This window comes from Malania oleifera, chromosome 6 (genome assembly GCF_029873635.1).
Source record: "Malania oleifera isolate guangnan ecotype guangnan chromosome 6, ASM2987363v1, whole genome shotgun sequence".
Lineage (NCBI taxonomy): Eukaryota > Viridiplantae > Streptophyta > Magnoliopsida > Santalales > Ximeniaceae > Malania > Malania oleifera.
In genome coordinates, this window is record NC_080422.1 from 98,518,440 (window position 1) to 98,590,528 (window position 72,089).

General features: G+C 35.2%; 2 protein-coding genes across 6 annotated transcripts; one reads left to right on the forward strand and one right to left on the reverse strand.

The window, feature by feature from the left end:
- The first annotated feature begins 8,628 nt into the window (after positions 1-8,628).
- LOC131157671 (3-hydroxyisobutyryl-CoA hydrolase-like protein 3, mitochondrial) lies at positions 8,629-46,339 on the forward strand. 5 transcript variants are annotated; one of them, XM_058112000.1, is made up of 11 exons: positions 8,655-8,884; positions 9,562-9,663; positions 9,844-9,888; positions 10,149-10,201; positions 11,256-11,390; positions 11,488-11,584; positions 35,441-35,567; positions 36,119-36,297; positions 36,515-36,642; positions 36,753-36,854; positions 46,098-46,339. In XM_058112000.1, the coding sequence occupies exons 1-11, from the start codon at positions 8,665-8,667 to the stop codon at positions 46,197-46,199; spliced, it is 1,290 nt and encodes a 429-aa protein (XP_057967983.1). In that variant the 5' UTR covers positions 8,655-8,664; the 3' UTR covers positions 46,200-46,339. The 5 variants fall into 5 exon arrangements, with proteins under 5 accessions (XP_057967980.1, XP_057967978.1, XP_057967981.1 ...); XM_058111997.1 differs by lacking the exon at positions 9,844-9,888 and having other exon boundaries at positions 8,629-8,884; XM_058111995.1 differs by lacking the exon at positions 10,149-10,201 and having other exon boundaries at positions 8,636-8,884; positions 9,844-9,908.
- Positions 46,340-47,425: 1,086 nt separating this feature from the next.
- LOC131157672 (nudix hydrolase 20, chloroplastic-like) lies at positions 47,426-54,211 on the reverse strand. Its single transcript, XM_058112001.1, has 9 exons — positions 53,749-54,211; positions 53,428-53,492; positions 52,472-52,643; positions 52,219-52,299; positions 50,471-50,596; positions 49,641-49,720; positions 49,141-49,256; positions 48,826-48,946; positions 47,426-47,787 (listed from the first exon to the last, which is right to left on the reverse strand). Exons 1-9 carry the CDS (start codon positions 54,115-54,117, stop codon positions 47,718-47,720), a joined length of 1,200 nt encoding a protein of 399 aa, XP_057967984.1. The 5' UTR covers positions 54,118-54,211; the 3' UTR covers positions 47,426-47,717.
- Positions 54,212-72,089: the final 17,878 nt, after the last annotated feature.

Consider the following 72,089-nt stretch of genomic DNA (forward strand, 5'->3'; position numbering starts at 1 on the left):
TAGAAAAAAAAAACAACTTAAAAGAACAATAAACTAGATGTATACTAAAACTAAAGAACTAATAATCTAACCTAAAATCATTCCAATCATTAGACTAAATGTATACTAAACAAAAACAACAAATTAACTCAACCTTGAAAGCATTCAAAATAATAAAGTAAAAGATAAGCAATTAATTAATCTAATGACCATACTCAAATAATAAAATAAAGAAACTTAGTATTAAAGCACTTTAATAGAGTATTAAAAACTACCATTAAAATACATGAACTTCTTCCCACAATTTATTAAAATAAACATTTAAAATAACTAAACAAGAAGAGAGAGAGAGAGAGAGAGAGAGAGAGAGAATGAGGAGAGTGAGTGGCCATAGGGGACCTCTCACACAGCAGTTACGGCTGCTGCGTATTCTCTTTGCAGCAGCGCACGGCCCCCCAAGGAGCTCCCCCAAACCGTAGCTAAAAATCCTATACTTTAGCCCTCCTTTTTGACTTTTCTTCCTCTTTTTTCTTTACTTTTTTATCCTTTTCTTTTCTTTCTTTCTCACATGCCTTTCTTGCCTTTCAAAGAACTCTCCCCAGTGCTTCACTCCCAGCACACTGTATGTGGTCCTCACATGGTCGCATCAACCTCTTTTTTTTTTTTTCTTTTCTTTCTTCCTTTTGTTAACACATAGTCAGTTTTGCACTTCAAGCCCGATTTTGATCTTTTTACAGCTCGAATATCTCAAATATCAAAACACAAAAATTGTAGAGCACTCTCTCGGCTTTCCACAACATTTTGAATCACCTCGATCGGAGTTTGGACGAGAAAGTTATGCCCAGATCACGAAGTAGTGTTAGTTTTTTGCTTCCAATAGTTGCCCTACAATAAACAAAATATCAAAAATTCATAAATTACTTAATAAAACCTAAATATTATAAATTGAACACAATGTTAAAATATTGAGAATAATTAGGTATTTAATTAAAAATATAAGTCTTAATGCATGAGTTAAAATACCTAATTACGCAATTTAAATGTGTAATCATATATATATATATAACCTGAAGCCTCAAGAGGCTTCAAGAATGAATTCAATTGGAAATCAAAGACCCCCCTCAGACGTCTCTCTCTCTCTCTCCTCAATTTTTCAGCGAAACGAGTGCTAATTGAAGAACGAAAAATATCTTTGGGTTCCAATTTCGCCCACTAACGTTTTAATCGGGGAGATTTCGTGGTTTGGGCATCGTAGGCACCACTTTTGGGTTAAGGTAAGGGGAATAGATTATGTTAGACATATTTTAAAATATTCCCGATTAAATCTAAATATACAAATTTAATTATATATATGTAATTTAAATACATATCTAGGTTTGGAGATATTTTGGAATTAGATTAAACTGCGGGGATTTGATCATATTTGTATTTTTAAATATGTTATAAATTAAATTTAAATATGGGAAGTTGATCATACCCGTGTTTTTTTAAAAATTTATCGAGTAGATATTTATAAGAATTTTTCAGGTATTTTATGAAATTTTAATTATTATATAAATTGAATGACATGAGTTTAATTTATTTAAAGCATTAATAAGCATGTTGGGATTTTTATGATTATTATATTATGAAATATTAACTCAAATTGTATGGCATGAGTAGATACTGATTTTAGAAAATGTTGTAAAATTTTGGAATTATGATATGAGTACAGATAGCTGTGTGCTGAGTACAAATGGTTGTGTGCAGATTTTATGTGGCTGTGTGCCGAGATATGATGTGATATGATATGATATGATATGATATGATTTTACGTAGAATCAATTGTGAATACGACAGATTTCACACAGTATTATGAAAATGAAATTATGTTACAGTTATATTATCTGAAATATATTATATGGTAAAAGAACCTTGGTGAACTGGTTTAGATTGAGAGCACGGTACTGTAGTTATTATGATAGTCAGTGCAACCACACTACTAGGGGAGAGTGTTGGAAATATAAGTCGATTTGACTCGCAAAGAGATGTTGACCGCCTCTAGGCTCGGACCAGGCTGCGGTAGATAAATCGTACTACACACGCGTTAAATTTGACTTAACTTGGTGGTAGGCTAGTCATGGCTAAGTCCCGCCTTCGAACCGCACAACCCGGTCATGTGAGGTCATTACATGACGAGATGTATGATTATCCTAGGGAAAGTTTTATGTATGTATATATATAACAAGATGGCATCTAAATATTGAGTAATTTATTACAATAAGTATGCTATGATGAAAAGTATGGTTTGAGAAAATTATGTTTCCCTAGATATATATGTGTGAGTTTAGCTTTACTTGATTTATCAGTAAAAGTTAATTATATAAAGAATATGTTTATGATATATTAAAAACTCATGTTGTCACACACTAATAACAATCTATTCCTTCTTACTGAGAGGTGTCTCACCCCATGATTATATAACATTTTTTTAGATGTCATGAGAAGATTAACTGAAGTCAGAGTAGCGTAGCGGAAGCGTGGGTGGGATAGAAGGTTCTATTTATAATAGATATTTAATTAAATTATGATTTTGATGTATTTAGACTATTTTTTAAGAGACATGTAAATTGTGATGTTGGAAATGATATTATTGTTGTATTGGGATACTTTAGTACTCTGATAATTATTATGGAAGTCTTCCGTTGTATGGAATAGTCAGGTCATTTTAGGTGGTATCAGAGAAATTTTAAACAAAATTTTTCGGGTCATCACGTTATCTCTCAATTGCCTTGTGTCATTCTCTCCTCTTGCGGAGGACCCTATTGATAAGGTTAGGGCCTCAACAAGTATTAAAACCAAATCAACCCATCATAGGCAATAAATCAACCCTTTCCCCATTACCACTTTCCTTATCGCCTACCTTTCCATGTGTGTGCTTGCCTTCCTACATAAAATTTTCATCTAAGGCTGAGGCTCATTAAAATTAGATTTATTTTGCCGATTTCCTTCTATATGGCTTTGAAGCTGATTCATTGGATTAGGCAACAAATCACCATTCTTTATTGCAAATCATTTAATTTTGAGAAACAAATTTAATTTTTAAGAAATAAATCTCTTCTCTTTTATGGCTAACATTTTCTCTTTGCACATGTGTGCACGTGCCAGCATGAACATTTGGGAAGATCTGAATATTCTTTGCATATCTGCTATGTGACGACCTGCTTAATTTCCACACATTTTTTTTATAATATAATACAATATCACACAATTCAGCAGATCATAATCCACCTGGACCCGTGGGTGCCAGGGATACATCAGAAACACATCACGGAAGCCTATGCAGTAGGAAACATAAATCATAAACACCTCATTATACCATACATCACATTACCAGAGTTACTATAATCACTATATATACACAATACATAACCCAAAAGATGTCTTAGGGCCATTTCCACAAAATACATCCGACCCTATCAAAAACACTTATCCTTCTGGAAGAGCATATCAATAGTACTAGATCAGCAGGGCTTTACCTGCTCTCCTATCAAGGGCTCCTGAAATGTTTATAGAATTTTGGGATGAGACACCTCTTAGTAAGGGAAATAAACTAACACTAGTGTGTGGTAACATGAGCATTTCTGTGTTCTATATAAAATCATACACAAACATATCAGTATAACTATTTGTATCATATCTGGGAAACATATATTTTCAAATCATTGCAGAACATAAATGATTTTCATAAATATAATTCCTCTAGTATAACATAATATGAAAACAATCCTAATAGGTTAGCTGGCTGTTGTCATGTATTACCCCCACATAACTGGATTGTGTGACCCGAAGGCGAGACTTGACAATGGTTGGTTGACCACTACCAAGTCAAAAGTACAATCTGTAAGTCTGATGGGTCTGTCAGACCTGGTCAGTACACCAGGGGCGCTCACACACTTCTTAAAAACCATATCGACCATCCAATCTCACACCACTTCGTACAGCAGCGTTAACACAAATATCATGATCATGATGACCATGGATACATAGCAACGATACCATGCAAGTGCTAGCCTAAACCAAGCCAACCAAGTTCTGATATCATATAATATATACTGAAACTGTGATACATGGATATTTCATATCATTAATTATCAAATCAATCATATCATTTTGCATATATACGTATATCATGAAAATCATCGGCCCATACGCCGATATTTCACATTTTACCATAGCTCGGCTCGTACGCTGGCAAATCATATCCATAGCACAGCCCGTACGCGGGCAAATCATTTCCATAGCTCGGCCCGTACGCCGGCAAACATATCCATAGCTCAGCCCGTACGCTGGCAAATCATATCCATAATACTGCCCGTACGCCGGCAAATCACATACATAGCCCAACCCGTACACCGGCAAATATATCAAAATCTTAGCCCGTACGCCGGCTTTCCATTATAAAAATCCGTATCATTAACACATTCTAGAAAACAGTTTTTCATTATAATTTCTACTTATGCCACACTAAACAGGTTTTTCGTGTATTTAACATACCATCATTTTCAGCAGTATTTCCCAAATATAAAGCATATATATATAAATACATTTATTTTCCTGAAATCAAATACTGTAATATTATACGTACATTTTCATAAAAGAACTAGCTTAGTTTATCCCCTTACCTGTGTCCTGAAAAGCCCTAAATTAAACACTCCTGAACCTGCAGGGCTCCCCGTTCAATACCCTGAAAACAACATTTCCCAGAACTAAAGTTCAGTATTTCTACGCATGCTACACTTTCTACAACTGTCAAATAGGCAAATACTGAGTAGAAAGTCTTACTCTGGATTTGGGATGGTTTTCAACTCAGCCCCACCAACGATCCGCTCCGACAGACTTGTAGAGAACTTTCCTAAGAGCGTCGTGGTAGTTTCAGATCGTCGAACCGATGGAAATCCGGCCTAAAAACTTAAAGAGAAGGAGGAGAAATCGAAGGATGAGAGAGAGAGAGAGGTTCTACGCAGGAAAATAAACTGAAAAATCACGTTTAACCTTATTTATACTACAGGATTCGTCGATGAGCCATGTCACCTCGTTGACAAGTCCTGTAGAAAGTTCGTCGGCGAACCTCAACTCTCGTCGACGAATTTCAGGCTTCCAAAAATCCTCTCTCGGTATCTTCTCGTCAACGAGACAGAACTTCATCGACGAGATCCTGAAGAACCCTTGTCGACGAAACCCCTGTGTTCGTCGACAAGGTCTGGAAAATTTCTCGGGATTAACCCATCCAAAAAAGACTGCCTCCTTTTGTCACTATTTCCAATTCCCTTTCTTTTTATTATTTAAATGTCATTATTCTTCGGGTCGTTACATGCTATGTATTTTCTCTTTTGTTGTTTTTATTTTCCCTAAAATTTTCATTAAAACTTAAAAGAAGTAATTTTATTGGTATAACATTTTCACTTGTATTTCCTTATATTTCTTTATTGTAATTCTCTGTATTCTATATTTTTCTGTTGGCGTTTACAAATCAAATTGACTAGTGAGAGAGAAAAGAAGACTAATAATGTTAAGAATCTATAATAAAGAGATTTAAAATTATAAGATATTTTTGGCTTTAAAAATTCAAAAATCACAAAAAAAAAATGCAAGAAAATGAAAAATAAATTTAAGATTAAAGGATCTTTTGGAACCACTTATACAGAAGTGCTTTTCAAAAAAAAAGTATTGAATTTAATAAGTGTTCATGATAAGTGCTACACTGGAAAAGTGTTGAAATTTATAAGTGGTGTTTGGTTGAGTTTAAAATAAGTAATATTTGGATACTTACTTTTATAATAGGAGTTTTTTCCCATTTTATCCCTTTCTTTTTTAAATATATTAAATAATAAATTTTCTGGGAAAATATTTCCCGGAATAACCCTGACGTAATCTCGCTACTTGGAGTAGCGATATTTGCCACTTGTCATTTTTATAAAAAAAATTATTTAATATATTTAAAAAAAAAATAAAAATCAGGAAATAAATTATTCTGCGTAATAAATCATTTCCTGATTTATTAATGATTTATTACGCAGAATAATTTATTTCCCGATTTATCATTTTTTAAAAAATATATATTAAAAAAATTTATTGTATAATAAATTGAAAATTTGAACTTTATTTTAAATTACCAATTTTAATTGTACCTGAAATTAATATATATATATATATATATATATATATATATATATATATATTGACACAACAAATATTATTTAGAGTTTGACACAACAAATATTATTGACACAACATATATATATACATTGACAGTTTGTTAAAGGGACAAAAAATATAACGTTCAAAAATATTATTCATTTTTAAAAAATATTTAAAAATAATAATATATATTTAGAGTTTGAAATTTAAATTATGAATATGATTTTTATGTATTTGTACTAAAAATAAAAAAAAATTTATAATTTTACCCAAATTTAAATTTGACTCTCGAATTCAAATTCCCAAATATAATTTTTTATTTTAATTATTAACTGATTTTTTATGATCGATGAATTAAAAATATCAAAGTAAAAAGTTGATTCTTTTTAAGAAACAAAAAAAAAAAGTATGTTGGCTTTTTTAAGGTTAAATATTCTTAAGTCAAAGATATGTGTAATTAATGTATTTATTTGTGGATTCTAATTATGTGGGATACTCTTTCTAAGACTACTTCTTACGTGTTTCCACTTATTGTTTTGTTCAATTAATAAAAAAAAAATGAGGGAAGATTAAGATATGATAATTATGTATACATTTATTATTCAAAGTAAAGATGGATTATCTTTATTATAAGAGATGAGAAAAAAAAATGTTAAAGACTTGCTTAGTTGTGGAAGATATTTTTTATTTTCTAATATTTAAAATTTTAAAAAATTTTAAAATTTGAGTTTTTTAAAAAAAATATTTTGAATATACATATAAAAAAGGTATAGAATTGGGTTTAAATACCCAGAAAATATAATAAATAAAAGAAATTGGAAAAAATAGATTTTTGGCCGAGAAAGGAGAAAAATCGGCGACGATTTTCTGGAGAGAAGAGAAAACCGGTGACAGTTTTGGAGATTTGTCGCGGGACGGTAAATAAAAACCATTTCAAACTCTAAATAATTCTCTTTATATTTTGTTAATTTATTATTTATTAAATATAATTCCGCCTAATTATCAACAAGACATTTAAACTATGATCATTTGTTAGCAATTTTTAAAAATTAAATTGTGGTATCCAAAATAATATGTGAATCGCTTTAATTTAAAATTTAAAATAGAAGATAGTGCTTTTGAGATTTAGTGAAAAATATAAAAATATGTATTTTAAAATTTTGAGATTTGTTCAAAAAAATTTATATTTATCTTTATATTTAATATGAAAATATATATTTTAAAAAAATTCTTCTGCGTAATAAATCGAGAAATAATTTATTATGCTGAATAATTTATTTCCCAAAAATATATATTAAATAATATATTTTTTATGGAAATGACACGTGACAAATCTCGCTATTTCAAATAGCGAGATTTGCTTAAATCTTGCTACTTGAAGTAGCGAGATTTAAATGCTACTCCAAGTAGCAAGATTACGTCAGGATTATTTTGGGAAATATTTTCCCGGAAAATGTATTATTTAATATATTTAAAAAATAAAGGGTTAAAACGGGAAAAAACTCTTTATAATAGGGTACTATACAATTATTTTTAAATATATTTTAAATTACAAATATTAATATTTGTTAATTAACAATTTCATTAATAGCTATTTTAATTATTTATAATAAAAAATTTGAATATTTACTATTAAAAAATGTATATAATATTATTTTTAACTAATAATAATCTTGTTATTAATGTATGATTATAGCATATTACTATCATATGAAATTATGATAAAATAATATTATCAATCATATTTAAAATATTAATTTAAATCAATAAGTAGTTTTTGTTCAATCCAGAATTGAATTGTAATAACTAATATATATTTTTAAATGTATTTTAAATAAATATAATAATATTTATACAATTAAAATTTTAAATGATATTTACATTATTTTTATAATTAGAATTTAAATATTTTTTATTGATTAAAATAATATAATATCATTTATTAAATAATTATAATCTTATTGTTAATGTGTATTTATAACATACGATTATCACATTTATTTATGTTAGAAATAATATTAATAACTAAATTAAAATTCTTTGTTTATTTAATGTTAATTTAAATTTATAGATGGTTCTTTCTATTCATTTCATAATTTAGTTATATTTTATTAATAATGAATAAGTTATACTCAATAGTATAATAATACATGATTAATTTTTAATTATAATTATGTTAACTGCTATTTTTAATTAAAATTTAATTATTTTTATCAAGTGAAAATAATATAATGTTATTTTTTGATTAACAATAATCTTGTTCTTAATTTATATTTATAACACATGATTATCTTATTAATTTATGTTAAAATAATAATATTAATTAAATTAGTAATTTTAATTTCAATATTAATTTAAATTAATATATGGTTTTTCTTCTTCATTTTTGAATTGAATTAATATATGGCAAACTAATAATTTGAGCTAAACTAAGGGGTAAACTGGTCAAGAAGACAGAAATATCTCTCCCACGCCATTGCCATTCTCGTCCCCTCTGTAATAAAAATGCGAAGTATGATAGCTGCCTCTGCTCAGTGCCTAAGTCCATCGACCATTCTCAGAATTCGCAACTTCTCTCTCTACAAAGCTTCTAGTACCCTTCTTTCTCTCCGCACTTTCGCGGCCATGGCCGGCGCCAATGACTTTGTGAAGGGAACTGTGTTTCCCAACGGCGTCGCGGTGATCACACTCGATCGTCCCAAATCTCTCAACGCCATGAATCTAGGTTTACCAATTTTTTTCGCGTTTTCTACTTTCCTCTCTCTTTCGATTGATCCGTCTAAGCTGGGTCCTTGGACGTTGAGCATCAGTCGATGTGTTTGATAATTGCATACTGAGGCTTGTTAAGAACTGCAGTGGTTGCTATTTTGTTCTGTGATAGCTTTGTACTAAAAACAATGAATTGTTTGGAGAATTAGGCTTGATTGTTCTGTTACCAATGCTAGTTGCCTTTGATCATGTTGTATGTTACTGTTTGGTTTAACGCCTGGTTTGCTTCCCTGATATATTGGATGGGAAAAGGAAAAGACAGTTGAATATTGCATAAGAGTTAATTAAGAGCTGTTAAAAGTGGGACAAACATTTAAATTATGGTGAAGCGGTGCATTAATTTGTCAGTGAGCAGAAGTATGGCGATCAATTTCCATTTAAAGGTTTTCACGGCTTTTATCTTCTCACAATCAATTCCGTTTTTGTTGCAATTAATGGCTACTGAATCGAAGTGTTCCGCATGATTTTGTCTCATTTTTAGAAAGAGATACTAAAATTCGTGGTATTTCAGATTTTTCAGTGGGCTTATGAAATGATGAGAGGATATGCTGGTTTTGATCTGATATCCTTGGCGTGCTTTACTTAAGCATTTCTATATTTCTTGCACTGACACGCACCTCAACCATGATGCAGATATGGATTTAAAATATAAAAAGTTTCTTGATGAGTGGGAAATGGACTCAAGAGTCAAATGTGTTCTGGTTGAGGGCAGCTCACCTCGTGCCTTTTCATCAGGTAATGTGTAGGAAACTGAATTCCTTCTTTGGCACTTGGCAATCAATAATTATTTTGGGATTTATTTTTCCATTGCTATTTTTATTGCCATTTTTTTTTTTCAATCTACACTTGTTCTATATTTTGCGGCTATTGAGTGTTATGTAAGGTTTTGAGGGTGACCATCCATGGTCAATGCAGGAATGGATATTAAAGGGGTTGTTGCTGAAATCCAAAAGGAGAAAACCACACCACTTGTGCAAAAGGTTTTTCATTTTTTTATATGTAATAATGCATGTTTGTGCTGCCAGTCTTCCTTGATTGGGTGCATATCTAATTGTGGTTTTGTGATGTCATATACTTTTGCTTGTTCATATCTATATATATGTGTGTGTGTGTGTGTGTGTATCTATATGTATATATATATATATTTTTTATGTACATTTTATGAGTGAACTTGCTTGGTGCTTGTTTGGTTGATAACCCCGGCCTTAGTTTATCTACAGGTGGTGATGTGAAGAAGCTTGCAACCAACAATGGGCTGTCAGATGTGATTGAGGTCTTTTTGTGCACTTCAAAGTATATAGATTAGATTCATCACCAAATGCAATTTGTAAAAATTGAGCTAATAGCAAATGACTGCTTAGCATACATTAATACTGGAGAATCTAATTAATAATCATTGTGGTGACAACTGAAAGCCTGCCAATGCCCCAAATTTATTCATCTTGTGCTCAGATGCATTTGTGTTCCTCATTCCCAATGCCCTTCCATTTACTTCTCATTTTCCTGTGTTTTTTTGTGTTTATTTTAAGAGAAGTGAACACTTTTTCTGAGATGTTTTGGCCCTGGAATGTGGAAAATTCATCTCTCTCTCTCTCTCTCTCTCTCTCTCATGCATGTTCATTTATTTTTCGTGGATCAATGACCAAACAACACCTGTGCTGCTTGTCTTTCTTAAAATCCAAGTAGTATTGACTATGTTGCTTTTGAAGATTCTGTCTATTCTTCAGTTGAAAAGTGGGAATTTGTAAATTAGTGCAGTTCATCAAACAATAATTTTATATTCTATTATCTCAGATTTAGGTTTTGTTATGTTATGAATTACATCAGAATTTCAGTGTTTGATATCTTAATGACTATTTACAAAAAATAATTCAGATATGTTATGAAATTTTTTGACGATAAGTTTTGATGCGTATGTTTAAAAAGCACCCTTCCCCAACACACATGCACTTGAGCACAATATTCTGCTGATGTGTTTTGAATTGTTTTAGTGAATTTTAAGTTCATAATTGATTAGTTTTTTATGCTAATGACATGCCTGCTCTTTTTTATTTACTTCTTTAGAAAATAACTCTGCATTGATTGTTTATTTGTTATCTTGAAGTTGATATTTTTAGTCTACCTTGCCTACTAGGTCTTGCAATTTAGTATTAATGTGTGCTTGTATTAAACGCAATCCTTGGTATTAATTGAATTGGTCAAATATTTATCTAAGCTGCATTATGTTTTGTGTTAATTTTGCATTACTTGGTTCCTTGAACTACATATTTCATTTTATATTTTTTTCCCAAAGTTAATTTGGCTGCTCATGCCAATTTTTCTGGCAGGTATTTACTGCAGAATATTCTCTGATATGCAAAATTTTTGAGTATAAAAAGCCATATATAAGCTTCATGGATGGCATAACAATGGGCTTTGGAATTGGCCTATCTGGTCACGGTCAATACCGGATTGTTACAGAGGTACAATTGCCTTACCATTTGGAGTCGTTTTCCTCACAAAATTTTAATTATAATGGGATTCTAATTTTTAAAAATTTTTCACATGCATTTATATCAGAGGACTCTGCTTGCCATGCCTGAAAATGGAATTGGCTTGTTTCCAGATGTTGGGTTTGCTTATATTGCTGCACAAAGTCCTGGAGGTGGATCAGTTGGTAAGACTACTTGCCTTCAAAAGTTCAATTTGCTTGCATGGATATAACGCTCTTCCTTCATGCTTACTGATCTTGGTTTCTGTATTCTATAGTGATGATCTATTGATATTTTTGAGATGAGAAATCCTGGACTGAGAAAGCTAAGCAAACATGGGAATCAACAATTTGATGAGAACCCTTCTATCTAACTGACTATAATGGTGGAATTGGTGATAACCTGCTGGCTTTAGGGATTGTGTCATTGATTTCCTCATCTTTGGTGGATTGCCTAATGTGTGTTATGGGCTTTCGTAGGATTTTTGAAGTTGATAAATTTTTTTTGAATTTTGATTTGTTCTGTAATTCGAAGCCAATGCTGCATATTCCCGAGCTTTCTTAGGAAAGAAATCCTCTTCTCTCGTGCTGGAATAGGGAGATTACCAACGGCTGGCAGAGCAATTGCAGTCGTTTTGGTCTGTGAAGGGAAAAACATCCCTTGGTGAAATGTCTTAGGGTGTCAGAATACTTTACTCTGTTAAGGCTTTTGATGAATACTAGGGGCAAATTCATGTCACAGAGAAGTTTGGTGAAGCAGGGAATGGTGCAGTGTGAGCTTTGAGGCCTGCGACTCGGATTCCCCATGTTTGAAATTTTTGGGCAATCTAGTAATTTTACCATTCCCTTAGATTTTTCCTATTTTTATAGCATTTTATAATAGTATTTATTGGGTAACAATCTAGTAGATTCTAGGGTTTTAGTTACTAGGAAAGTATCCTATTAGCTTTAAGGTTTCCTTATATTATTTGCTTGATTCCCAAGCACATTAAGCCTATAAATATGCATTGGTAAGTGGTTGTTGGGGAAGTGGAATATTGTGAATTGATTTGAGTCTAATGATTTACCCCTTAGGTGTGAGGACTGAGGTTTTACATCAGTCTCTGGTGATGATTCTTTACTTGCTTTGGTAGATGAGAGTGATGCTACTGAGAAGGTGGAATATTGGAAGAATTGCTTCAAGGATTGAGGGAAGAAAGGATAGCAAGAGTGGTGTATTTTAAGCAAATATCAACCTCAAATCAGGCTGTGGAGTCTGTTGATCATAAGGGAAAGGTTGGGCATCATCGGCAATGGGGGTTTTCTGTACACTGGCTGCCACCATGGGCATAACTGATTACAGACGGAAACAAGGAGAGCTGCTGGGCATGACTTTTGGCCCAAATCGGTTCAAATCAGATTTAAATTTCAAGAGCTAAGGTAATAAATATGGTGGAGCTGTTATCAGTGATGGACTTGAGCTTACTAGGGAGGGCATGATGCACGCCGCACTACCTCCATTTAGAGAAGCTGTTCCATGACCTGAACCCGTCACTTAGGTTTGAACTTAACACCCTGACGGTTAGGTTAAGGCCTTAATGTCTGTTCTCAAAAAGAATGGGCCTGCTTTTACAAATGGAAATGGGGCTCTAGTCAATCATGTGAGCTCTGGACCTTGAACAGCTCTTGTGCTGCCTCCATTTCCATTGAATGTGCTGCTAGTTTTTCAGCATTTTTCCCTTTTAGCGATGGATCTCATGTTGCTTGGGCTCATAACCAGGCTTTAAAGGAATTCAGTGATGAGATTAATGCTTAGTACTTGGGTGCTTTGCCTTTCTCAAGCAGACACGCAACCAGTCAGCACGTCACTGTTGGGTTTTACTCTGGGGAGTGAACAAGTTCCAATTCAAGGCCAGTTCAAGATTGATTTCGTAATATCTATGCCTGCATCACATTTTCTACCTCAGGCTTAGTTTTCACCAGTTTGTACTGAAGGTAGTTTATTTTCTGTTTCTCCTCAAGATGTAAGAGCTAAGGGAGATGATCTGCATGCATTGGATATTACAAAATTGAAAATGTATGGATATGTTTTGGGGGGAGGATGGGGGTGGATGGGATGGGCTCTGAACAGGAGATTTTGGTGAAGCATGTTTGCACTGAGCTGAACTAGGCTTTGAAAGTGATTCGTCATCAGACACAAATAACTGATTCAACTGTTTTGATGTATGGGGACAATTTTGATATATGATTTGAGGTTGGATTTGTGGATTTGGAGTTTGGCATGGCTACAGAGGACAATGGGAAGTTGTTCTTGGATGAGATGCAGGTTCATTATGGTACTCCAGGGTCACCAAGGACTTCTCTTGCTGAATCAAAATTCTTTGATGCTGCGTTTGAGAGCATGGATTTTATATTACATTTTATCCAAATCCAATGGGAATTTGAATCCAATATCTCTCCAAATATAGGGTGAAGGTGGTTACCAGTTGATAGTAGCTGAATTTGGAGGAAAGGATAGACAGGGAGCCGAAACAACCCCACGGTTGGTAGATGAGGCTCTAAGGGTTATTTTCTCTCTGAAAACAGGATTATGCAACTGTGGAGATTGTTGTCTACCAGATTTTAGGTCTTGTGAGTGCAAGTCTGTCTGTTTCTTGAAATCCACAACTTAATCCTGGTAGCAATCCCTATTTATTCAATCTCATTGCTTATAATCTTGGTAAGTCTAAATATATAATAACAACAACAAAACCACACCTTAAGTCTCACTAGGTGGGGTTGGCTATATGAATCCTTTTCAGCCAATTTATGTAGTCATGAACCATTTCTTTTGATAAATTCAGGGCTATAAAATATTTACTCTCTCATTCCAAGTTATTTTAGGTCTACCTTTACCCCTTCTACTGCCCCTCATAGTGTCCTCATTGGCGCACTATGTGGCCTACGTTGCAAGTGCCCAAACCATCTAAGTCGTCCCTTCCTTATCTTATCTTCTATAAGAGCTACACCTAACTTATCGCGAATATGTTCATTTCTTAATTTATATTTCAGTGTGATACCACTCATCCATCAAAGCATTCTCATCTCGACAACTTTTACTTTTTTGGATATTCTGTTTCTTCGTTGCCCAACATTTGGATCCATATAGCACAACTGGTCTTATAGTCGTCCTATAAAATTTCATTTTTAATTTTAAGGGTATTCTACGATCACAAAGCTCACTTGAAGCACTTCTCCATTTTATCCAACCTGCTTTCACTCTTTGCATTACATCTTCTTCAATTTCTATTTAATCTTGCATAATAGATCCAAGGTATCAAAATCTACAAGTGCTATTTATTTTTTCATCTTCAAGTTTAACTATGTCTCCAATATTCCTCCTACTATTACTGAAATTACATTTCATATATTTTGTATTATTTTTACTTATCCTAAAGTCTCTAGATTCCAAAGCTTCTTTCCATAATTCTAACTTAGCCTCTACTTCGTCCCTAGTTTTATCAGTCAACACTATCATCTGCAAGCAACATACACCGTGGAATCTCATTTTGGATACTGTTAGTTGATCCATAACTAAAGGAAAAAGATAAGGGCTCAAAGCAGATCCTTGATGTACACCTATGGTGATTGTAAATTCTCTAGTCTTTCCATCTATAGTCTTTACGCTAGTCATTACTTCATCATACATATCCTTAATGATATCAATATACCTACTACATACACCCTAATTTTCGAAGACCCTCAATAGAAACTCCCTAGGTACTCTATTATATGTTTTCTCTTAGTTAATAAATACCATATGCAAGTCCCTCATCTTTTTCCTAAATTTTTCCATTAATCTTCTTAACTTATATATAGTTTATGTAGTAGATCTCCTAGGCATAAAACCAAATTGATTGGTAAGTTAAAATATGAAAATGAATTTTCAGGTGTTCCTTTGAACGGTGGTAATCCAATTTTTGGTATCCTTCTACTGCAAGAATTCATATTGAAATGGTTTCATCTTCTTTTTGAAGAGACTTAGGCTCAAAAGGGAGTGCCATGCATATTATTCATCGGGTAGGAGAGGGATGTTAGGGATCCGCATGCTTTGTTGGATGGTCTGAGGCTCCAGACCAAGAGGTGAGGGTGTCAGATTGCCCTAGGCAGAATAAGGCGAAGAAATGGAGAGAGAATTGTGTGGGTTGGTTAGTTCTATTAATTATAAGGAAGAAGGGGACAAGGTGGAGGGGATATTAAGTCTTTAGAATAAAGACCTTGAGCTAGAATGTCAGGGCCTAAATGCCTTGAAAATCCTAGGAAAATGTCGTAAGGTTAGGCAACTTATTCTAAAGCTTCCTTTATATGATCATGATTTAGTAAACTAAGAGATGGTAGATGGAATTTTGATTAGTAGTACAAAATCTAGATTTAGGGATTGAGAGTTTTATCATCCAGTGACTGTTCAAAGGGTATTCTTATTATTTGGCAATCCTGGGGTGATGTAGGACAAGAAGCAAGACCTTGGGAAGATCCATGTTAGAGACTACTTAAAAAGAATTGCTTTGATAATTGTTGGGTTTAATTAGTAGTTTATTTTGTATTTAATTTAATTAGTAAAGTATTATGTGTATTTTGGGGGCTTGTTTGTAATATTTGTGTAAAGTAGGGGTTTGATTGTAATTCATGTAGTTTTAGGGTTATATGTGTAATTTTATGTGTTTAGGTTTTCTTATAAGTAGTGTGTGAAAGCCATGATATGGGCAGCTATTGATGAATTTGAATTGGAATTGAACGTGAGTTCCCCCCTGGTATCACCTCTCTCCTCCCTTCCCTTTCCTTCCTCTCTTCTATTTCTTCTAAATTCTCCCATGGCTGTAGAACCTTGATGCTGCCCCTGCATCATTTGGTATCAGAGCCCAACTAAGATCTCTTTCTCCCATTTCAATTCCCCCCCCTCCCCCCCCCCCCGGCGCCCAACTGTTCTGCAACTTCTATCTCCCTCTGCTGCTGCTACTTCTCCTTCTCTTCTTCTTTCCTTCTCTCTTTTGTTCTATAACTTATCGCTTCCTCTCTGTTGTTGCTTCTTTCTTCTCTTCTTGTTCTCTGGTTTTCTGTTCTGCCCCTGTTTTGTTCTCCCACTCTCTGTCTGTTAATCCTCCTTTCTCTGTTCTGTCTTTCTCTCTTCTTCTTCTTTTTCTTTTTTTCATTCTTCCTTCTTGTCTTTTCCTCTGTCTATTTCCCTTCCATCATTCTCCCTCTGATTCTCCCTATTCTGAAATTTCAGTAAAAAAAAAAAAAAAAACACGAAAAGCAGTTCTGCAGTTCTGAACTTTTTAGAAAATTCCAGTTGTGTCCCATTTTTGAAACCCTTATTTCCACCCTAGATTCTACGGCACCATCCACACCGTCACTAGACACCCTCCCTCCTAAAATTTCATTCTCCTTCTGGCTACCAGCAAAGCCCCATGCAGCACCTGAAATTCTCCAGCCGCAGACCCATTCAAAATCCACCCTTGCCTGAGTTGTTTTGACACACCGCCACCATCAGTATATGCCCCACCCCCTGATCTACCCTTGGCTGAAAAATCATCACCGGAGGACCCTTGCCAGCGGCGCAATGCCCCATGTGCCGGCAACTGCGAGTGAGTTTCTGTCAAACTCTCCTCCTGTTTCCAGTCTTGCAAGAAACTGCCCAGCCACGATATTTTGGGTTTTCTCCACGAAATTTTGATCTGCAAGGAGATATTTTGCTTGTGGACGCAACATGTTGCTAGTAAGGGTGATAATTTGGAATGAAACACTAGAAATTGTCCCTAGCAGCATTTAAAAAATCAGGTTTTGTTGATGTAATTTGTGAGTTTTCTTTGTGAATTTGTTTCATTTCGGCAGGACAATCAATATCAAGGTGAATTGAAGATAGTTTTTGAGAAATTGGGAGTAAGGCTTGTGGGAAATTGTGTTAAAGGGCTGCAATATGTGTATGCATAAATCCAACATGTGACAAATTATTGGACAAAGGAATGCCATTTATCATACCTTGGGCACAATTTCAAGCATTTCCACACATATCTCCAGTGTGGAGGAAATGTATGCAACTTCATCATTGATTGAAAATATCCAGCGGATGTGATTTCCATAAATGGGGTCGCTCAAATGCAGCTTCATCTGGAACCTCACCCAGAACCTTATGAAATATCTTGGATTGATAACACTACCTTACGTGTTTATGAAAGATGTTTGGTTCCTATTCAAATGGGTGACTGTTTTGATAATGTTTGGCGTGATATCATACTTATGAGGATTGGCCATGTACTCCTTGATTCTCCTTGTTAGATGATTTGGGTGGGACTCACAGATGTATTCCACTACAATGGGAAGAAAATCATTTTGAAGCCTGCTCTACCAACCAACTATGACAAAGAATTTGAGGTTAGTGATCATGTCAAAGCTACTCAAATTGAAGACACTACAAGCAAGGCAATGGAAGTGTTTGAAGACATCCAAAGTCCTTCGAACATTCCTATTGTAGAGTTTGTCATCCCTGGTGAGTTCATTGATGCTAATTCTCAAGTCAAGTCTATGGTGTTTCCAATAGAACATGAATACTTGCCCCATTCAAGCATTGCCTTTCAAAAATTCCAAGTTTGCTTCTCCATTTTGATCCTCCAACATTTCAAAATTTGAGTCCGAATTTTTTCTAATTGGGGGAGAGTTGATGTAGGAGAAGAAGCAAGACCTTGGGAAGATCCATGTTGGAGACTACTTAAAAAAAATTGCTTTGATAATTGTTGGGTTTAATTAGTAGTTTATTATGTATTTAGTTTAATTAGTGTAATATTATATGTATTTTGGGGGCTTGTTTGTAATATTTGTGTAAAGTAGGGGTTTGTTTGTAATTCATGTAGTTTTAGGAGTATGTGTGTAATTTTATGTGTTTAGACTTTCTTATAAATAGTGTGTGAAAGCCATGACGTAGGCAATTGTTGATGAATTTGAATTGGAATTGAACGTGAGTTCCTCCCTAGTATCACCTCTCTCCTGCCTTCCCTTTCCTTCCTCTCTTCTATTTCTTCTAAATTCTCCCATGGCTGCAGAACCTTGATGCTGCCCCTACATCACAGAGTTGGTAGGAGATGGATAGGTGTGTGGGGTTTTTTCTATTTCTATTTAGATGGAGATGTGGGATAAAAGCCTGTTGCTTTTCATGTTTGTTTATGGTCCTAGTTATCCCTGGAGCTATCTTTTCAAAGAGTTGTCTGCTGTTTGTGGACTTTGATCCTCATAGGGTGTTGGGTGGTGATTTGAATTTCATTAAATTTCCTCATGAAATGTGTGTGTGTGTGTGTGTGGGGGGGGGGGGGGGTGTCTAGGAATACTCCTATTCGGAGAGATTTCAATGAGTTTATTAGGATTTATGATTTTTAGGATACTGCATTGAATGCCGCTTAATCTATGTGGTTTGCCATAGGTGAACAGTTTGTTGCCTACCCTTCTAATAATCATTGAAGGAAATTTTCCCTAGTTTATCTTTCAAAGTGCTGCCTAGGTGGTTTCTGATCATTGCCCCATAGTTCTCGAAGTCTAGTCTGATTAAATGCGTCCAATGGTTTGAGAATACATGGCTGATCATTCTGGTCTTTTGAACATGGTTAGGGATGCATGGGAAGACTCTAATGTGGAGGGTTGGAATCTCTTGTTTTATGAAGAAATTGAAATGTGTGGAAGATAGACAAGAAGCGTGGAATAAAGAGGTATTTAGGGATTTAGGTCTTAGGGAGAATTTTATTGTATAAGAGATTAAAAGTCTTGATAAGTTGGAAGAAAAGGGGGCCTTATTGGAGGATCAATCTATTCAGATGATGGAGTTGTTGATGAGATCCTTGTAAAGGCAGAAACTAATTGTGAAGGCAAAAGAAAGGGGAGATGGGTAAAAAGGAACTCTAATGCCAGTTTGCTTCATAGAATTGTTGGTGGTAGTAAGATTCAAGTCTATCTGAGAGTTGGAGAATGACTTGAGAGAGGTGATTAGGAGTCTTGAGCTGATTGCTGATGAGATGAGTAGTTTTTATGGAGTCTTATTCTAAGGATGACAGTTAAGCTATGATGGAAGGTGTAGATTGATCCTTATTTGTTTAGAGAAGACAGTTTGGTTAAAATTAACTTTTAAGGAGGTGGTATGCAAAAACAGTGTTTGAGATAGAGAAGGAAAAGGCATCAGGCTGCAATGGACTCGCTATGATTTTTTTTTCTGAAGTATGTTGAGAAATCATCGAGGTGGCGTTTGGTTTGCAGCATCAAAAATATTCCCATGGAACCAAGAATGGGATGCCTACCTCATGGGAATATTTTTGTTTGGTTTGCGTTGTATGATTCCCAGGAATGTACACAAGATTGCCATGCCAATGTTTGGTTGAACATGGGAATCCTAGCATGCATTTCAAGAAGATGACAAGTGAAGGATTTTTGAGAAGAAGAATAACCATTCTTATTATTTTAAGAGACATGATTACAAGTTAAATAGTAGAGGAAGGCCACCAAATTAGGAAGGCCACAAAATCAGAAAATCAAATCGCCACAAAATCAGAAAATCAAATCACCACAAAATCAGCAAATAAAATCAGCGGATCTCTAGGCTAGAAGACAAGAAACTGAAACTACTAGAAACTGAAATAGTAATTTCAGATTTTAAAAAATTGAATTTCCTAATTTATTCCCTAGAAATCCGACTCCCCCCTCCCCCCCCTTCAAGTTGGAGCGTATATATCTATCATGCCCAACTTGCTTACAAAGAGCTCAAAACTAGGTTTGAAAAGTCCTTTGGTGAAGATATCGGCTATTTGTTGAGTAGTGGGAACAAAAGGCATGCAAACTTCACTATCAATCTTCTCTTTTATGAAGTGTCTGTCAATCTCTACATGCTTCATGCGATCATGTTGTACTGGATTTTGAGCAATACTTATGGCAGCTTTGTTGTCACAATCCAACATCATTGGCATGTTCACTGGCATCCGCAGCTCGTCAAGAATTCTCTTCAGCCATAGCATCTCACAAACTCCGTTAGCTATAACCCTATATTCTGCCTCGGCACTGCTCCTTGCAACCACATTCTGTTTCTTGCTTCGCCATGTGACCATATTTCCCTAGACATAAGTATAGTATCTTGACGTGGATCTCTTGTCAATAACTGAGCCTGCCCAATCTGCATCAGTGTATGCCTCTATGTTCTGCTGTGTGGTCTTCTAGAAGAGTAAACCCTTGCCTGGTGTACTTTTCAAGTATCCGAGAATCTGATAAACTGTTTCAAGATGTTAATTGTAGTGTGATTGCATAAACTGGCTTACCAAACTCACAGCAAAAGCAATATTTGGCAGTGTATGTGATAAGTAAATTAACTTTCCCATCAACTTTTGATACCGAGTTGTATTCACTGGATCACCTTGTCATCTCCAAGTTTCTAATTGGGATCTATTGGAGTGTCTACTAGCCTACAACCACTCATCCCAATCTCCTTAAGGAGGTCAAGAACATACTTCCTTTGGGAGACAACAATCCCTTTCTTTGACCGAGCAACCTCCATTCCAAGGAAATGCCTCAGAGATCCTAAGTCTTTAATCTCAAATGTTGATGAGAGGGAAGTCTTCAATCGGTTCATCTCAAGTACGTCATCTCGAGTGAGAATTATATTGTCTACATACACAATCAGTATCACTATCTTCCCATCCTATGAATGTCTTATAAACATCGTATGATCACCTTGCCCTTGAGTATACCCTTGACTTTTAACAAACTGAGTGAATTTCTCAAACCAGGCTTATGGTGACTGTTTTAACCCATATAAGGACATCTTCAGCTTACACACCTTTGTGCCAAACTTTTCACCAAATCCTAGAGGTGCATCCATGTACACTTCTTCCTCCAGGTCTCCATTAAGAAATGCATTTTTTACATCCAACTGTTGCAGAGGCCAGTCACGATTGGCTGCAAGTGACAAAAGAATTCTTACAGAGTTTAGCTTTGCGATTGGGGCAAATGTTTCCAAGTAATCAATGCCATAGGTCTGAGTGAATCCCTTGGCGACCAATAGAGCTTTATACTGTTCTAGAGAACCATAAGATTTATACTTGATTGTAAGCACCCATTTGCACCCTGCAGATGTCTTTCCTCTTGGTAGATCAACTAACTCCCACATGCCATTTTTTTCAAGAGCTTTCATCTTCTCGAAGATAGCCTCCTTCCACTTTGGAACTTTTAGAGCATCCTGCACAGTATTAGGAATCTCCATACAAGAAAATTGTGAGGTAAAACCACGAAAAACAGGTGAGATTTTCATGACACATAATTGGACAATGGATGTTGGGTGCAAGGCCTCACACCCTTCCAAACAACAATGGGAAGTTCAGAATCACCAAACTCAAGATTGGAACCAGGCTCCGATTTAGAACTAAAGGACTCAGAACTCAAAGATGAAATGGATTGAACATGAGGTAAAGGCTCGGTGAGGACATTACCTGGAGGGTTTACGGATTCTAGACAGTGTAAAGGATTGGAAGACTCTTTCTTTCGAGTTGTCCTCTGTTGCGAGTAGACAATGTCAAATGGTACCAACGATGTTCCTTTGTTAGTCATTATAGGATCATGAACATCATGAGATGGCACTATAGGAAGACTTGCCTTTTTCAGTATCTAAAAAACTTGACTCACTTTCTCCTAGTATAATAAAGCTTGGGTTTTCAGGTTGAATAATCAAAGTTGGAGAAGGATCATTTTGCGAGTCTTCAGTTTGGAAAAAATCATGAAACACAGCCGAATCTTTGCTTTGGTTCCCCCCCTGAAGATGAGGCGTAAAATAGGGATGTAATTCAAAGAATGTAACATCCATGGTAACAAACATTTTATTAGAAATGGGGTCAAAACATTTATACCCCTTTTGAGCGGGAGCATAACCAACGAACACACATTTTGTGGCTCAGGGTTCAAGTTTTCCTCGATTATGACTATGAATATGAACAAAAGCGGTACAACCAAATATCTTTAGTGGTAAAGAAGAAGATAGCTGATTTGTTGGATAAAACTTATGACAAACATCAAAAGGTGTTTCAAAGCTTAAGACCTACTTGGTAAAAAGCAATGCCCGAGCTACTTCCAGTAAGTGTTTGTTTTTTCATTCAGCCAAACCATTTTGTTGCGGAGTGTCGACCCAAGAACTTTGATGAACAATTCCTTTTTCAAGAAAAAAATGGTCCAAAATGTTTTTGAAATATTCTCGAGCATTATCACTCCGCAATATTTGAATTTTTTTTTGAAATTGTGTTTGCACCATGGTCTAAAAATTTTTCAAAATTGTTTCCACTTTAGATTTTTCCTTTATCAAATAAACCCAACTTAATCTCATGTGATCATCAATAAAGGTTAGAAACCATTTTTTGCCAGAATACATAGATGTTCTACATGGGCCCCAGATATCACTGTGAATCATAGTAAATGGTATAGTTGGTTTGTAGGGATGGGTGGAAAAGGATGCACGATGATGTTTAGCAAACTGACAAACTTCACATTGAAAAGAAGATGGACTTTTATTCCAAAATAAATTGGGAAATAAGTATTTTAAATATTGAAAACTAGGATGGCCTAACCTATAATGCTAGAACATGATATCATTATCTTTGGAAACAGAAATAGAATTTAAGCAAGTAATTTGACATTGTCTACTCGAGTTAGGTTCATTATCAAAATAATAGAGTCCATCTTTTTCCTTGGCACTGTCAATCATCCTCCCCGTGGTCAATTCCTGAAAGTCACAATAAGAAGAGTAGAAATTAGCTTGACATTGATGATCAGAGGTAATTTTACTTATGGGCAACTGAAATTAGGAATAGCTTTCCAAGAGGGGGGGTGAATTGGATTATAAAAATTTCTTTTGACTTCTTTTAACAATCCTTAACTTCTTTAAACACTTAACCAATTCTTGACTTGTTTTTTTAATTCCTTAATCAATCAAGAACTTAGTTCTTTTATCCAATCAATTAAACACAATCTTCAAACCAAACAATCAATTTATTTGGCAAGTACAAGTTAAACAACAAATAACCAAATCAAGACATAAAGTATTCAGCACTTTGGTAATATAAGATCTTGAGATAGTTTGTTCGTTTATATAAGCCCTATGATTATGAATTATAATTTATGCTTACTGAAGTAAAGCCCTGTACAAATAAATCCAATCACTCTTTCCAAATATTTAGAATTCAAATAAACTCTTGGTAAATTTATCTTTGGGGTGTTAACCAAGTAACGTACTCCCTATGGTTTCCGCAAGATATGGTGTAACCAACGTACTCCCTTTCGGTTTCCGCAACCCAAATCAAAATTGAATTTTAAGTTTACTTGATTTCCAAATATGCATAGTATGTATAATTTAGATATTTAAATCATCCACGCAGTTGTATATGAACTGAAATTAAAGAATAGGGAAAGAGAGAGTGAGACGGAGATTTTTACGAGGTTCGGCTTATACCCAGCCTACGTCCTCGCCTTTGGCAAACCACCAAAGGATTCACTAAACCTGTTCCGTTGACGGGTGGAACAAAACCGATTACAACACTCCTTGGTTAAGGCTAGAGCCTGCCTTCTCCAAACGATATTCCCTCGTTCGGTCACTCCTTACATAGGCTAGAGTCTGCCTCTCTAAGCAATATCCCCTTGCTTAGCCAACGATCCAAACACCTTGGAACGTCAATGAACTACAAGAAACATAAGATAAAATCTACGTACAAGTATACTCTCTCAAAGAGCAAGTTAGTACAATTTCAGCACTATATACTTAAATGTAAAATATCAATAGGAAATAGAATGAAGCTCAAGTGTAGAATTCACCAATATCCTTCTTAGAAGAGGATTAGTAGTAGGAATTCAAAGGAAGAAGGATCAACACTTCAGAGTTCTCAGCAAAAGAATTTTCCAATGAGTGAGCAAGAGAACTTAGGAAGAACAAGAATACTTTCAGCTTCTCAAAACAGATTTTTCAATTCTTAGTATTTTTATTTGTTTTGCAAAACCATGTATTTATAGGCTTTCAAACTTGCAAAAGTTTCCTTAAAGAATTTCCCTATTTATTAGAATATTTAAGGTTCAAACGGCTATAATTTAAAACATTCGAATTTTAAAAATTTGCCCGTTGAACAATTTTTAAATGTCTGACAGCAGTGACCTTATTTCAGTGTTTTGGCCATAACTTTTTCTGTATAACTCCAAATTAGGTGATCTTGGTGTCAAACGAAATCTAAGAGAAAATCCTACAACTTTCGTGTTTATTACTATTTAAAATAATGAGTTCTTGATAGATAAAAATTCACCTCAATGCGGCTGTATAAAAACTGACAGCATTTGGGAAAAAACTCTTTTTGGTGCTCTTTATTCCAAAAATGATTTTAACCTTTTTAAAATAATTTTTGACCTTTTAAAAATATTATTCAGGTATTTTAAAAAGTATCTAGGTCTAAGAAGTTAACCTAAGAGCTTCAAAATATTTCAAATGATATTTTAAACATTAAAGCACTTACATGAGACTTCTAAAATATTAACATTCTAAGTTCTTGAGTCTTCATGCTTTGTCCTTTGATTGAATCCATCTTTTCTTCAAACTTCCATATTCTTTAAGCTTTCTTACTTTGCCTTTCTTTGGATCTTTTGACTTTGATATACCTTGGCTTTCAACAACTTATTCATGTCCTCATGTTCTTCAACAAGTAATTCATGTCTTGGCTCATTTAAGCTTCATTTGATCCTTGTGAGTACTTTAACCTTGCTTCCATCATATTTGATCCTTGTGGGCACTTTGACCTTACTTTCACATATATGAATCCTGAAATATCATTATTCACACAATTACATTAAATTTCACTTGTTTGTTAGCATCAAAATAAGATAACAAGATTTTAAGCCTTGTAAGGCTAACAATCTCCCCCTTTTTGATGATGACAAACAATGAGCAAAAATTTGAGTAAGCCTAAAAAAAAAAGGCTCCCCCTTTCAATAAGCTTCATCTTAATAAAATCAATATTAATTTCATCGATCGTGCTCATTACTTTCTTTTGGTTTTACAAGCTTTTTCAATCAATATTAAATATTTAAATACTTCTTTTGAATAGATATAATGTTCATGCTCAATTATGCCCAATTTTTGCTTCACAACTTCTCCCCCTTTTGACATCAATCAAAAAGAAAAGAAATGATTTAAATTCAAATACAAATCATTTTGAGTATATCAATAACCATGTATTCCAAACATATGTACACACTCAAGTTATTGGTTTTCAATATAGCATGTGTAGTGTGTAGCTCACCGCATTTATTCAAGATACCAACTAATATTAATTTGATGGTTTTTATGATACCAATTTAAAGTTTTAAAAAAATAATAATTCATGATATCAATTGATTAATGATTCATGACACTCCCCCTGAATTCAATACATTCAATTTTGTTATTAATTTTGCTTTTATCATCTCATGTAAAATGTTGAATCATATCCCATATCAAATATCAATATCATGCTAAGATCATCAATGTCACATCATGCTCATAGACATAATCATGCTCATGAATAATTTGACTTTGTGATACCAAGTAAGCTTTTAGGTTTGATATCTATTGAAATTTTTAACATGTGAAACCAAAAATACTTTATAGATACCAAAGCTTAATATCACATAATATATAGTTCATAGATACCAATATAACTACTATTATCTTTCATGGCTCATAGATAAAGAGTAGTATGTTTATCCATGTGATTCATTTAAAATCATGCATGTTCAAGAATTATCCTTATATCAAAAAAAATTTATGCTTAAGCTCAATAATCTCATTCTCAATTTTCAACGTTGTGAGCCATACTTTTCAATATAAATCAAGTCAAGTTAATTATTACACATGTAGCATATAGCATATCAACACATCACATATAGGCAAGCAAGCATGTAGCATGTAACAGCAAGGCGCTTATATAATAAGCTCAAATTTGATATTTTCTCTATATTTTCTTAAGTTAAGCCTTGTAAAAAGTCATCCTATGATTTTGGCCAACAATGCCATTTTCAAATTTATATATGTGTGAAGTCATTATTTCATTTTTGGTACCCATATTTTCTTGGGTCCGGAGGATTTTTCAAGGGAGGTTTCTTTTATTTTCCATACTTGTTTGGTTTTAACACTTTTCCTCTTAAACGGACATTCAAACTTTATATGCCCCTTTTTCTTGCATTGATAGCATATGATGTTTGTGCAAGCATTAGAAGATGTGCAAGTATAGTCTTTGGATTCTTTCAAGAAATATCCCATGTAAGAATTCTTTTTCTTTTTATTTTCAATTCCATTGAAACCAATGCTTTCTTTATTTAAAGACATTCTTTGTAAGCCAATCATCTTATCAAGATTTTCTTTTCCTTTAGTGAAGTTATGAATGATCTTATCTTTATCTTCAATCTGACTCTTGAGATTTTCTATCTCTTTCTTGTTATCAACTTTCTTTTGTGATTTCTCTAACTCTAGAGATAATTTTCTTATTCTATCCTCTAATTCAGAAATATACAAATCTTTCTCATATATGGTAGAGGATAGAGATCGAAGGTCTTCTATCATTTGTTCATTCTTGATTTCTAGTTTCTCAATTTTCAAGTTGTTTTCTTTTTCAGCAAGATTTTTGGATTCTATTTCTTTCTTTGCTGATTCATACTTATGTTCTAATTGTTTGAGTTTTGAGTCTTTATCTCTTTCAGCATTCTTCAAGAATTCTATCTCTTTCATTAAACTTTCATTCTCATTCTTCAATGAAATGTTTTGTTTATTTGCTTTCATCAGCATCTTATGTACTTTGAATAGATCATTTTGAAGTTCATCATAAGAAGGCATATCCTCATCACTTGATTCATCACTACAAGAATTATTTGAAGATTTAGTTGAGGAGCTTTCTTTGTTATCCCATGCCATAAAGCACGTGTAAGCAACCTCTTGGTCACTTATTTCATTCTCCGAACTACTTGTACTATCCCAAGTAGTGGCTTTCATGGCTTTCTTCTTTTTCTTCTTAGATTCTTTCTTTAGTAGTGGACATTCCGGTTTTTTATGTCCAGCTTTGTTGCAATTGTAACACATAAGAGTTTTATTCTTTGATTTCTTACTAACTTCTTCTTCTTCTTCATCTGATTCAGATTTTTGAATTCTTCTCTTGAATTTGTTTTTCCTTCTTAGTATCCTTGCTAGCTTTTTAGATATAAAGGCTGCTTCATCTTCATCCATCTCTTCACTACTAGAGTTTTCTTGTGAAGTTTTAAAGGCTATTTTTTCTTGGGTTTTGGTTTTCCCACTCTTTTCATTCATTACCATTTCGTATGTGAGGAGAGAACCTATAAGCTCATCTAAGGATGTATTTTTCAAATTTCTACCTTCCGTAATAGCAGTAGCTTTTGGTTCCCACATGGAGGGAAGGCCTCGTAGAATTTTTCTTATCATCTCATAAGTAGTGTAAGTTTTTCCTAATGCATTTAGGGAATTTATTATATGAGTGAACCTAGTAAACATATTTGTAATTGATTCATCCGAGTTCATCTTAAAGGCTTCATACTCGCTTGTGAGCATATCAACCCTATTATCCCTAACATCCGTTGTTCCTTCATAAGTAACTTCTAGCTTATCCCATATTTCTTTAGCTGATTTACAAGCCATTACTCGATTAAATTCATTAATATCTAAAGCACAATATAATGCATTCATAGCACTAGCATTAACTTGTAGTATCTTATAGTCTAGGTCGGTCATATCATTTTTCTCTTTGGGAACTTGTTTTCCATCAACTATCTTAGTGGGTATTTGGTCACCTTCCACGACAACTTCCCATGCTTTCCAATTCATAGTTTGAAGATATATTTGCATTCTCTTTTTCCAAAAAGTGTAGTTCAAACCACAAAAGATTGGTGGCCTAAGTGAAGATTGTCCCTCTCCAAAGGGAGCTATGCCTAAGTTAGCCATTTAGATCTTTTTATAGCTACTATTTAAGATTTTCTATAACCCCGCTCTGATACCAATTGAAATTAGGAATAGCTTTCCAAGAGGGGGGGTGAATTGGATTATAAAAATTTCTTTTGACTTCTTTTAACAATCCTTAACTTCTTTAAACACTTAACCAATTCTTGACTTGTTTTTTTAATTCCTTAATCAATCAAGAACTTAGTTCTTTTATCCAATCAATTAAACACAATCTTCAAACCAAACAATCAATTTATTTGGCAAGTACAAGTTAAACAACAAATAACCAAATCAAGACATAAAGTATTCAGCACTTTGGTAATATAAGATCTTGAGATAGTTTGTTCGTTTATATAAGCCCTATGATTATGAATTATAATTTATGCTTACTGAAGTAAAGCCCTATACAAATAAATCCAATCACTCTTTCCAAATATTTAGAATTCAAATTAACTCTTGGTAAATTTATCTTTGGGGTGTTAACCAAGTAACGTACTCCCGTATGGTTTCCGCAAGATATGGTGTAACCAACGTACTCCCTTTCGGTTTCCGCAACCCAAATCAAAATTGAATTTTAAGTTTACTTGATTTCCAAATATGCATAGTATGTATAATTTAGATATTTAAATCATCCACGCAGTTGTATATGAACTGAAATTAAAGAATAGGGAAAGAGAGAGTGAGACGGAGATTTTTACGAGGTTCGGCTTATACCCAGCCTACGTCCTCGCCTTTGGCAAACCACCAAAGGATTCACTAAACCTGTTCCGTTGACGGGTGGAACAAAACCGATTACAACACTCCTTGGTTAAGGCTAGAGCCTGCCTTCTCCAAACGATATTCCCTCGTTCGGTCACTCCTTACATAGGCTAGAGTCTGCCTCTCTAAGCAATATCCCCTTGCTTAGCCAACGATCCAAACACCTTGGAACGTCAATGAACTACAAGAAACATAAGATAAAATCTACGTACAAGTATACTCTCTCAAAGAGCAAGTTAGTACAATTTCAGCACTATATACTTAAATGTAAAATATCAATAGGAAATAGAATGAAGCTCAAGTGTAGAATTCACCAATATCCTTCTTAGAAGAGGATTAGTAGTAGGAATTCAAAGGAAGAAGGATCAACACTTCAGAGTTCTCAGCAAAAGAATTTTCCAATGAGTGAGCAAGAGAACTTAGGAAGAACAAGAATACTTTCAGCTTCTCAAAACAGATTTTTCAATTCTTAGTATTTTTATTTGTTTTGCAAAACCATGTATTTATAGGCTTTCAAACTTGCAAAAGTTTCCTTAAAGAATTTCCCTATTTATTAGAATATTTAAGGTTCAAACGGCTATAATTTAAAACATTCGAATTTTAAAAATTTGCCCATTGAACAATTTTTAAATGTCTGACAGCAGTGACCTTATTTCAGTGTTTTGGCCATAACTTTTTCTATATAACTCCAAATTAGGTGATCTTGGTGTCAAACGAAATCTAAGAGAAAATCCTACAACTTTCGTGTTTATTACTATTTAAAATAATGAGTTCTTGATAGATAAAAATTCACCTCAATGCGGCTGTATAAAAACTGACAGCATTTGGGAAAAAACTCTTTTTGGTGCTCTTTATTCCAAAAATGATTTTAACCTTTTTAAAATAATTTTTGACCTTTTAAAAATATTATTCAGGTATTTTAAAAAGTATCTAGGTCTAAGAAGTTAACCTAAGAGCTTCAAAATATTTCAAATGATATTTTAAACATTAAAGCACTTACATGAGACTTCTAAAATATTAACATTCTAAGTTCTTGAGTCTTCATGCTTTGTCCTTTGATTGAATCCATCTTTTCTTCAAACTTCCATATTCTTTAAGCTTTCTTACTTTGCCTTTCTTTGGATCTTTTGACTTTGATATACCTTGGCTTTCAACAACTTATTCATGTCCTCATGTTCTTCAACAAGTAATTCATGTCTTGGCTCATTTAAGCTTCATTTGATCCTTGTGAGCACTTTAACCTTGCTTCCATCATATTTGATCCTTGTGGGCACTTTGACCTTACTTTCACATATATGAATCCTGAAATATCATTATTCACACAATTACATTAAATTTCACTTGTTTGTTAGCATCAAAATAAGATAACAAGATTTTAAGCCTTGTAAGGCTAACAGCAACAAATTGCAAGACAACTTTGGAACGTGGAGCACATCATGGAGAGTTAACAATGAAGTGAGTTTGATAGTTCCAATCTCGGCAATTACCGAGAGTGAACCATTTGCAATTTTGACCTTTTTATTGCCTACACACGGACTATAGGATGAGAACAATTTGGAGCAACTGGTCATATGATCAGTTGCACCAGAATCAATTATCCAAGAATGAACAAAATTAGGAATAACACCTAAAAATGCAGTAGCAAGAGAGTTACCCTTCTGTACCAAAGAACAAGATAGAGTTAAGGACAGTTTTGGAGATTGAAACAATTTGTACAGGTGCTCTAATTGCTCCTTGGTAAAAGGGACTACATTTGAGTTGGTAGAAGGCTCCCAAGTCTCTTCAGCATTGGCTTGGTAGGCATGACTGTTTTGTTTGGATTTTGGCTTCCAATTTGTTGGTTTACCATGAAGCTTCCAACACATCTCCTTCGTATGCCATGGTTTTTTGCAATGCTTGCACCATGGTTTCTTACACCCATCGTTATCAAAATTAACACCTCTTGACACGAGCAGAGCTCTCAGGTTCCAAGTTAAAACTAGGTTCGGTGTTGCGCAGCATTATTTTTCTCCTTGACTCCTCACGTCTAACTTTGGAAAAAACTTCCCGAATAAAGGGTAATGGCTTCCTGTTGAGAATGCGGCCTCATACCTTGTCCAAACCCCGATTAAGGCTGGCTAAAAACATGTAAACCTTGTCATTTTCCTCTCTCTTCTTGTGGCGAGCGTGGTCATTCGAATTCTCCCAAACATCATCATTACACTGATCAAGTTTCTACCATAACGTTACCAATTCGTTGTAGTAAGTAGTAACATCACGATCATTCTGCTTGGATCTCCAGAGTCGAGTTTTCAACTCAAATATTTGAGAAGAATTCTCCAGGTCCGAATAAAGATCTCGTACAGCCTCCCAGACGTCTTTAGCAGTGGGAAGAAATAGGTGAGGTTTTCCAATGGCAAGTTCCATGGAATTAATGAGCCAAGCAATAATAAGAGAATTTTTGGATTGCCATTTTTTTAGATCAGGGTCACCAGCAGCAGGTTTCGATATTTTGCCAGTCAAATACCCTATTTTGCCTCTGCCATCGATCGCCAATTTTACGGACTAAGCCCACTCAAGATAGTTGTGCCCATTGAGTTTTGTAACCGTGAGATAAAGGGCTGAATTCTGGGAATAGTAATCAGCAGATACAAACCTGGGAGGAATAGTGGGATTGGACGAAATGGTTTCGAAAGAACTGGAAGAGCCGATAGGATTTCTTTGGGTGCCAGCCATCACCGACTTATACGACATCATCAGAAGAAAGAACAAAGTAGAAAAAGAGCACGAGGCTCTGATACCATGAAGGATTTTTGAGAAGAAGAATAACCATTCTTATTATTTTAAGAGACACGATTATAAGTTAAATAGTAGAGGAAGACCACCAAATTAGGAAGGCCACAAGATCAGAAAATCAAATCACCACAAAATCAGCAAATCAAATCAGCAGATCTCTAGGCTAAAAAACAAGACACTGAAACTACTAGAAACTGATATAGTAACTTCAAATTTTAAAAAATAGAATTTCCTAATTTATTTCCTAGAAATCCGACAACAAGTATACCCTTGACATGTGTATACTCAATATATGAAGAATATATATTTTCAACACAAAAAATTACTAGAATACGTACTTAATTAAATGCAACAACAACAACAAAACCAAGCCTTAGTCCGACTAAGTGGGGTCGGCTATATGAATACTTTCCGCCAATTTATGCGATCATGGACCATTTCTTTTGATAGATTCAAGGATATTAAATCCTTACTCACTATCTCCTCCCAAGTTATTTTAGGTCTACCCCTACCCCTTCTACTGCCCCCCACAGTAACTAAATCACTCTTCCTCACAAGTGCACTATAAGGTCTACGTTGCAAGTGTCCATACCATCTGAGTCGTCCCTCCCTTATCTTATCTTCTATAGGAGTTACACCTAATTTGCCACAAATATGTTCATTAATTTATCTTTCAATGTTATACCACTCATCCATCTAAGCATTCTCATCTCGGCAACTTTTACTTTTTGGATATTATGTTTCTTCGTCGTCCAACGTTCCGATCCATATAGCATAGCTGGTCTTATAGCTGTCCTATAAAACTTCCCTTTCAATTTTAAGGGTATTCTACGATCACGTAGCACACTTGAAGCACTTCTCCATTTTAACCAACCTGCTTTTAACTCTATGCATTACATCATCTTCAATTTCTCCTTCAGCTTGCATAATAGATCCAAGGTATCGAAATATACAAGTGCTATTTATTTCTTCATCATCAAGTTTATCTTTGTCTCCAATATTTCTCGTATTATTAATAAAATTACATTTCATATATTTTGTTTTATTTCTACTTATCCTAAAGCCTCTAGATTTCAAAGCATCTCTCCATAATTCTAACTCAGCCTCTACTCTGTCCCTAGTTTTGTCAATTAATACAATATCATCTGCAAACAACATACACCATGTCATAAAAGTCTTGTCAATCATAATTAAAAAACCAACACTTAAATACTCTAATTTACTGGAATAAGTGAGATAATATGGTGTCTAAATGTGTGGATGATGCAGAATCAGTCAACCACATTCTTCTTCACTACCCTTGGACAAGAAATTTGTGGAACATGGCTCTGTCCTTGACTGGATATCAGTGGGTTACTGCAAATTCCTTGGGAGAGGAGATTTGGGCTTGGAAAGGCATTTGACTATCAAAGCCACCAAGGAGAAGCTAAAGGCTTTGAATCTCATCCCTCCTGCCATCTTTTGGTGTACTTGGAAAGAAAGAAATAAGAGAGCATTCAAAGATTAAGATACTCCATTTTAGATTTGCAAAAAGCAGCAGATTGTTGTTGTTTCCAGCTGGCATAGTGGGCAAATTGCAAAAGATCATAATGTAATTCTTGATGTTTGTCACACTTTAAGAAGTGATTGACTTTTTGTGCCATGGGGTGGCATCCCCTTGATGCTTAGTTAATAAAATTTTCTCATTACTGATAAAAAAAATGGCGTCTAAATATTAATAAGTAACTACCATTATCATAGCACAATAATAATATTACTTTTATTCTAGTAAAATTTATTATTTCAAATATAATAATTGATTGTAATAATACTAGATTATAGGGTCATTGTTGTCCAACTCGCCAAAATAACAAGGGCAACTTGGTCCAAAAAAATGGAATTCTCAAGAAACTTACCCTTGGTGAAGGATGGGAATGAGATGCCTATGTTTTGTGGGAATCTTTCATTCTCGGTAATGTTAAGATGCTTGCCACATAGGATTCCCATACCCAAACAAATGTGGAAATCAAGAATGTTGAAAGATATCACAAACCAAGTGCCTCCTAACGATGATTTGTTGAGTAATTCTACATTCTTTATTTTGGTGCCTAACAAAGATTTGTTGAGGTAAGATTTAAGACTCATTAGTTTGGTGCCAAGTGTTTATTAAATTTTACAAAGGGGATTGGCAAATAGATTAAGTGTGGTTTAAGGTGATGAGATTGCATAGTCTCTGAGTGCTTTTATAAGGACATCAAATCTTTGATGTTGCTTTAGTGGTGACTGAAGAGGTTGATGATAATTTCAAGATATCTCATAGGGAAGTGGTGTTCTTTAGGTTGAATTTTGAGACGTTGTTGGAGGTTTCTTGATAGGGTGTTGGACATCGTGTTCAAGTGTAGGTGGAGAAGATGGATTAGAGGGTGCCCTTAAGCTTTTGAAAACATATGGTCAATAGTGAGCCTAGGTGTAGTTTTGGGGCAACGAGAAGTGTCCATCAAGAACTCAAGATGACCGATTATCTCCATTTCTCTTCGCTATTGTGCTTGTTGCTTGTGGATAGAGGAGCATATGGCTGAAGTGGTGGTTGTTTCTCATTTACAATTTGTTGATGACATAATTTTATTTTTCTTTAATGAATGTGATTTTTTGCTAATTCCCACACTCTTTTGCAAGTGCTTGAGATGGTTTATGGTTTAATCTAAGAGATGGTTGGTCGGTACTATTGTAGAAGAGGGGGTTGTGGCCTGGTGTTCGGATATGGTAGGTGTGTTTAACGTAACGGTCTCGCCCAACTCTGTGAAGTATTGTCCTCTTTGGCCTACAGGCCTCATTGTTTTGTCCTAAAAAAGGCGCATCATGTATTTGGAGCCTAAACCATACTTATAAGCCCAAGATCTTCGTAGTACACATCTAATGTGGGATTGTGACAGGCTGTCCTATTCGATCTCTGATGCCCTTGCCAAAGTGGCTCATATTCCCGTGTGGGAACAACACCTCTTTGTTGGATCCACCCACATGATAGTACCCCCAAGGTGGCTCTGATACCAAATGTAACGACTGAGTTATTGCTTGCTTTGGCCCATTGGCCTCATGGCTTTGTGGTATATAAGGCATCTCTCATAGTTGGAGCCTAAACTATCCTTATAAGCCCAAGATCTCCCTAGTATATGTTAGACGTGGGATCAAGACAGAACCATATAAGATGGCTTGATGTTCAAATCAAATGGGTTAGAATTCTTAGATTTTACTAGACCCCCATCATAGTTTCTTGTCTTAAATAATTATTACCTAGTCTTTGTCATCATCATTGGGAATGTTTTATACTTTATACTTTTATCTTTTACGTCTTTGGAAATGTTTTGTAATCACCATTGGAAATGTTTTATACTTTGATGTTCTTTTATGTTTTCTATGCATATGTTGTAGAACATGGAAAAGTTGCAACAAGTTTTCATATGAAATAGTTAGTATCATATTCTTTTATGCATACGTTTTATTTATCTGTGTTATTGTAGTTCTCTAACAAATGTCGGCTTCTGCAGGTTCTTATCTTGGAATGACAGGGAAAAGGATTTCATCTGCAGATGCTCTGTATATAGGTCTTGGAACACACTTTGTTCCATCTGGGAATTTAGGTTCTCTGAAGGAGACCCTTCTGGCAACCACCTTGTAAGTCGAAGATCAGTTCATGTTTAATCCTGATTACTTTGGTCTCAATCAAACCAGATTATAATTAAGTATTATGAATGTCTTCTTTTTGTAAGTATATTAAATGTTGTTCTAGGCATCACATCTGTTTTCAGCTGAAATATTTTCAGAAAACTGGAATTATGCTCCATTAAATGTGAATGATGTTTGCTACTTTTTTAATAACACTCTGTTATATTTATTTGTTAGTTTATGGGGCATCCATGTCTTCACTGATGGTTTGTTGAGGATTTCTCATTTCTTAATGAAAAATGAGAGCCTGATTGTGCAGTCATTATGGCATCAACGGTGCATTCAAGATTCTTTCTGTAAATGCATTTTATGATGTGTTTTATGCGAATAAAGTGTAATTCTTAACTGGTTCTTTCAAATTGGAGGGATGAACTTTCCATTGATCATATATCTATTGCCTCTGATGGAAAATCATGTATTTGTTGTCCATACTTGTTCTGTCATTTTATTAATCTTATATCTCATGTCTGAGGGAGATGATATATCCATTGTCCTTATAGTTCCGAGAATCCACATCAGGACATCAGAGCAGTATTGGCAAAATACAGCAGTGATCCTGAGTTCGAGGCCCCGCTGAAGTTGCTTTTACCTCAAATAATTACTTGCTTCAATGCAAAAATGTCAGTTAAAGAGACAATTGAAGAACTGAGGAAGCATCAACTGAGTACTAATGCTACAGGTAAACTACTTTTCATGAGGGGATGAATTGCTTACGTTAAACTACTAAATGCAGGTTGCTCTGTCTATACATAAAGGAGTGCAAACTGTGAAACGTGCATACGTGATTATTTGGTGCTCCAATACTCTCAGTTGTGGATGTTGACTGACATTGAGCATTGTAACCTGCTTCATTCCTTTTTGCCCTTCATTCTGATAGCTATTGTTTCTGTGGGCAGTGGCAGACTGGGCTAAAGATGCCCTTGCAGGGCTTGAAAAAGGTGCTCCTTTTTCTATTTGCCTAACACAAAAGCACTTCTCTAGAGTTGCATCTGCATATGGAAAAGAAGACAATGATTTAACCAGAGTAAGTTTGAAGTTGCTTTTCATGATCTTTTCAGCAATATTTTAGTATTTCTTTTCAATCACATACATTTAACTAACATTTGTAATTTTGCTCCAATTGCCTGCATCCAGTTAGATGGTGTGATGAAAACAGAGTATCGCATTGCTTTAACATCTGCTCTTCGAAATGATTTTGCTGAAGGTGTACGCGCAGTCCTGGTGGACAAGGATCAGGTTTTCTCATTATCCTTGAGAATCTCTCTTTTTATTGTAAGAGCAAAAATTCTTGACTTGAACTGGTGGACTGGTGCAACTTAGACTTGATGCCTAGTTTCTAATATCTACGTGGTGGCTGAAATTTTCGGGATAGTTGCCTTACAATGGAAGAAGCTTTATTTGATACCTTGTTTTGTATCTTATTCAGTAGCTCTTTTACAAAGCCTATGTGTTAAAAGCATTGAAGGTTTAGCCATGTTGGTTATAACTCCATCTTATCACTTACTGTTTGAAGTGAGTGATCTCAATTTAGTCTATTCCCACTATGCCCCGTCATGTAAACTAGTGATCCACTTGTTCCTGGGATTTTTTTAAGATAGAAAAAGAAATTTGTCAAGATTGTTCCTGATATTGTTTGTATTAAGCATTGCATGGGTTTGAAATGAATACATAGAGTCTATAGAACTTCAAGTATTCAGGACAAGCAAATGCATTATTGTTGTTACTTTGATTCCTTAATGGCGGCCATGGACATAAAAGGACTTTTATCATCTGAGCTGTGAACATTTCTTGAAGGCATTCCCCACTTGCGACCATCTATTTGTTTAGGATATTGTATTTACCATAAACATGCTCATAATGACCATACTGTGCATTGAATACATAGCATGTACCAAGAAGTGAACAATTCTAGATGAAAAATTAGCCATCATAGATACAAATTGCTGATGTGGATCCTTATTTGCTTGATGGCAGTGAAGCATGTTCAGAAAATGTATGGTGGAATTTGTTGTCAGTGATTGATTACCCGAATGTGGAAGAGTATTTATTGCATATTATTTCTGTGCTGAACTGATGATTGACATCTCCATGTGCATGCATAATAAATCTTAAATTGTTGCAAACTGACAAAGGTAGAGAATTGAATGAAATTGTCATATGTATTTGTAGTTTAAAGAATGAAGTGTGAGGACATTCAAAGAAGGGCAAAATATTCAGTTTTAAGCCATATGATGATGCATCTTTTTCCTACCACATTAATGGGATGCAAACTTAAACTGGGAGTTGGAAACAATTAGGCATCATGTTGATAGAGTTGAGGTGGAGGGTATGAGGGGTGGGATCAGAGGAAATTGAATCTTATTGTTTATAGCTTGCTGAGGAGCTGATGACACTTTTTTTTCCCTGAAGGTGTTTTGCTAATGTCCTCACCCTTTTGCAAGTGTTTGAGAAAGTTTCTGAGTTAAAGATTAATCTTTCAGAGTGAGTCAGTTGGTATTATTTTAAAAGAGGGGGTCTTGAATCAGTTTGCCAGTGTGGCTGGGTGGTGGTGTACAGTTGGCCTATTTCCTACCTAGATGTCATTAGTAGGTATTGACCACTTTTCTGATCTCTGTTTGCATTTTCATTGAGTTGGTCTGGTGAGGAGTTGGTCTGGTGAGGGAAGTTACAGGAAAGAGTATATTACAACATCTTTAAGTAGTGAATTTCTAATGATCACCTTGTTCTGTTTGCTGGATACTCTTCAATCCTATTTTCTTCTGAAAGCTACAAACTGAAGCACCCGGAGTAATAGAATATTGATCCCTAGTACCCAACGTAGTAAAGGGGATCGAGTTGAGTCTCTGTAGATATCACATCAGCAAGTGCTTTCTCAATGTCTGGTGGAGGAACCCGATGTTGAGTTGAGAATCCAACATTCTTGGACTCAGGCCGTAAGCCCATAAAAAGTTTAGAGAACCCCTTTCTACTCTGCAGGCTATTCTGTGCTATATGAAATTGTTCCCAACAAGAGCCATTAGGATTGATGCCTGTATCTCTAGAAAGGGTCCCTCATGCTCACTAGAAACTTTGAATTCAATTGTTGTGAAGGTGTGTAGGAGGCTAGGTGCTTGGAGGGGGGAACTTCTTTCACATTAGGAGGTCATAGAACTTTGATTCATGTTTCTTTATCCTCTTTCCCTCATAGGTTGGAGACATTGATGAGAGATTTTTTCTGTCGTGTGTAGGTGAGAATAAAAGGGATTGCTTATTTTGTTGGAAAAAGTTTTGTTGGCCCAAGTGTGAGCATGGTTCAGGTCTGTGAAGCTTAGGTTGGTTTGCTATCACTTACTAATAGGTACTGATTTAGAAAAGGTTTTGAAATGAAAAGTTACGGTTATTTCAAAAAGTTAATGTTTAGGTAACATCAACCATAAAAATTGAAGCACAAGTGTAATGTTTGGTTATGTGAAAAAATAAGTACTAATTTCTCAAAAGTACACAATTTACATGAATTAGTACATATTTTTTGGATCATATGGTCGTGTGCATCAAATAATATATAGTGAAACAAAAAAGCATTTTGAAGCAATGGAATTGGTCACCTCACCCCTCAAATTATTCTTACTTGGCTTCATAACTCCTAGCCATGTCGGAGGTCCAATTTAAGATTAAGTGTATTGTTCAAAAAGGGTTTTAGTCATAGGACATGCATGTTGGAAGCTAGAGTTCAAATTTTGGGAATTTGGAGAGGGGTTATGCTATATAGCCTAGGTCTACAGACCTCGCAATGTATTAAAAAGAAAAATCCTAGTCATAGTAACTCTCTATTTGAGCAGATTGGAGCTACTGAAAAAGACACTAGACCAGATTTAGAGGAGGAAAATGCATATCAATCTTCAAAAATGACCCAAGTGATTTAAAAATAAAAAATAAACACACTGACTTGTGGCTCGTATTGTTGGATCTAACCCTGCTGGAGCATAGGTAAAAGATTCACTCAGTTCAATTGGGCGTCGCCAGAAACGCTTTGTCAAATAATTTGCTAGAATGAGGTTCTTTTCTTTCCATTTTAGTCGATAAAATCACATGCCTCAACCTTCCATTGTGTTCCTGTTTCATTCACTCCTTCTGATTGGGCTATTTTACTTCATCTTCTCTTAGATGAAGTTCTTCTTTTCTCTTATCCTCCTCTTCTTTCATAATGAATCTTCATTTCAAAAATTTACTTAAAAAAAATAAATAAATAAGAAGAAAAAAAAAAAACTTGAAATCTAACAGAGCCTACCGAATTGGTCTTGTGAAAATCAAAAGTGTATTTACGAGGAACACCTTTTGTCAAGCAACAGGGCTTACATAAGTTCTTTATTGCTATGGGTATCACTAAAATATGGTAAAAAGCCATTGGAAAAAGACATTGTTGAGAAGTCCACCTTATTGTGTTCCAACCAAACACTGCAATGTCACGGGCTAAGCTTGTTCAGGGCATTATGCTTGCCTATGACCGCTTATCTCGTGTGTTTGGGATGGGTTTCCATCATGTAAATACTAGTGTAGGGTTATTTTCTAGTATTTATTTCATTGTAAGCCAAATAAGGCAGTATGACTCCTCGGTCACTTTGATGTTTCCTAGTGCTAGAGTGAGAATGGCCTAGAAAGCTCTTTAGGGGAGGGTGAGTGTTCATCAATCATTGTAAAACTCACTAGCAATTGTCAACGTGCTTAGCCTACTTGCCTCCCTCGCTAAGTACAACATGTCAACGGAGGATTTGTTAATGAATTACGTTTGCTTCAATATTTACTGCTTGGTTGCCACGGCTTTCATGAATTGATTATTATTTCCGCTGCTATCTGATTGAATGTTAATGAAAGTGCTTCGTGGATGAATGTTGGTAAACAAAAGGCTGGCTAGTTAAGCAAGAGTGCTTTAGCTAGCGCCGCACGGCCCTTCACAACGGTGTGAAAAAGGCGGACCGTGACACTTTGGTATGTAATAGGTCCTAAGTGATGTCATACTGGCGCAGTGTCTTAGACTTAATAAGAACATTGCTTTAGTGGATAAATGGTCATGGCAGTTTCCTTAAGAGTGAGTCCCTGTGGGTACAAGGTGATCCATACTAATTGCGGAATGCAACAAACAGTGGATTGGGGAGGATCTTTTTTCCATTGCCTATCCTCATCTTTTTTTCCTTTCAAATTGTTACAATGCTCCAATTTCTCGTTCCTTGACATTTGAAGGTTTATGGTTTGTTTGGAATTTTTTTTTCCTTTAAATTTTTTTTGATAAGCAAAGAATTGTATTAAAGGAAGAAGGAATACATTTCTTTCCCTTTTTTAAAATTCCAGGTGGGGTGCCGGAGACCTTGGAGAGGATTATGAGGGATTTTTCATGGTAAGGAGTTAGGGAGGGGAAGAGAGATCATATAGTTAACTGGGATAGGATTAGAAGACCTAAGTCTGAAGGGGGTTTGGGGCTGGGAATATGGAGTCTAAAAACATTTCATTAGTTGGAAAATGGCTTTGGACGTTGACTCCCTCTGTCACATCATGGAAAGTAGAAGTAAATATGGTCTGCATCAGAATGGGTGGGATAACAGAGGAAGTGGTTGTGCTTCTCATGCAAGTCCTTGGAAGTTCATTTCTCAGGTAGCCCATTTATTCTACCCTCTTACTCATTTCCAAGTTGGTAATGGAAACAAAATTCGTTTTTGCAAAGATATCTAGGTGGGTGAGGTTTCATTGGAGTGTTTAGTCCCCTGTCTATTTAGATTGTCTAGGTTGTATAACTCTCCGATTATTGATTTCCTTACAATTTGGAAGGGGGTTCTATCTATTGGGATTTTTGACGTTTTTAGGAATTGAAATGAGACAGAGGTTGATGATTTAACTATTTGATTGAGTGCTGGAATTTTTTTTGCCCATTGGTAAGAGATGACTTGAGGATTTGGTTAGGGGATTCCTCTGGCTCTTTTTTCCATTAAATCTTTTCTCTCTCATCTTATGAAATCCTCGAGTCCATGTGTTTTCCCTTTGAATAATTTTATTTAGAAGGCAAAGGTTCCTTTCAAAAGTAAAGCTTAAATGTGGACTTTGGTATTCATCGGCTTAATTCCAAAGATTTGTTGCAGAAAACAAGGCCTCACAAAGCTACAAGTCCTGGTATATGTATCACATGTCATGAATCAAGTGAACCTATCGGCCATTTGTTCCTACATTGCAGGATGTCTAAGCGGCATTTTCGGTCTTCGATAAGGCAGTGGTTTTCCCAGAGACAGTTGAAGCTTTCCTAACAGTGCGTTACAAAGGTTTTTGGACTTAGGAGAAGTAAGGAAGGGAGGATCCTTTTGGAGTTGTGCTATCTTCACTCTCCTTTGGACTTTTTTGACAGAAAGGAATGCAAGGATTTTCAATGGCAAATCAAATCCTCCTTGCTTCCTTTGGGATAGAGGGGTTTTCCTCACTTCTTCTTGGACTTATTCTTTTGGGTTTTTCCAAGGTTAATTTTGTCAGATAGCATTATTGTAATCCTTTTGGTTTTTTATTTCTTTAGGAGGATCCCTTATCCTCCATCTTGATGTATATTCTTCTCTTTCTTGTTAATGAATTCCTTTTTCTATCAAAAAAAAAAAAAAAGGAAGGAGGAATACAATCAAGAAAACAGATAAATAAAAAATAGAAAAATAACAGGGAGAACAAGCCATCCTCCCTTTGCAATAAGAAAGAAACTGAAAAACAAAGTAAATACAAGACCAATCAAGAAAGTAACTCCAATATATGCTGTCGCATTTCTTCCAAAGAAACATGCTGTAAGAATTCATTTATGAAACACCAAAAGGGCGCCAAAAAGACCACTCTGCTCCAAAGCATATTACTAGAAGTGATTCTAACATTTATTTCCAACCAAATGCACCAAATAATAGACAGTATAGTACACCACCAGAAAGCTTTCCTCTCCTTCTTACCAAAGCCTCCAAATTTAGTTATACAAAAGCGTTCCAAAGAGGCAGGGCACGCCCAATTTTCTCCGAATATCTCAAACAAATTATTCCAAAGTCCCCAAGAGAATGGACAACACGATGCAGGACAGCATCACGGGTTTGCTGCTGAGGGAGAAATTAGAAGAGATCAAGGAGAGAAGGGGAGGGGAACAATGACAAGGAAGAAGAAAGTAGAGAGCAGAAGAAAGACAAATACTTGGGGGAAACTCATGTTCACTTTTTAATTCAAATTCTTCAATAACCACCTCTTACATGGCTTTTGCACACTAAGAAAGCCTATAATACAAGGAATCACACATATTCGCCTGAAGATGCATGAAAACTACAAAAACAAAAAAAACCCTAAATTTCACAAATGTTACAAATAAGCTCGTCAAAACACATAATCCTGAACTAACAATAATCCTATTACAAGCAAACTAACACACATAATAAACTACTAATTATAAGAACATTTTGGATTAGGACCCAGTAATCCATTGACCCTATTCTTTGAAATAGGCCTTAAAAATGATCCATCTAAATACCTGCTTCCCATCCTACATCACAACGTAAAAACAAATGAGAGCAGGTTTCCCCATTCCTAAAGCAGAGAACACAAATATCGGGAGATGTGGTCTTGTTTTGTCTTAGCTTTTGAAGTAGATCAAAGTATTGATTTTCCCAAGTATTTATCACTCCCCACCTGGACACAAAAAGAATCAAGCAATGATATGCAAAAGATCAAGCTCATTAGTTTCTATCTCATTGAGATTCCTCCCAAAAATGAAAATCCCAAGAAAGGCCACCATCTGGCAAAATGAGAAAGGCTGCAATAGCATACTCGTGAAGATTAGATAGATGAAAAAAAGCAGGGGAAATCTACAGCCAATGGCACATTCCCAATCGAATTGTCCTAAAACCGGATTCTTTCCCCATTACCCACTTTATAACGAACGCAAGGAAAGAAAGATTGATAGATTTGAGAGAAAATTTTCCAAGGACTTGAGCAACTAATATTAACTCCTGCAATAGCATCCCACCATTTTGTGAAAGACCAAGTTTACTGCTAATAACCTTGTACCAAAGAGAGTGAGGTTCTGAGAGAAAATGCCATAACCACTTCCCCACCAAGGAAATGCTTTGAGACACCAGATTACCTATACCCAGACTTCCCTTTTTTATAGACCTACTCACAATGTTCCACCCTACTAAATGATTCTCCCCTGCTTGCCATCACCCAACGACAAGAAATACCTCATTCTCTAATCTCCGGGCATCTCTCACCAGAACTCTTGAAAGAGATACATAATGGGGGTAAAGGAGAAGACAATCATAAATAAGAGCATGCAAGCCTTTAAAATGGAAACACTCCTTTCCACTCAAAACGAGTTACCCCCCTTAAGGTGCTCCTAAATCTGCTAACCTAGCAAAATGGCTCAGGTCCACACCTAATACTGCCAAACCACTCTTAGAGAATTTTCATTCCTGACACCTTCTCAGTTTCTGTAGAATAGTACAGATGGAGAATCTGCTCCTATCCTCCAAAGGAAATAGAATGGCATCATCTGCAAACTGAAGGTGAGAAATGCACAGGTCCTCATTACCCGCCTTAATCCCTTCCACCAAAACATCTTTCAACCCCTCTGTCAATCAATCTGCTTAAAGCATTTCTCACAATAGTGAAAAGAAAGGGGGAGAGGGGATCACCTTCCTCTGGCCCCTTGAAGCTTGAAACCAAGACATACTCTCCCCTTTAATTAAGACACCAAAGACGACATAGGCGGCACCCATCCACTTCATCTTCATCCAAACCTTTTTTATAAGAAACCCCAACTAACCTGATTATAAGCTTCCTTGAAGTCCAATTTCAAAACCAAGTCCCTCTTATTTCTTCAAACTGCATCCTCAACCACCTCATTAGCCACCTGTGCAGCATCCAGGACCTGTTTTTCACCTACGCAGCATTTAGCCACCAACACAGAGTGGGAGGAAGCACCATTGTTCTCAAGAGGGGTATCCTAGAGTGATCACTAATGATTTTCCTTTTGTTCTTGAGTTTAGTCCTCCGAAATTGGGGGTCATCTCCATTTAGATTTGAGAATATGTGGTGAGCCCCTGATTCTCAGAGGCTGGCTAGAAAGTGGTGGGGAAAGTGCAATGTGGTAGGTTGGGAGAGATTTTTTTTTTTTACGAGGAGATTGAAATTCTTGAAGGTAAACTTAAAAATTGGAGCGTGGAAGTTTCTGGGGATATTTAGGCTAGGGGGGAAAAAAAGAGCATTCTTCAGGAGCTTGTTTCGTTAGATGGCCTAACAGAAGGAGGGCATCTCTCAATAGAAAATGTTAGTAGAAGAATTCAGTTGACTAGATTTTGAACAAATTCTTTTGAGGGAAGATATGAGTTGGAGGCAGAAGTCTAGGATGGAGGGGCTCAAGGATGGGTATTGTAACATGAAATTGTTTCATAGGGTGGTAAGTGCCAGGAAGAAAAGGGATTTGAATGAAATAAAAACAACTGATCTTGAATTAGTTTTTATTGTTGCTTGATCTTGTCATTCTTCTCCTAGAGAAGACATTCAGGTTTGGAATTCGGATGTTTGGGGGAAATTCTCTTTGAAATCTTTCTTGATCATCATATTTGTGATTCTAGTCGTGTTCAGTTCCCTTTGTATTCTTCTTTTGGAAATCAAAGGCTAGTTTCAAAATCAAGGCCTTTACCTCCTCTCCAATTCTTAGTAGTATTAGTACAAATAATTTGCCTCAGGAAAGAAGACCTGTGAGGGCTTTGTCTCTAGGGGTGTGTTACGTGCACGCGCGCGTGTATTTTTTGTTTCCAAAGTCGTGACGTGAGACGATGCATATTTGTTTCTGCATTGCACCTTTTCTTGGCACATTTGTTGCAGGGTTATTTGCATTTTTAGTTAAAGAAATGGATGTGCCCTTCTTATTTAGAGAGCATTTTCTTTAGATGTTTAAAGACTTCGTTTGTGGAAGGAGGAGATACTTTGGCAATATGCTACTTTGGCTGTAGTTTGTTCACTTGTTACATTTGGTTGAAGCAGAATCCAAGAATTTCCATTGTGCGGATGATGACGTGTGATTGGTTTGGAGTTGGAGTTGGGAGGGCTTAGCTGTACTAGCTATGTTCTACAGTTTTTTCTCTTCTTTGTTTTGTTTGGAGGAGGATAAATTATCCTCTATTTCTTGTACTACTCTTATCTTGCTAATGTTTTCTCCTTTTAACCCAAAAGAAAGACTATGATTGCCCATCATGGGATAACCTTACTAGCACCATTCGAAAGTGGTGCACAAGATTACGTAGCAGCAGTTTTACTAGTTTGGAGTGTTGACTTCCCATAATGATATAATCATACTTTCTTTTTTATAGTATGTTGAAGCTTATATAGCTTAGTAGCATGTCATTGCTACTTCTTTTGTCTTACTAATGTCTCCTTTTTACCCCATCAAGGGATAGCCTTATTTGCACCATTCTCAGTAATGCTTATCTTTATGTCTTGCAGAAGCCGAGGTGGAACCCATCAAGCTTAGAGGAAGTTGATCAAAGTGAGGTGGGAAAAGTGTTTGAACCATTGGGCCCAGAAATAGAGGAATTGAGGGTTTGAGTGTGTTCTAACTATTCTGTTACTGTTACTATTACTATTTCTTTTTTGGAAGTATTAATGCCAAAGATACAGGTACCCTTGGCGTGTATTCATACCCACTTGGTTCAAAATAAAATTAAGTTGACAATGAATGAACAAAAGCAATTTGAGTTTTGTCTGAATGCCCTGTGTGCAGAGATAATAGATATAAAAGCTTTGCTGCACTGAGCATAAAAAGGGATCCTATTTTGTCAAGTCTGGCTTTATTTCCTCCATTCCAAACAGTTACATTGGTGTGGTGAATTCCAAGATATTATGATTTCAATTTTTTGACGGTGCCATCACATTTGTGATCTGAACCCCGAGAAAAAAAAAAAAAAAATGTCAATTGTATTCGAGGTCAGGTTTGGGGATGAAGGCGTTTTCACCTGCCAAAGAAAGGGTGAAGAGATGGAGAATTCTGGTCTCTCCTTTTAGGTATTTTCTTTGGTATCATTCGTTGGGAATTTTGAGAGCTGTTTAGTCGTGAAGAACATTCTATTTTTTAATTTTAAAAATTTTTAAAAACGTACAAAAAATTTAGTTTCTTTTTAAGTTTTGTAAGATTCACATTAAAGAGATACAAAATAAAATTTTGTTTAAATGTGCAGAATAATTCTTTATTTTTTAGATTTTAAAATAATTTTTTTAAAAAAAAATTTAAAATTTATGTAAGATAATATTTGAAATCATGGATTTTGAGGTTTAAGTTTGAATTTATAGTTAGAAAAAAATCTATAAATAATTCTTACAAATTAAAGTACAACATTTAAATTCCATGCTTCCTAAAGTGGGAACCAAAAATCTAAAAAATAATGAAGAGATGTCTTCTCAACCTTTTTTATATAGATTCATAAATTTAAAAAAATAAAGCAATATTTTTATAATTATTTTAAAAATTAAGAATAAAAAATAAAAATATTGGCACGCGCATGTTGATTTTGGGAAAAAACTAATTTAAATGTTCTTTCAAAAATATGGGAACAGATCATCTTCTTTTTTATTGTTTTTATGGAATCCAAAACAGGTCCCAGCTCCCAAATAAGACCATATTATAAAGGCATTGACATTCAATTGAGGACAATTTGGGACGCCTATATTTAGGGGAATTCCTTAATTCCAAGAAAGTTGAGATTTTAAAATGTCACATTCATAAGAATGTTAAAAGCTGCTGCAAATCAAAAATCTAAAAATGACAAACGTCACGCTGAAAAAGCAAATGCACTGCTGCTTTCGTTATTAGAATACCTGTTAAACAACAAAGATACACTCTTAGGTTCAAAAATTACAGCAGAGCGTATACCCGAACTATCGTTATTCATTACTAGAGTAGTGATTAATCCTACTTCCGATACAAGAAAGACAACACCTACACACGAAAAACTACGACAAAATACCTTTAGGCCAGTTATTAAGGATCCACAGCATGATGTTCTTTCCCATTCAGACTAATTTAGGGCTTACCCCTCTCTTTAAACTTGTTCTCTAGGAAAAGCACATTTAAGAGCAATCCCCACTCCTCAGACTTCCAAGCAGCTCCAAATATCTGAAATCTTCTGGATTAATGTGCCTGAAAACATTTCCAGGAAAAAAAATAGAAGCCTCAATGGAAATGCACATTCTGCTAAAACAATGTTTCTTAATGTGGTTCACATATGAAAATATGTCATTTTCTCAAAACTAAAACAATGCTTTTTATGTGGTTCACAAATGAAAATACATCATTTTCTCACAACTAAAACAATGTTCATTAATGTGGTTCACAATTGAAAATACATCATTTTCTGTTTATTTAAGGTGGGTCTTTCGGCCTAGTAAAAAAAAATGAAGTGGATGTGTCGGTAGTTGCCTTAAAAGTTGGCAGGCATCAAGTAGACTACAAGTCTACTCCCAGGTGAAAATCAGAAGATTTGGTTCTGCAAGGCAGAAAGTATTTCTCAAAGACACGACCAATACTTCAAACAGTAGCAGCAAGGATGATAGTGCATGTGAAGCTAAAAGTGGTGACCACTGTTGAGGGTCAATAGGGTGTCAAACCTAATTCTAGCTTTCCTCAGGATTTGTGTTTTTTGGGAAAAAACAATTGTAAACATTCTTATGAACCTTTAACCATTTCAAGCGCTGATGTAGAATGTAAGAGTGACCTAAAGGATGAGATTAATAATTCCCATGGTCCTAGTATCAAAGCCAAAGCATATGTCGTTTTTGTATGACATGAGGGCCTTTGGGCCAACAAAGTGATGATCCAACAGTGCAACTAAAACAGTGCATATTCTTGCTCAACCAAAATATTTAGCCTTCGTTTTGAGCACTCTGCACCAAAGGCTCACAAAGAAAACACGTAAGGTGAGGGAAAATGAGCAAAATGCATTTTAATAGTGCGTAAGTGGTGCAAGATGGGCAATTTCATCAGACAAGTATCTTCTTTGCTTCTCTTCACACCGAATTACATGTGAAAAAAAAAAAAATTATTTCCATGGGATAGTGACAATGAATATTATAAAAGTGAACTATAAATGAGCACACTGGAATTTAGAAAGCACATTTAAAAGCAACTGTTGGGTGAGAGAAGCAATAGCAAGTAATGAAGGAGACAAAAAGTTTATACCCATGTCGAAACAGGAAATCAATAATGACAAGAGAGCAGTTTGGCTTGAAAAACTGTGTTCTGCGGATGATGTTCGCAACATCTTTTACAGGGATCAGCTTGAAACTCTCTACCTCCCCATCTGCCATGTAAGGCATTAGAGATGATGGATTATATTGTCCCACATAAAATTGTCACTGTTAATTAGCTTCAGATAAACTGATTGAAGAGGAAAATATGTATATATTTAGATGTAGTTCTCGTTGATTGGCAAAATCAGAAGGCATGAATGATTGTATAACTTAAAGCAGAATGAAGCAGGCTTTGCTGGCTTACCTTGATTCTTAGGAATAAAATCTTCATGGAGCTTTAGATCATAACAAAATAAAACGTCTCTTTTGTATCTATACCCATCAATGTCCATATAGGAGACAGCGCCAACTGGTATAGCTCTGTGTGACAAGCATGCCTCATCCCATCAGTATTCTTAATCATATATAACAGAGAAAGAGAAGGTAGTGATGACAATCTACTTCAACTTTAGCACATTGATCAGCCAGCCAACCATGGATATGCTTTAAAGCCTGTAAAAAAAATTTTTTTTTTAAAGGACAAACTGAATATGCAGTTATAGAACATTATGCCTCTGTTTTATTTTTGAAAAAAAATGATAAAGGAACAGAAAAAACTTCAAAATGGATAATTTTAACTTCCTATTTAAACATTTTTAGGCTTTTATTTTCTCTCATTCTTTCGCAGAACCAATAATTTGAGTAACAATAATATAGTAGAAGCTGATAAGAAAAAAAGTAGTGCAATAGAGTAGGAGAACTTACCCATTGGAAATGGATCTAGGTATTCCCGCTTCCTCTTCACATTCTTTCATTAGATTTTCCCCGCAGGTCATCCCATGAGGCTGTGATTATGATTAGGGAAATATAAGGTAAAAAGCTTGATTAGAAGTGAAAGTACCCTAATATAAGCAGAACAAGGTAGTTCAGAAAAGAAATATCATGTACCTTTTATTTTATTTTTCATTTAAAATTTGCCTACATGGACTTCTCAATGCTACAACTGCAATTGAATTACTAGAACTTCTAATAGGGCAGTGGGACTGCACAAATTTCAACTTCATATGGTCGGCTTTTGGACAAAAGAATTGCTCCAAGTTCAAGTTCAGCATTTCAATTTAAAATAGCCTTATAAATAACAAAAAAAAAATTGTCATCAAATGTCCAGGAGCATTCCAATCTTCACTATAACTGACATTGCTGAAGTTACTCCTGTCCAGAACCAACCAATTTTGTAACCTTCTGATAGGCAGCCATGGGTTGCTGCAGTCCAGACGACCAAATGTATGGCCCATAAAATGACACTTAGGTACTCTATGGTGAAAAACAGAATTTGCTGACCATTGTAGTGTCATAAGACCCACATAGGTTAAACAGAAAACAAGCACAAAGTGGCAGGAAAAAAGTTATAATCCACAATCATGCAGGGACAACACTTTCATAATTTTTGAGTACTTTATTTTCCAGTACACAGGGGATCCCTCTGGGAGATGCATTTAAACTATGTTAGGATAAAGAAAATATTACTTTCATTTCTGGTAAGCAAGAACAAGAGTCAGCAATCTTTAAAAGTAAATTAGACGGCAATTACAAACCAGTCCTCCAGCAACTAGATGATCTAGCATCCCTGGATAAGTGGGTTTCTCTTGGCTTCTCTTTCCTATCCACAGAAATGTTTGACCCCCTCTTTCCACATAGCCATTCATGTGTACTCCATAAGCCTAATTTTAGAAAAGCATTTTAAGAAAGCATAAAGAGCGCAGAAGGCATACTGGTGATCAGTATGTGCAACACAATAAAATACTTTGGGTCCATTCACCAAATAGCATTTGATATAAGAAAAATGTACATTTGGTCCAGTTTGGGGATTTATTAAAATTGAGCTTCAGTAATATTTTTTATTTTAGATGGCAAAAGATATTTCATTTATGGGGAAAGAATGCAGCAACAGAACATAAGGTTGGTGACCAAAGATTTTGATAGGTAACCAAGTATAAGACATAATTTTCCACTAAAGCTCAGCAGGTTTCACCTTAAACTTTTACAAGATAAAACATTTTGCATGAAGAACCAAATCTTCATTTTTTAGCTCACCACTAGCTGATAACTTGATACTTGAAACTAGCTTTCATGGATTAAAGGTATCAGGTTTATGTTCAAATAAATGCAGAATTAAGTAAAAATAAATACAACAAAAACAATTATTTTCCACTAGGTGGGATCGGCTACATAAATCCTTTTCCACCAATTCACCCGATCCAGGACACTTTTCTCCGCCTGCTTAAGAGCTATAAGATCCTAAGTAAAAATAAATGCTTACAAAAAATAAAAATAAAAATATCAGCATCAAGAAAATAAAATGGTCATTATAGTGATGAAAGCACTAATGACAATTGTTATGATGTGGTGGTCTTGATAGCAGTTATTCAATGCTAGTGGCTATCACTGGCAATGGTGGTGCAATGGGTCAATCTTTGGCAGTGATAATAATGGTAGCAGTCATGGTGTTGGTGATGGTGGTAATGGTGGTGGTATGGTCACATTGGTAGTGGAATGGCAATGACAGCAGTGGTAGGGGATGGTCATGGAGTGGCAGCAGACTGGCATTAGGGAAGGGGGCAGTGGTGATAGTTCTGTAATGACAATGGTGATCTTTCTCCTTTGTGCTAACTATCCATTTTCATCATTAAGCAAACAGCTGAAATTCTGATTTTAAACAGTCACCCATTTAGCATCAAAACAAATAGAGCCTACATATAAATTTAAAAATACCACCAATATCAGATGAACAAAGATACATTGGATGGACTAATGATTCATTTTTGCAATTATTGGTATTGCAACTGCAAAATTTCCATGATGTTTCAACAGAATATTTAGTTCTCTGGCAAGGAGCGGATACACAGAAGATGCCCAAAAATAGGCATTAAATTACATACATATGGAACTGACACGGAGAAAGCACAAAGTAGATGGCCCAACACTTCATAAATTGAAACCCTCGGTTGACCTCAAGTCGTAAAATACACAGATTTGAGGGTTTCTTTCCTTTCCTCTGTGTGTGCGAAGGAGGATAAACTGATAAATATAACACAGAATGATGAAAAAGGAACCCACAATACAATACTAATCTCAGCGGCTTATGATTTGTGGCAACCTTACAGCTAGCCAATATAGTCAAACAGAATGGTGGCATTGTAATTAAACCTTTTTGTCACAATTTTATCAGAAAAGATCCATCTGTTTGCTATACACAAGTCATTTCATTTGGAAAAATTATGATCCCCATGGAGATGGTAAGAGGTTCCATTATGTCATGCAAGGGTATTACACTATTACACACCTTTATCCCAAAATAAGGTGCTGCTGCACGTTCTAATGAGAAAAATATAGGAGTCCCAAAAGAAGATGTCACGGGATACAGCTGGTTGAAAAAAAATGAACTCAATTAGCCAAACTCTCAATGATAAAGATCCAAAGAATTTCAATTACATAATATTGAGCTAAAAACACATACACAGATTATAGGGGAAATTTTTGCTAGCGTGCAAAATTAATGCATCAGCAAACATTTTTTAGTGATTCACAGGAAGTACCTCATTCCTAATACCTGGAATCAGTTCTTCACCTAAGCATTTGACTACATCTCCAACTGCTCTAGTCCTATCCTCAGGTGTCCTCAATAATGAATGTAGCGAGACATAGCCATTAGAATGGCAGCTATGGAAAATAAACACATCCTGGAATCTCTTTAAATGGTCAGCAAAACTGCACAAACTTAACAGGACCTGATTAATACCCGCCCCCCAAAAAAAAAAGAAAAAAAAAACCAAGATTATCTAAATATTAAGAAATAATGATGTCTACGAAGTGAGCAATTAGAATTAGACCAGCAAGTCAAATAAGGTTCCCCACTACACATAATGATGTTCTATTGCAAATAGTCTTTATCATTCTATGTTAACAAGATTACAATATCCAATTTACTAAGTCTAGGACTTGGGAAAAAACTAACTGCATTTCATTTCACAAGCCTGGAATGGCCATGCTACTCACATCATGGTGATAATAATTTTGGACATTGTGGTATAACACATCCACTGTTGTGATTTCACCACCTGTCGGGCCCCATGGTGGATAACTGAATCACAATCATGGCTTGAAGAAATGTACTAGAGTTGCCCCCATGGGCAACTAATTTCTTCAGACAAGATCAGAACCCATTAGTCCCATTTTTATAAGATCATGCACTCAAGTGGTGACAGCTTCAAATATAGGGAAAATCACAATAATATTAACCTTAACGAAAAAGGATGTCAAGTCGAATCCAAGCAAGATACAAAATTACAATCTAAGCCACCGGACCAAGCATAAAAAGGAGGGCGCTACCGTGAAAGACCAGGTGGAGTTGACATGCAATGTGCAAACACACCAATTTTGATGCACTTGTAGACAGAAACTCTGATTAGTCCCAGATGATTGCTTCACATACAAATATAGACATGACCAAAGAATTAATTTTCTCTAAATTAATTCGATATAGTAACCTCACCCGTTATGAATGCACCCAACGATTTGGCCTTCGATAACAAAAGGGATGAACTCAGATTGCATTTCCTACAAGTAATTCCAATGAAACACGAAATTTTAGAAGCTGCATGTGGTTTCTGAACTGTGGTGAAAATATTATTAATGAAATCCACCATCTCAAGGAAGCCCAACACAACTACTCGACTCAATTCTTATCACCCATCCCTTCTCTCGATAGTCAAATACATAAATAAAGGAGTTAATAACTAATATGCTGTTCTGTTTTCCGCAACTTTCTCGGCAACCAAACAAAAACTAAAGGCAGTGAGAGTGTGAACGTTACTGATCCGCGGTTGCAGATTCTGATCTTATCGAAAAAGCCTCGGAGATCTGATGAAAAATCGCCTGACTTGGTAATTCGAAAGACATCGTCCCAGGTGAAGCTGCTGGCACTGGCCAGCACGGAGCGTGTACTGTATCGCATCGGAGTGCTGCGAGTCGGAGAACGCAATGCAAGTGTTAATCTCTCATGGAGGACATGATGAATTGGGAAGTTGCAGAGAGAGGAAAATGGGACGAAGGAAGGTCTGTGGGAGAGGAGATGGTTGCAAGCCATGGAGTATCGGAGGGAATCACACTGGACCAGTGACGGCGGCGGAGAGCAAGACCAATAGAAGGCAGAAATAGCTCGAAAGAAACGACGTCGTTTCATTTCCTCCTTCAGTCCTCTGCAACCGGTAACTGTAAAGAAGTCGATACATTCAAGAGTTGCTCGTGCTAACGAAAATGATTTGACGATTCCAAATGGGAAGAGTGTTTGAAGAAAATAAGGGGTAAATATTTAAAACACAGGGTTGCTACCTTTTCTTTTTTCTTTTTTTCTGTTTTTTCCAAGCAAACAGGAATAATCAAGTAAAATTCTAAAATGGATTCACTAGATTTTGAATTTCATATAAAATGGATTCACTAGATTTTGAATTTCATAGTATATCTGTATACACAAAGGTGATTAGTCAATTATTTCAATAATATTCGGTCTTTTAATACTTTTAACAACATGCATTCCCAAGGCGAATCCTATAATTATGCATTAATTGTCTTAAAAAGAAAAGATGTTGGGGAATTAATCGACCTGGAGTAATAATCACACACGAAGAAAAATACAAGCACACACAATGGAACACCGGATTTACGTGGTTCGGTCCAAACTGACCTACGTCCACGGGAGCACACACCACTGCACTATAATCTGGGAGAAATAAATACAGAGGAGCCACTGCTCAACTCTCTCTCTCTCACCACAACTCTCTGCTCTCTGCACTTCTCTCTCACAACTCTCTGCACTGCACAACACTCTGCTCACATTTACTCACTCATATAGCCCACTGCAACCCACACACATATATATATACAAGAGGGGGAGCAATATTCAAATATGGTGGCTTGCAATTTCAGCAAAGCCTGCAGAGCAGGTGGCCGTCCATCTCCAGTGTCAAAGATGGTGGCTGGTTTTGATGCAGCTATCTGCGGCTCCACACCTGCAGAATTCAACAAAAGAAACAAAAGATGAAAGAGAAAAAATCCTCTTTTAACCCTCCCGTGATTGCATAACCGTTCAACCTCTCCAACGTGGTTTTGAGAAGTTCGCAATACTATTCTAAAAGGAGTTGGTCTCACCATCCTAAATTTAATTAAAACATGATGATGATGATGATGATGATGATGATGCTAATAGTGAAAACAATTAGTTTAAAAAATATTGGGTTTGTGTTATCAACTTGAAAAATCAAAGTTTAAGAAGCGGACACCGAATTTGTATTACTGGTCTTTGAAAATTGTGAGTGAAAAAGTGAGTTTGAAAGTCAGAGTTGAAGTTGGAAAGTATGATGAGATGCGTGGATTTTGGAAAAGTTATGACTTCATATCTATTAAAAGTCAAAAAAAAATATTGAAAAAAAATATTTTTGGAATTTTTAAAAATATTTTTAAACAAAGAAAACTCCAACTTTAAATAATCAAACATGACTCGTTTGGTTTAATTCTATTGATTGGAACCATAATCCTCCCGAAATCATACGATTCTCAAAAATTAAAAATCACTATCATGTCTAAAAATAAGGCAAAGAAAATACTATATGGTAAGATCCATGGGATAAGTTAGTAACTAACTTTGAGAACCAAAAGACAAAAACTCAAATTTTTTATATTTTTCACATTTTAAATTTTTTGGGACTTTCAAGAATGGCCAGATTAAAAAATTCACACAAACAAATGCATACTCACATATCTATACATATCCATACATCCACCTATATACACACACACACATACATATATGTACATACAAATAAACACATAGATTCACACCCTTTACTCATTATAAATTAGAAATAGATTTTGAGAACCAAAAGACAAAAACTCACATTTTTAATTTTTTGAGATTTTTCAATGATGACAAAATTAAATGTTGTATAGATTGAATTTGTACAGCGGAATATTGAATCAATCAGATGCAGCAATCAATAATAAAATTACAAAACAACACAATCATGCAGTATGTATGAAAGCAATAAAAATAACATAAGGAATTACGTGGTTCGATAATGTCTACATTCACTGGAGCAATCGGCAAAGATTTCTTACTATCTAGTGTCAAAGACACTTACATTGTTACAAATACATCACAAATGATGTATAAATAGAGTTTCCGGAGGCTTTCCCTTCAAACCCCAACCCTCGTTCAAAATTTTTAAAAATCTGTGTTGGGTTCTCGAGCCAAACCGTCGATTGTTTGGACCAAACTGTTGACGGTTTCAAACATAATGAAATTATCTAAAATTGGATGCCAAACCACCGACAATTATAGCCAATCTGTTGACAGTTTCCTTGCTGCTCCACCAACACTTTGATTTCTTACTATGTTTTCTATTTGTACATGTATCACATTCAGTATGTAAGTCACATATCACAATAATCTCCACCTTGGAGAATATGCTAGGGTGGCAAAATGAGCAGGCGGGTCGGGTCTAGGCGGGTCGCCAACAGGTCGGGTCATAAACGGGTCAATGTTAAACAAATCATACACATGCCAACTCTAACCTACCCGTTTAATAAACGGGCGGGTCACGAGTCACCCATTTAAAAAATATATAATTTATTTATTTTAAAATTTTTAAAAATTTTCATATAAAATGCTGCATTTTATTTATTAATATCTAAATAAAAATAACATAAAATGTAAAAAAAAAAAAATGATACATCTCATTAATGAATTATCCTATAAAATATTAAATATGCATAATACATGCATAAAATATTTACATATAAATCTAAATTTAAATAAATCCCACAATATTTACAGACAAAGCTAAATGTAAAATATTTAATAAGTTCATTCATCATTCATATTTTTTTTAATTCATACATTATGCATAACACATGCATCAAATATTAAAGTCCCACAATCAAAACATAATCTTAAAAATATAATAGTTAAATATTTACATACAAAACTCAATTTAAATGAGTTCCATAAAAAATACACAAGATTACAATTTTCAAACAACAAAAAAGCTTAATTAGTCATGATTGTTTGTAGAAGCTTCTCCCAAATCATTAATCAAACGATTTTCAAATTTGACTTCTAATTCTTCAGCTTCTTCTCTCTCTTCACTTGGATCCATTGTAATGACAAAATAAATAGATAACAAATAAGAAATAATAATAATAATAATAGAATATTGATGCCCAAGTAACTTGCGATTGTGAAAGCAAAAAAAGATTGAAAAAAAATAGGAATAACAGAACCTATGCGATTCGAGTTTGAGCACTCAAGCAAAGCTTATCTCTTCTGTGTTGAAAGCCTGAAATAGTGAAACTCTTCGCCCTGGAAGAAAACATCGTGGATTTTTTGATTCATCAACTAATCCATGAAACCCAACAACCTAGAAATGTAACAAAGATGAGAGAACCCAAAAAATCAAAAAATCGTAACTCACCTCCACCTCTGGTCCTCTGCAATATAATGGTAGATCGGCGTCTGTGGATCATGAGGGAGCTTGAGGAAGTTTGATCTGTAAGGGAGCTTGATCTTACCGTGGAGCAGTTGGAGGCTGGAGGTGTGGAGTCAAGTGATATGTGGAGCTAGGAGGGCTAATGCCTGTGGAGGAGACAACGACTCGAGCTTGAGGATAAGGAGTGGTCCGAGTGGATCATTCACAGCACATAGCAGGCAGCGGGCACTGAGGCAGTAGCGCACCAAAGGAGAGGACTGAGAGAGTTTGAGAGTGAAAGGTAAGAGCTGGGAGGAGAGCCGTAGATGGATTAGGGTTTTTTTTGTGGCGTGTGGGTGGATTGGTCGTGTGGGTTTATAGAGGATCCAAATAAATGGCAGGTGACCGGCCCAAGCCTGGTTAAACCCGTTTGTAAACAGGTCAACTCGTGACCCGCCCGTTTATTAAATGAGTTAACTTCCCTAAACCCAAACCCGTTTTAAATGTGTGGGTTCGGGTGACCCGACAGGTCATGATTCATTTTGCCAACCCTAATATGCCCCTTAGGAGAAATTGAAAACATAGCCCGCTGCTTCACCTTAACCTTGAGACATTAAGTTGGGACCACCCTTTTAGCAACTAGAGACATGAAGTAAGTCCAAGCAATGCTTGAACTTTTCTGTGGTAATCGGTTTTGTCAAGATATCCACTACGTTATCAAATGTGTGAACTTTCTCAAGTACAAGTTCACCTAAAGAGATCAACCCCTGGATCATGTGGAGCCTTACATCTATATGTTTGGTTCTAGCATGACACAATTGATTCTTCGCTAAATAGATGGCACTCTGATTGTAACACTGCAGTATAACTCCACCTTGTTCTATACCCAGCTCCTTGACTAAACCAGTAAGTCATAGCGCTTCCTTTGTAGCTTTGGTGACTACCATGTATTCAGACTTAGTTGTAGATAATGCCACTAAGGACTATACCATGGACCTCCAACAAATGGGTCCTCCCATGGACCTCCAACAAATGGGTCCTCCCACAAGGGTGAATACATAACCCGTTTTAGACTTTCTGTCATCCATATCCACTGCATAATCAGTAAAAAAAAAAACCCATTTGCAAACTAAATGTTCCTACCCGGGTTGACTGAATCCCTCAAGCTATACCATATAGATCTGCTCCTCCAAGTCACCTTAGAAATGTTGTTGTAGCGCCCTGACCCTCTACTAGGGCTCGGAGTGCTACTAAAAGATAACATACACATTTCTCCGATACCACCTGTATACAACACGCCCAAAATAAGGGTAAACGGGTGTTCCATATTGAACATCATATACACACACAGCGGAAATTACATACTAATACATCCAACACTTACCAGTTCTAACTATTTTCCACATACATACATAACTAATTCCGTATGATGTTATTACAATCCCAAAAATAACAAAACTACTATCTATGTCTCACCAGCTTTGACAATATCTATCGACTGTCTAACACCGGCCCAACAGTACGCTAGACTCGATCCCTCGAAGGACCTGAAACATGATTTGTATAATAAGGTGAGACACCTCTCAGTAAGATGGATTATATTATTATCAGTGTGTAGCTAGCATGAGTTGTCGTATACACATAAAACTATTAACATTTAAATACATTTAATTGGCATTCTAAAAATAGTAATGCAATATATTTGTCGGCAAACCCATAATTTCATAATAAAATACTGTTGACTCAATATAGCCAATTCTATAGTAAATATGCCTATGTATGCCTAAAAGATACAGTTGAATTAGGTGTAATCCCAAGAGGGGGGTGAATTGGATATTTAAAAAAATTTTGATACTTATTTACCACTTAAACCCTTCTTATATATTTACCAATGAATTATTGTTACTCATTTACTTATGAATCAATTACTTATGTGCAAGGCTATCCAACCTATACATGCAATATAAACAATTTAAATGCAGTGCTGAAAGTAAAGAGTAAAGGGAAGAGAGAAGACAAACACGGTTTCTACGAGGTTCAGTCGACTTGGCCTACGTCCTCGCCATGAGCAACCACTCAAAGATTTCACTAAATCCCTACTCCTTAAATTGGTACGAAGCTTCCCTTACAATTCACTGCTTACAAAATACAAAACTCTCTCCTCAAACCCCGGTTCACACATCGAACCGTGTATACAATAAAATCTGAAAAACAACACTCAAAAATGCTTCTAACAAAAGCTTGTGAGTACAAATAAAATTCCAAACACATTAACATATGATATAACTTGAAGTTTAGAATGTATGAAAATGATACAATCGTTTTATGTATGATATGCTTCAACACACAAAACCCTTTTTATAAAAAAAACTCCCAAATAAAGAAATATTTGAAATTCTTTGGAGTTTATTAGGGTTCTAGTTCACTTTGTAAAGATGTAAAAATATATTTAATGTGAACTTGTTAAAAGCTTTATCTTGAATGTTTTATCAATCTATATCAAAAAAAACTTTTCATCAAATATTTAATCACAACACGATCTTTGTAATATGTAAATATATACGATATGTAATTCAAAGATCAAAATGCTGAGTATAAGGTTTTCCAAATAAAAGATCCCTCCATAAAATAGATATTTTTGAATACCAAGGAAATATATTCAAGTGTTTTAATATATCTAAAATATGAATCTTTTAACTTAATTCACACTTGAATCAAACCATTCAATCACTAACAAAACCTTAATCAAGTAGTTAGATTATCGTTTAAAAAAATATGTATAAGTATATGCACATTCAAGATCAACCTTTTAATACTTGATCAAAAAATATATTTTCAATAATAAGCTCAATGAACAATATATATATATACTTGAATAAAAAACCAATCAACCAATAGCTAAAAAAACTTTCTCAAGTAATGATCTTTTCAAAAGCAATTTTTTATATATATGTGCACACTCAAAAACCAATTTCTCTAATGATATTCAATAACTAGTAATGAGATGAGAAGTTCTTGAAAAATAATAACTTGAATGATCAAACCTCAATACTAGAATGAGATAAAGTTGAATGAATGAATGTCCTTTGATTTCCGAAGTAGATATTCCCAAAGAAGATGAATATAGAATGAAGTGCGGACAATTAGCTCAAGTTTCTCTATGTTTTTGCAATAAGATGTGTTCTTCTCTTTCATGTGTGTCTTAGCTTCGTTCTAGGGTTTAGATAATCAGTATATATAGTGTCTTACCCTTAGGATTGATTTCAACCGTTGGATCAAAGAAATAGCTCGCGAGTTCATTTAATAAAAATCAAAATTTTAAGTTTCCCGCAGATTCAGGAGCCTGAGGTTGAATGCCCAGGCGACCGAAGTTCCTTGACCCTTTGAAAAATTAACTTGGAATGCAGGGTTAGGCGCCTAAAGAGAGGTTCAGGCTCCTGAAGCCAGGTCAGGTGCCTGAGGTACTAAGGTCAGGCGACCGAAGTGCCTCGGCTAACTTGCTGTATTTTCCTTTAATTCTTCAAGCTACCAAACTTAATCTTCAGACTCCTGAAGAAATTCTTCAGGCTACTCGGTTGAGTTCAGGCTACCGAAGTCCCATTTTTCTCAATTTTTCTTTTCTAATTTAAAAATATGCTTTGCTTTTTTTTCTTGGGTCTTTTATAAAACATATTTTCCATGATTTTAAAAGTATTTCTAAGTCCATAAAAGCCCCCTAATGATATACATGAAATGCATGAATCATAAAATCATTCTAAGTTATGTTGAGTCTCAAATTAAATCATATGAAAATGTAAGTACATGAGTGCTAAATACTCATTCCCAAGATGTTCTTGAACTTTGCCGCTTGCATTTTGATTCTCGTACTCTTTGAGTTCCATGGATCTTGCCTAGATATGTTGGCTTTACTTTGTGGCTTCCATGATTCGTTATCCTTCTGTACATACTTAATATAGTTCCTGTTCACAAACTCAATGCACAGATCAAATACCAAGTGATTTGTCATTATCAAAACCGGATTTGACTCGTAGAGTCAACAATCTCTCCCTTTTTAATGATGACAAATGCACTAGCAAAAAGATATGTAATGGGTTACGCCAAAACAAGGCTCCCCCTCAATTAATGCATCAAATATTCAATGAATGACAATATGCTCATGATGTTTTTTATTATACTTTTCCCCCTTTTTGCACAATTAGTTTTACCAACAGTTTTTGCTTCCATTCTATTATTTTTGCTCCCAAATTTCTCCCCCTTTTGACATCAACAAAAAGGTATAAAATAATAAAACATGAGTAGACATACCCTTATGTTCTTCTCCCCTTAGAAATCTTAAGGTTTTAAATGTGTTCAATCATTAAAACAACGTTTCATGCTTTTTGACATCAACTATCCCCCTTACTAACGCATACATTTTAAAGGTTACATGAGGATACCAAATGTTGAATTAAATGTTATGTCGGATTTTTGATACCAATTTTTGATTAATGCAATACCAAGTGATTATATCGTAAGTGACGTTGCTCCCCCTGAATTATATCATCTAACATAATTCTAAGCAACCTCTCGACTATGCATGAGACCTAATTTACGCCTAATTTGGATAAACCTATCCTCCGCAAGTGGTTTCATGAATATATCTGTCCATTGTTCATCCGTGCATACAAACTCTAGTGTCACATCCCTTTTTTGTACATGATCACGAAGAAAGTGATGTCGTATTTCTATGTTCTTAGTTCATGAATGTAATATGGGATTCTTTGAAATATTTATCGCACTCGTATTATCGCATCTAATAGGGATTGTTTCATAACTTAATCCAAAATCCTTCAGTTGTTGCTTCATGTAAAGCGTTTGAGCACAACAACTACCTGCCACTATGTATTCAGCCTCAGCTGTGGAAAGAGCAACTGAATTTTGTTTCTTGGAAAACCAAGAGACCAAGGAATGTCCTAAGAAATGACAAGTACCACTAGTGCTCTTCCTATCCACTTTGCTACCCGCAAAATCAGCATCTGAATAACTAATAATCTCACAGGATGTGTACTTAGGATACCATAACCTAATGTCCACGGTTCCTATCAGATATCTAAGTATCCGTTTAACAGCTAGCAAATGAGACTCTTTTGGTGCAGACTGAAATCTTGCACACAAACATACGCTAAACATTATATCCGGTCTACTTACAGTCAGGTATAACAAGCTACCTATCATTCCACGATATAGCTTGACATCTACTGGTATACCTTATTCATCTTTGTCTAATTTCAATGAAGCGCTCATAGGTGTACCTAGTATTTTTCCATCTTCCAAATTAAACTTTTTGAGTAAGTCTCTAATATACTTTGATTGATTTATGAATATTCCATGATTTTCTTGTTTGATCTGAAGTCCTAGGAAGAAATTTAGTTCACCCATCATGCTCATCTCAAATTCATTTTGCATGGTATTGGCAAATTCATCACACAGTTCTTTATTTGTAGCGCCAAATATGATGCCATCTACATATACTTGCACTAGAAGAATATTATCTTTCTTGGACTTAATGAATAGGGTTGTATCTATCTTTCCTCTTATAAATCTATTTTCTAATAGAAAACCACTTAGCCTTTCATATCAAGCTCTAGGAGCTTGCTTTAAACCGTACAAGACTTTTTTCAATCTATAAACATGATCAAGATTTTTATGGTTTTCAAAACTTGGGAGTTGTTCTACATACACTTCTTTATTTATATAGCCATTTAAAAATGCGCTTTTGACGTCCATTTGATATAACTTGAAATCCTTAAAAGCTGCATATGCTAAAAGCATTCGTATGACTTCCATCCTAGCTACAGGTGCAAATGTTTCTTCAATCTATACCTTCTTCTTGATTATATCTCTGAGATACTAATCTAGCCTTATTTCTTACAACTATTCCATGTTTATCTTTCTTATTCTTATATATCCATTTGGTCCCTATGATTGACTTATCCTCAGGTCTGGAAACTAATGTCTATACTTTGTTTCTCTCAAATTGATTTAATTCTTCTTGCATGGACAGCACCCAAGATTCATCCTCTATAGCTTTACTCACATTCTTAGGTTCTTCTTGAGATAGAAATACAAAATGACTAACCATGTTCCTAAGAGAGGAGCGAGTGGCTACTCCACGTAATGGTTCACCTATTATCTGTTCTATGGGATGATTCTTTATGTATTTCCATTCTCTAGTGGTTCATTAACCTCATTTTCAGTTTGATCAATTCAATGGATGGTTCCTTAAATTCATTTTTCTTTTCCGAATCATTCTCAATTGATAGTTCTTGAAATTCCTTGTTTAATGCAATTTCATCTTCATCAGTTCTTTTGGAGAAGGGATTTGACTCATCGAACACTACATGAATAGATTTTATGACCGTCAATGGTCATTTGTTGTATACTCTATAGGCTTTACTATCTAAGGCATACCCTAGGAAGATACCTTCATTTGATTTCACATCAAACTTCCCTAGATGCTCATTGTCTCTAAGCACAAAACACTTATAACCAAAGACATGAAAATATGATATATTTGGTCTATGGCCATTCCATAATTCGTAAGAAGTCTTATTAAGTGATGGTATGATTAATACTCTGTTTAGAACATAGCAGGCGGTATTCACTGCCTCGGCCCAGAAGTACTTAGGTAATTTATGTTCGTTAAGCGTAGTTCTGGCCATTTCTTGTATAGACATATTCTTCCTTTCAACTACACCATTCTATTGCGGTGTTTTAGGAGCTGAAAAATTATAGGCAATTCCTAATGAATAACAATAGTCTTCTGTGCCTTAATTTTTAAATTCTCTACCCCTATCACTTCGAATTTTAGTAATTGTATATCCCTTTTCATTTTGGACTTTCTTGCACAGGTTTATAAATTGTTCACATGCTTCATCTTTGTAACCTAAGAATAGTACCCATGTGAATCTTGAAAAATCATCAATTATGACAAAAGCGTATGATTTTCCTCATAAACTCTGAATTAGGTTTGGTCCAAATAAGTCTAAGTGTGGCATTTGGAGTGGCCTAGTAGTGGAGATCTCTTTCTTCTTCTTAAAGCTTGTTCTTGATTGTTTTCCTAGTTGGTATGCATCACAAATTTTATCTTTCACAAATTTAGTCTTAGGCAGTCCCTTAACTAATTCTTTCTTAACTAGTTTTGAGATTAAATCCATGTTTGCATGTCCTAGTCTCCTATGCCAAATCCAACTAAGTTCATTCATAGCAAAGAAGCATGTCACACTCTGTGAGGTTAAGTTATCAAAGCTTGTGGTATGTACGTTTTCATGACGTTCAGTAGTGAATAGTATCTTATCATCAGTTTTGTGTTCAACTATGCACTTGTCATGTTCAAATGATACTTTGTAACCTTTATCACGTAGTTGGCTTATACTTAGCAAATTATGCTTTAAACCTTCCACCAGTAAAACATCATCAATAATTAATGAAGAATTATTACCGACTTTACCTATACCTGTGATCCTTTCCTTAGCATTATCTCCAAAGGTGACAAATTCTTCATCCTTGGCTGTGATGGATGTGAATTTTGCTTTATCCCCAGTCATGTGATGTGAGCATTCGCTATTCATATACCATCTATCTTTTGAGGATGCTGATTTTAAGCATATCTGCAAGATACAATCAAACGACTAGCTTTGGTACCCAGATTTTCTTGGGTCCAGGGGAGTTAGTGCTAGATTGACCTTTAACCTTCCATATTTTCTTTATTTTTACATCTTTATTTTTGAAAAACAGTCAAATTGTATGTGACCCAACATTTTACATTTAAAGCAAGTAGTATTTCTATAATAATTCTTAGTTGGAGCATATGACTTTGATTCTTTTGTAAAATAATCCATGTAAAGATGCCTTTTCTTTAGATTTTCCTTACCATTAAAACCGAGTCCTTCCTTTTCTACGGAATTTCTTTGAGATCTTAGGAGCTTTTCAAAATTGTCTTGTCCTTCAGTAAATTTACAAATAATTTCATATTTATCTTTCAAGTCCTTTTCTAACTCCTCAATTTTCAAATCTTTATTTCTTATGAAAGATGTATGAGATTCATTTTGACGTTCAAGTAAGCTTGAAAGTTCTTTGACTTTACTTCTCAACTCAAAAATTTTCTTTGTTTTTTTTTCAAGCATTTTAATGGTGTACAAGTATTCTTGTTTCAGTTCATCATAAGAAATCATATCATTTTCTTTTTCAGACTCACTAGAATAATATGAAGATGATGAAAAAGATGATTGTACCTCAAGGTCATCATGTGCCATTAGACACAGATTGACAACCTCGTCGTCGCTGGATTCAGATTCTGACCTGCTAGTGTTGTGTGTATCCCAGCCGACTTTCAATGCCTTCTTCTTTTTCTTTGAGGCTTTTACGAGCTTGGGGCACTCATGCTTGATGTGTCCAACTTCTCGACAGTTGTAGCATGTTGGTGGATCCTCCTTCTTTTTCTTCATACTTTGTTCTCCTCTTTCCGATTTAGAGTTCTGAAATTTTCTGTTGAACTTATTGTTCTTCTTCAGGAACTTCCCGAACTTCTTTGTTAGCAAGGCCATGTCATCATCCATTTCGAAATCGCTTCCTTCACTTGAATAGCTTGATGATGCCTTAAGTGCAGTGACTTTCTTTGCTTTTCTTTGCTCATTTTTCCTCTCGTTTATTGCCAGCTCATTAGGTGATGAGCGATCCAATGAGTTCGTCCACCGACATCTCCTTGAGATTTCTCCCTTCTGCTATTGCCGTAGCTTTCGCTTCCCACACTAGAGGTAATCCCCTAAGTATTTTCCTGATTAGCTCATAAGTAAGACAAGTTTTTCCAAAAGCATTTAAAGAGTTAATGATGTGTGTGAATCTAGTGCACATGGATTGTATGGATTTATCAGTCGTCATTTTAAATGCTCCATATTCACTAGTGAGCATGTCTATCCTACTATCCTTGACTTCCTTAGTGCCTTCATATGTAACTTCTAATTTTTACCAAATTTCTTTAGCTGAGTTACATGTCATTACCCTATTAAATTCATTGACATCTAATGCACAGAAAAGTAAGTTCATGGCAGTGGCATTGATTTGTACTGACTTCCAATCCTATTCAGTATATTCACCTTCAGTTTTAGGTACATTAATCTTATCATTACTTTTATAGGAATGTGATTTCCTTTAGTCACTATTTTCCAAACCTTCCAATCTACGTTTAATAGATATATGTCCATCCTACGTTTCCAACAGGTGTAATTTACACCACAGAAAATGGGTGGTCTAGGGGATGAGTGTCCCTCACCGAATGGAGTTACACCAATGTGTGTCATGTGATCTTTTTACAAATTAACTATCAAGTCTATGTAAACCCGCTCTGATACCAATTGTTGAATCAGGTGTAATCCCAAGAGGGGGGTGAATTGGGTATTTAAAAAAAATTTGACACTTATTTACCACTTAAACCCTTCTTATAAATTTTCCAATGAATTCTTGTTACTCAATTACTTATGTGCACGACTATCCAACCTATACATGCAATATAAACAATTTAAATGCAGTGCTGAAAGTAAAGAGTAAAGGGAAGAGTGAAGACAAACACAGTTTCTACGAGGTTCAGCCGATTTGGTCTACGTCCTCGCCTTGAGCAACCACTCAAGGATTTCACTAAATTTCTGCTCCTTAAATTGGGACGGAGCTTCCTTTACAATTCTCTACTTACAAGAGGTGCAGTTTCCTCCTTATCTGCTGCTTACAAGAGATACAACTCTCTCCTCAAACCCCGGTTCAGACGCCGAATCGTGTATACAATAGAATCTGAAAAACAACACTCAAAAATGCTTCTAACAAAAGCTTGTGAGTACAAATCAAATTCCTAACACATTAACATATGATATAACTTGAAGTTCGGACTGTATAAAAACGATACAATCGTTTTATGTATGATATGCTTCAACACACAAAATCCTTTTTATAAAAAAAAACTCCCAAATAAAGAAATATTTGAAATTCTTTGGAGTGTATTAGGGTTCAAGTTCACTTTGTAAAGATGCACAAATATATCTACTGTGAACTTGTTAAAAGTTTTATTTTGAATGTTTTATCAATCTATATCAAAAAAACTTTTTATCAAATATTTAATCACAACCCGATCTTTGTAATATGTAAATAGATACGATATATAATTCAAAGATCAAAGTACTGAGTATAAGGTTTTCCAAATAAAAGATCCCTCCATAAAATAGATATTTTTGAATACCAAGGATATATATTCAAGTGTTTTAATATATCTAAAATATGAATCTTTTAACTTAATTCACACTTGAATCAAACCATTCAATCACTAACAAAACCTTAATCAAGTAGTTAGATTATCGTTTAAAAAAATATGTATAAGTATATGCACATTCAAGATCAACCTTTTAATACTTGATCAAAAAATATATTTTCAATAATAAGCTCAATGAACAATATATATATATATACTTGAATAAAAAACCAATCAACCAATAGCTAAAAAAACTTTCTCAAGTAATGATCTTTTCAAAAGCAATTTTTTATATGTATGTGCACACTCAAAAACCAATTTCTTTATTAATATTCAATAACTAGTAATGAGATGAGAAGTTCTTGAAAAATAATAACTTGAATGATCAAACCTCAATACTTGAATGAGATAAAGTTGAATGAATGAATGCCCTTTGATTTCCGGAGTATATTTGCCCAAAGAAGATGAATGTAGAATGAAGTGCAGGTAATCAGCTCAAGTTTCTCTATGTTCTTGCAATAAGATGTGTTCTTCTCTTTCTTGTATGTCTTGGTTTCGTTCTAGGGTTTAGATATTCAGTATGTATAGTGTTTTATCCTTATGATTGATCTCAACCGTTTGATCAAAAAAATAGCTCGCGAGCTCGTTTAATAAAAATAAAACTTTTAAGTTTCCAGCAGGTTTAGGCGCCTGAGGTTGAATGCTCAGGCGACCGAAGTTCCTTGACCCTTTGAAAAATTAACTTGGAATGCAAGGTCAGGCGCCTAAAGAGAGGTCCAGGCTCCTGAAGCCAGGTCAGGCAATCGAAGTGCCTCGGCCAACTTGCTGTATTTTCCATTAATTCTTCAGGCTACCGAACTTAATCTTCAGGCTCCTGAAGAAATTCTTCAGGCTACTAAGGTTGAGTTCAGGCTACCGAAGTCCCTTTTTTCTCAATTTTTCTTTTCTAATTTAAAAATCTACTTTGCTCTTTTTCTTGGGTCTTTTATAAAACATATTTTCCATGATTTTAAAATTATTTCTAAGTGCATGAAAGTCCCCTAATGATATACATGAAATGCATGAATCCTAAAATCATTCTAAGTTATGTTGAGCCTTAAATTAAATCATATGAAAATGTAAGTACATGAGTGCTAAATACCTATTCCCAAGATGTTCTTGAACTTTGCCGCTTGCATCTTGATTCTCATACTCTTTGAGTTCCATGGATCTTGCCAAGATATGTTGGCTTTATTTTATGGCTTCCATGACTCGTTATCCTTCTGTGCATACTTAATATAGTTCCTGTTCACAAACTCAATGCACAAATCAAACACCAAGTGATTTGTTATTATAAAAACCGGATTGGACTTGTAGAGTCAACAGATATAACCTGAACTGCTGAATTAGTGTCGTCACGCTGTCACATACCACTACGACATGCTTCCCCTCATGACAGGTTATGCGGCCCGTAGGCTGGACCTAGCACATAGCTGGCCGACTATTGCTAAGTCAAACTAAGTAGTAAGTACGATTGTGCCTACCCTATGCCCGAAATTCTGCATCGGGAGGGTCACCCGGAATTCTGCATTAGATGGGGCCTTGGAATTCTGCATCGAGGAGTACTACGCAGGTCTCCAATTGCCTATCCAATACCAGCACTCTTTCTAAGACGTGTGGTTGCACTATCTCCCAACATATAGTTACGCTACCTTACTCATAACATAACATCATATTCACAGGGCTCTAAAATCATATATGACAATTTACATCATAAAACTGAAATCATAATTTATTTTCATAAAACTGTATAAAACATAAACTATTCGTAATTCTGTGGAATATCTGTCATATACTGTTTACTAACATTGGTCCTTGGCCATCAATCATAACTTGGCCTCCGACTGTCATATCTAATCTCGGCTCATAGCCATTACAATTCAGTATTACACAAAACTTGTTCATTCATGCCAATTAAAACTGTACTCATGCCACACAATTTTTCACCTAGTAAATCATAAATAAAATAACTGCTTGAGAACATAAACACTGTGCTGAAAATAGGGGTATGAGTGTCTATAAATTGTTATTTTACTAAAATATAGATACGTAACTAAGTACAGAAAAAAAGGAGATAATCAACCCTACCCGCCTTTGGTTCGTATTAAAACACGCCTAAGGTTTGAAATCACAAATTCCAATCGGTGAAAACATTCAGAAAGCCCAGTACTTTAATCCAAAAATATCAAATTTGAATTTAATCGGTTAGTTTGGAAAATAACATCGGTTAATCGAACCCTAGGCTCGGAAACCCTAGAAAAGTCGTAACTATTTACATACAAACATATCCTATATTTTCAATCGGTAGAACTCATAAGGTTAGCTGACATAATATAATCCCCTTACCTGGCTTATTGGAAACCCTAAATCTACGCCCTACGGTGTTCAAAGATCAAACCCTGAAATAACATTTTCCCCAAATTAATCAACTCAACTCACAGAATATTTCTCGTTATGCATTCCCTAGGCCTCATATACTCCAAATCAACAATAAAATCCTAAAATACCCTACTTACCCTAGTTTTGAAGTATTACCTGAAAAGCTCATATCAACAATCCGCTCCACTAGACTTGTAGAGAATCTCTCCTAGATCCTCGTGGTAACTTTTGATCGTCAAATTTGGTAACGAACGACGAGAAATCGTAGAAAGAGTGAGTGAGGGCGCGGGTTAGAGAGATAAAGAGAGAGAAATTTGTTTTCTTAATGAAGAAGCAAACAAAAAAATCCTTTTATAAGTCATTGACCCAGTCACCTTCGTCGATGAAATGGTGCCTTCGTTGACGAATTGCAGAAGAACGTTCGTCGACGAACTCTAAACCTGAAATTTCAATCGTTCGGGATTTCTTCGTCGACGACGCCCTGAACTTCATCGACGGACCACGGAAGGGCCTTCGTTGATGAAAACAAGGGATTTGTCGACGAAGCCTATTGAAATTCCATTTTCAAATTTCCTTTTCTTCTTTTCTTATTTATTTATTTATTTATTTTTTGGGTTCGAATTTCTACAATTGTCTTCACATCCATTTGTTCCAAATGCAAATCATAATGTGTCACTAATCCCAACTGTAACGCCCTGAACCCAGTAGGGCCTAGAGTGCAACTTTTCTTTGCTTAAATCTCTGTGATAATCTCTGATACCACAATTGTAACGCCCCAAAAAATTTTCATATCATAATAACAATAATACATTTAATCCCTAATACCATAACCATAACGACCCAAACCCAAAATGGGGTACCGGGTATACTTGTCCATAATTCATTTCAAGCATGCAGCGGAAATACTTCATACCAAAAAAACTATACCAGAGTACTAAACCTTCTTATAATTATCCATGTATCTCCAAGCATCCATAATACATCCCAAATAGACAAAACATATCTATATACACATATATACATGTCAGTGTCTCGCATGCACTTACTTTAAACAACACTATCTAGTCCCGTCCCGGTGCTCTCTAGGCTTGGTTCCTTGTATTCCCTGAAATGTTGAGATTATTGGAGTGAGAGACTTCTCAGTAAAACGAAATAGATTATCATTAGTATGTGGCAACATGAGTTAGTGTAGTAAAAACGTATCCATTAAATAGTTAATTTTAACTAAGAAATCATGTAAAATTGTACTCACACCTATATATTTGAAAATACATACTTTTTTTTTCAAAAACATACTTTGTTGTAATAAATTTTTCTATGTACGTAAATCATCATATATACATAAAAGAATTTCCCTGAATAGACAATCATATAACATCAGGTATTAACCTCATATGATTGGGTTATGCGGTTCAAAGACTAGACTTAGTCATGGCTGGCTTACCACCAAGTTAAGTCAAACATAATCGTCTATAAGTATGATTGGCCTACCCAGCTTGGTCCGGACTCCAGGGGGCTACTCTACTCTTCTCAGGCCCAATCTACTATCTATCCACCAACACTCTTCAAATAGTGTGGTTGCACTGACATATCATACTAGCTATGGTACCGTGCTCTTAAAATCCACGTATTTTAATTTAACTACAATATATTTAAATAAAACAAATATAATTCAAGTCATGTAGTTAATTGAAATCGGATATATTTATGAAAAATCTAACATAATTTAACTCACTTACATTGATATATTCCTCTAACGCGATAAAATAATGAATTCCTAATCTCTGACCAACAATAAATCTTTTTCTTCACTTTTTTCTTCAATTTTTCTATGAAATTTCTTATGAAAATGAATATATGAACTGATCCTAAGGGAATTAGGGAAGGGTATTTTGTAATTTGTAGGAAATCGCTTATATGCGGAAGGAGATGCTGCATGAGATTTTTAATGCAAGCAAGTGAAATGAAGTTAGGATGAAATAAATTTTCATTGGGCGAGAG

Coding starts and splice junctions, on each gene's coding strand:
- LOC131157671 (XM_058112000.1), top strand. CDS start 8,665: ATGCGAAGTATGATAGCTGCCTCTGCTCAGTGCCTAAGTCCATCGACC. Junction 10,202..11,255: donor GGCTGTCAGATGTGATTGAG/GTCTTTTTGTGC, acceptor TTTTTCTGGCAG/GTATTTACTGCAGAATATTC. Junction 11,585..35,440: donor TCCTGGAGGTGGATCAGTTG/GTAAGACTACTT, acceptor CGGCTTCTGCAG/GTTCTTATCTTGGAATGACA.
- LOC131157672 (XM_058112001.1), bottom strand. CDS start 54,117: ATGAAACGACGTCGTTTCTTTCGAGCTATTTCTGCCTTCTATTGGTCT. Junction 53,493..53,748: donor GAATCTGCAACCGCGGATCA/GTAACGTTCACA, acceptor AATTACTTGTAG/GAAATGCAATCTGAGTTCAT. Junction 47,788..48,825: donor GATTTCCTGTTTCGACATGG/GTATAAACTTTT, acceptor AAATGTTTTCAG/GCACATTAATCCAGAAGATT.